At 37.7% G+C, this 72089-nt stretch overlaps 4 protein-coding genes and 2 pseudogenes across 9 annotated transcripts; 5 read left to right on the top strand and 1 right to left on the bottom strand.

The window, feature by feature from the left end:
* The first annotated feature begins 11687 nt into the window (after positions 1-11687).
* LOC147869340 (putative serine/threonine-protein kinase At1g54610) lies at positions 11688-17185 on the top strand. 3 transcript variants are annotated; one of them, XM_087328323.1, is made up of 9 exons: positions 11688-12020; positions 12109-12223; positions 12398-12902; positions 13375-13659; positions 13765-14082; positions 14847-15074; positions 15178-15278; positions 15371-15503; positions 15981-17185. In XM_087328323.1, exons 3-9 carry the CDS (start codon positions 12411-12413, stop codon positions 16536-16538), a joined length of 2115 nt encoding a protein of 704 aa, XP_087184449.1. In that variant the 5' UTR covers positions 11688-12020; positions 12109-12223; positions 12398-12410; the 3' UTR covers positions 16539-17185. The 3 variants fall into 3 exon arrangements, with proteins under 3 accessions (XP_087184449.1, XP_087184433.1, XP_087184440.1); XM_087328307.1 differs by lacking the exon at positions 12109-12223; XM_087328314.1 differs by lacking the exons at positions 11688-12020; positions 12109-12223 and having other exon boundaries at positions 12233-12902.
* A 9350-nt stretch (positions 17186-26535) lies between these two features.
* Positions 26536-43973, top strand: LOC147869339 (Tetratricopeptide repeat (TPR)-like superfamily protein). Of its 2 annotated transcripts, XM_087328284.1 has the most exons (27): positions 26536-26813; positions 28262-28754; positions 28992-29271; positions 29347-29409; positions 29495-29711; positions 29797-29853; positions 30055-30264; positions 31099-31308; positions 31448-31570; positions 36430-36513; positions 36605-36655; positions 36735-36827; positions 36903-37043; positions 37918-37998; positions 38098-38369; positions 38458-38632; positions 38704-38825; positions 38902-38956; positions 39344-39409; positions 39963-40187; positions 40262-40319; positions 41350-41723; positions 41800-41894; positions 41994-42230; positions 42314-42948; positions 43061-43261; positions 43475-43973. In XM_087328284.1, the coding sequence occupies exons 1-27, from the start codon at positions 26574-26576 to the stop codon at positions 43678-43680; spliced, it is 5064 nt and encodes a 1687-aa protein (XP_087184410.1). In that variant the 5' UTR covers positions 26536-26573; the 3' UTR covers positions 43681-43973. The 2 variants fall into 2 exon arrangements, with proteins under 2 accessions (XP_087184410.1, XP_087184420.1); XM_087328294.1 differs by lacking the exons at positions 26536-26813; positions 28262-28754 and adding an exon at positions 28773-28897.
* A 2853-nt stretch (positions 43974-46826) lies between these two features.
* LOC147869338 (uncharacterized) lies at positions 46827-48830 on the bottom strand. Of its 2 annotated transcripts, none has more exons than XM_087337905.1 (3): positions 48748-48830; positions 47629-47781; positions 46827-47208 (listed from the first exon to the last, which is right to left on the bottom strand). In XM_087337905.1, exons 1-3 carry the CDS (start codon positions 48817-48819, stop codon positions 47035-47037), a joined length of 399 nt encoding a protein of 132 aa, XP_087194031.1. In that variant the 5' UTR covers positions 48820-48830; the 3' UTR covers positions 46827-47034. The 2 variants fall into 2 exon arrangements, with proteins under 2 accessions (XP_087194031.1, XP_087193987.1); XM_087337861.1 differs by lacking the exon at positions 48748-48830 and adding an exon at positions 48291-48401.
* A 2642-nt stretch (positions 48831-51472) lies between these two features.
* Positions 51473-51586, top strand: LOC147869337 (U6 spliceosomal RNA; annotated as a pseudogene).
* A 4951-nt stretch (positions 51587-56537) lies between these two features.
* On the top strand, positions 56538-60427 carry LOC147869336 (uncharacterized; annotated as a pseudogene). The gene is made up of 7 exons (XR_015530583.1): positions 56538-56688; positions 57555-57781; positions 57869-58005; positions 58288-58372; positions 58494-59024; positions 59393-59730; positions 59829-60427. The product of XR_015530583.1 is annotated as an uncharacterized LOC147869336 (transcript).
* Positions 60428-65690: 5263 nt separating this feature from the next.
* On the top strand, positions 65691-66326 carry LOC147869335 (calcium-binding protein CAST-like). Its single transcript, XM_087337773.1, has one exon. The coding sequence runs from the start codon at positions 65699-65701 to the stop codon at positions 66002-66004; it is 306 nt and encodes a 101-aa protein (XP_087193899.1). The 5' UTR covers positions 65691-65698; the 3' UTR covers positions 66005-66326.
* Positions 66327-72089: the final 5763 nt, after the last annotated feature.

The raw sequence follows: 72089 nt of genomic DNA, 5'->3' as shown, positions 1-72089 counted from the left end.
TTGCCAAGCAATACATGACTCAACTCGCCGCTTGCTCCCATGTTGAGTAGTCGGCGTTCTTTGGGTTGGGTCAATTTTCTTGAGCGTCGTTGATGTAGCTCCAATACCCTTGGCCAACGAGGTATTGGGTCATCTTGTACTCCCAAGATGAATAATTGCTCCGGTCTAGCTTTTCACTAGGGAGCGAGCTACCCATTTGTGTGTTCATGTTGATTGTAGTGTCTTCTCTTCTTTTGCTTTTTTTCCTTCGATCACGTACACGTGCTACGTAGCGGCACTACGGTAGCCAATAGTTGGATTTTGTCATCAGCGTCTCGGACACACAATCACGGAGTCGGGTGGGCTTAGTGGATTTTCTAAACCACACTTTTTGATACTATGTTAAGAATTAGGTAAGTAATTAAGCAAGGGTTAATTAGTACCTAATTATGTGATTAGTTGATAAGCGGAAGATTAAGTGATATGTGTGTGAGAGGAAGATACACTTATGAACAACACAAGATGGGGGATGAGTAACTATATTAAATTAGCATTATCATCATCATCAAATATAAAAATACCATCAATGAGCTATATATAGATCTCATGTGCAAGGGTGCACATTTGTGAGGAGAATATAGGTACAACCGTGTAAGTCCTATATTAAATGACCTTGGGAGTGGAGGATCTAGAATATCCTACTTAAGTACAAGGTCCTATTTAAGACGTTATAGTCAACACTTTTAACTAGATTCTATCTGCGTAACTACGAAGTTACATGGTTGACTAAGTAACTAACTCTAGTTGAGCTTGATCTCTCAACAAGTACGTTGGTGGAAAGGTGTGATCGTGGGTTATGGTTGAGAGAGGTAATCACATTAGGCATCGTAGACAATGTAGACACCAAGATAGTTAAGTAACTCCAAATATGTTGTTATACACACTCTAGTATCCAACAAGTAATTAGGAGAACAAATATATGATAAATATAGGTAACACTTAATTAAGTAGAGATTAGCATACTTCAATATCAAGGTTAAAGAGATGCAATACTTAAACACACTAAGACATTTAAATTCTCAAATATGTTGTCAGTACTTAGTTGATTAAAAGGGACATGCTTCACTTAAATATTTGTCTTTAACTCATTTAACCAAGAAGAAAAGAATTAAATAAGAGGATCATATAATTTGGCTCCTTTTTTTTTCGTAAATCGATGTTTGTTATTACAACAAGATGATAATACAACCCTTGCTATCTTCACTACTTCATTAGTAGTGTCACTGCAAGGGAATCCCTCACAAGTGTTGTAAAAGTAGATGACATACCTCGATCTCCTCTTGAGACAATGTCCCCATACAACATAGTTGTGAAAATTGCCAAATCAACTTCCCTTTCATCCTACGGAGTTGTTTTGTTACCCCATGAAGTCCATCAAATAAGAACCCATTTCTCATGGTCCAATTAAACCAGAGCCTCCAATACCTAAGGTAGTCAAACATGACCTTATATGATGGTGTGGGCATAACATTATCCTCATCAATAAAAAACCACTTAAAAGGTGACAAAATATTTTTTGTTATCAATGACCAAATTTGTGATATAACCACCCAAATGGCTTTAGCAACCGGACATGTGATGAACCTATGTCTGGCATCTTCATCAACCACCATACAGAAAAAACATGTCCCATTCGAAATATGTCTTTGTTTTAAGGCCATCGTCAAAGGCAACCCACCAACTATCGCATGCCAAAGAAACACCTTTGCACGGAATGGAAGATGAGACTTCCATCTTGCATGGTCGTTTAGTACTTGTCTCAAAGTGGTACAAGCTATAATGATTCCAATGATTTCTTATTTTTTACCATTACTACCTTGGACAAACAAATCACTTGATCAATTAGCACACTCACATAAATATACATTGTGGAAGAAAGAATCAAAACTTGGTATGAGTTGGGTAGTGGAACAATATTTGTACCGTAGTATGAACCATACATACCATACGTGCATTCGCATTCGAGTATTTTCAATCATTCAAGAATGGTAAACACCCTCGAAGTATGGTAAATACCATACTTTTGGATTCATTATTAACCATAATGTTAAAAAAAATTTAAGATAAAAAGAATAACATGGAATGGATCTCGAGCTCCATAACCAGTCGGGCGCACAAGTACTTTAACAGTGTGCCCATCACTTGGAATGGGGATAAATGGAGTGTGACGTGGATGAATGCTAAAATGATTTGTGGAAGGATCAATGATTCATGCATTAAAAAGTTGTTGTTGCTATGCATAGAAGAGAGGGTAAACTCCCTAGATGAGATGTTGCATTGCCACGAGGAGGAAATGGAGGATGCAATGAGGCAGGATGTTGTGTTGGGATGGGAGAGGCTCAGTAAGGGCAACTAGGTGTGGACTCACGGGTAGGGGTTATGTCCTTCATGGGAGACTGCACTCATGTTTTCATGAAATTACTCACATGGAACATACAAGCTCTAGGGGGTAGCAAATGTATGTTGCAGAGGAAGAACTTCCGCCAGGAGTTCAAATCTTTGAGTTTCAAGGGGGTCCAAGATATTTTGTTGCTGCAAGAGCACCATCTAAGTGCGAACAGGATCTTGAATATTGGCAATCTTCTTGAGGGGGATTGGCATATGTTCTGGTCCCCAACTCAAGGTGAGCACGGTAGGAAAGGACAGGACACCATAGTGGAGGGATATGCCATCTATGTGACTATCAAATGGTACCAATGCATAATCGGCATAATAAACGTGCATGCGCCCAATTCGTCAACGAACCGGGCCCTTTTTTGGATGCAATTGGTCGATGGCCTACCGATTGCATATGCATGGATCCTTGCAGGGGATTTTAACATGACTTTGTACAATGATGACAAGGTGGGGGGCATGCAAATGGTGATGTAGGGGGCTAAGCTAGTTGCATGGGATTTGTTGATGGGTCGAATGGGGGTGAAAGATGCCTAGCATGTAATAAAAAAGCAGCGGGGTTCGCTAACCTTTTCAAGAGCAAGTTGCAGTATGAATGACTTTTGCATGTCTCACATAGACAGAATATACATCACCTCGGAACTAGAAAATTTTGGAACCAATGTTGAAATCATTGCAGGTTTAGCCTACTCATATCATATGCCGGTTAAGATAACGCTAGAAACATAAAGGAGGCTAGCAAGGGACTATAATATGAGGATCAACAAAAACTTTTTGAGGATGCGGAGGTGACTAGGAACATAAGGAGCATATGGGAAAGAAATTCGGTTGGGTGTGGCACAATTGATAAACTTCGAAGGAAGATTATCGAAACTTCAACGTATCTCCACATGACGACTAAAAGTAGAATTGTAAGGTCTAAGGAGGAAGAAATGTGTTTAAGGAGATCAATAACAGTTGCCCAAAGGCTATTAGAGAAAGATCCCCAATGTCAATGGTCCAGGGCAGGCCTTGAGGTTGCCAGAGAAATGTTACAATGCTTGATTGCATCCAGAAATACAATGTTATTGAGGAGTTAGGCGGCATGGTGGAGCAAAAATGGGGATAAGGTGAATAAACAATTTTTCATGCACAACAAGCCTAGAACAAATTATAGCTACAATCCGAAGCTGGTTAAGGAAGATGACTCTATGTTGGAGGATGTTTTGGAGATCTTGGAGGCGGACACATCACACTATTATGAGTTGCTTTCATATAGCTACAATATCCCCAAACAACCTACTTTGATAGAATACATGTGCTAGAGGGAATGCAACACAGAATTTCAAATGCGGCACAAGCTAATCTTTCGAGGCCTCCCTTAGAAGAGGAGGTGGTTGATGCTTTGGCAGGCATTTGCAAAACGTCCTATCTAGGCTCCGATGGATTATCAAGAGATTTTTTCGAAAAATTTTGGGATGTGATCAAGGTTGATTTGGTTGATGGGCTAAAAGAGGCATGGGATGTTGGGTGCTTACCTATGCAATTTCAAGAGGGGAAGATATTTCTAATTCCTAAGGTACAAGGTGTAATAATTGATGCACGGCAATGGAGATCAATCACGTTGCTCAACACAATATATAAGATATTTGCCAATATACTGACCAAGAGGGTAAAACCCTACCTGCATGAACTAATCCATGTTGGATAAACAAGGTTCATGGAAAACAAATGCATAATTTCAGATAATGTATTGACATTTTGGGAGGCGATTGCCTTGGAAAAGAGAACCAACCAACACATTGCATGTCTCATGCTAGACTTTGAGAAGGCGTATGACAGAGTTCAGTGGCATTTTTTAGACAAAGTCATGGAGGGGTTGGGATTACCTTTAAAATGGTGATCGGTTCCGTTGCCCCTTTGCAAAGGAAGATCGAGTAGGGTGTTAGTGACAAGGCATCGTGGCCCATCGATTCTATTACACGGGTCTGTTAGGTAGGGGTGCCCCCTGGCCCCCTACCTTTTTTTATTTATTACAGAGGCATTCTCTTTCTTTTTGAACATATCAGATGCGGGAATAAGGGGTTTAGTTGTTCCACATACGAACAAGGATTTGCTGGACTCTAACACTATGCTTTACTTGCAAGGCAATGATGCTAATTTATAGAAGGCTGAGGGACAGATTGAGTTGTTTTGCAAAGCGTCAGGGGGGGAAATTAATTGGAACAAAAGTAGAGGATTTTGGGTAAGTTCAAACCCACGATCGCTCTGGTGTCCTAACTAGCAATGGGGCTCGGTTTCAGCTCAAACCGAACCAAACCGTTAAATCGTGGCTTAACGGTTTATTGGTTCAAAGATAAATAAACCATTTGGTTTGGTTTCAAATGTTATGATCCAGTTTGGTTTCGGTTCGGTTGAATTTTGACTTTCATGGTTTAGCGGTTTTTCGGTTTCGGTTCAGTTTGGTTCGGTTTTGAATTTCATGGTTTTTCGGTTTCGGTTTATGTGGTTCGGTTTAAAGGTTTATAGGTTAAAAAATATTCCTAAATTTTCACCTCTAGGCTCTAACTTTCAACTTTTAATTTTTAAACTTCTAGGCTCTAACTTATTAAATTTTATATGCATTATATGTAGAGTCTCCATTTGATTTATGATTATCAAATTTATGATAAGTATGATGACCAATACTTATCACACAAATTCATAAATTTATAATGTTTCTATCATACAAATTCATAATATGTATGATAATCAATACCTCTAAAAAATGGTTTGGTTTGGTTCTAAATTTTTCATAAACGGTTCGGCTCTAAATGGTTCAATTTAAATGGCTTCATAAATTTAAAACATTTTGGTTTGGTTTTTATTATAAATAAATGGTTTGGTTTGGTTTCAAGGCCAAGAAACCGAACCGAACTAGGCCCATTGTTAGTCCTAACGTTGATTTTCAATGGGTCCCCACTGGAATGGATGTTAAGTATTTGGGCTTTCTCTTGGGAGTTGAGACACCTAAAATCAACAACTCGAGTAGGTGAAAGAAAAAATTAGAAAAAAGCTTCGGTTGTGGGCATCAGTAAAGTTTTTCCTTACTGGTAGGGTGGTTGTGGTGAACCATATTTTGTTGGCCACCATGTGGCACTCGATGGCATGTTGGATGTTAGACAAAGCCTACATAAAAAATATTAAGGCGATGGTGAGAGGGTTCCTTTGGTCGAGTAGAGACAATTAGATGGCGTTAGCTAAAGTGGCGTGGGGTTGTTTAATTAAGGCGAAGAATCAGGGAGGACTTGGGCTAGTTCACCAAAATAAGGCTCTACTTAGTAAGCTTCTGGTGTGAAATCTGCAACCCGAACTAAAATTGTGGAAGGTGCTCCTTAGGAACAGAGTTAACCTTTGGTGTCCCATAAATGGTGGTCCCTAACAGGCAAATACATGGTGGTTGTTCAGTCCAACTCTAAAGTTGAAAGAACCGGCTAGCACAGAGGATAGGGTGGTTTGTGCCATAATGAAGGCATGGTCAAGTTTAAGAGAAGGGTTGATCTTTATGCAACCGAAAACGTTGGATGAACGACTACGACAACCGTTATTTTAGAACCCTAGGATTAGAAGTGAAGACGGTATGATGCTTGGATAGAAAAAGTACTTTCATTGGGGGAGGATGCTAAGGTACAAGATTAGGTTGGTACACGATTGGGAGGTCTTCAACATGCATAGGCGGGAGGGTCGGGCTGTTAGTTATAGGTTTACTAGAAGAATAGCGAAGGTGACCCAGCTGATAGATAAGGTTGTTGATGGATTAGGTAAGTTGAACGCGGAAAAGGCAGTTTGGTCAGGCTGGTTTGTAGGTGAGGGTGATGCACAACTTATTTGTGGTAGGTGCTCAACTAACGAGGAGCATTTGTGGGGTAACCTAAGTTCTTTGACAGATGATGGCAAGTGGTTGGCAATGCGGGTGGCAGTGTTGGAGGGTAGGAGGTGGCGATTGAACCTAGACCCTAAGACACTTGATCAGGATTGTAAAATATGGCTTTTCAACAACAAGCCCTTATATGATTTGGAGTGGGATCCATTGGAGGTATGGTGACAGACACCTAGAACAAAAAACTTAAAAAAGTTTTTTGAGTACAATACTAAGCTAGGAAGACAAATCATTGGCTCCAAAGCGATGGGTGTTGCATTGATCCGCAATAGTTGGAAGGATAAAGGCATATCAGATGACAATCTGAAGTCGTTTTGGAGGAGACTATGGGCATTGGATACGTCATAAAAAATAAAGGCTTGGTTGTGGCTTCTAGCCACAAGGAGGTACCTATAGGGGAGTGGTTGAGTTCTCATGGTGGAGAGGTTGGTTGTAAGTTATGTGGAAATGCTTTGGAATCAATTTCTCATTGTTTTTGGAAGTTTATAGAGGCGATTAACATTTGGAGTAGAAACCTTCAAATCATGGCAGCCTGTGGTGTGAATGGGAACGTTGTGTGGGGCTCCATACAAGGACTGTCTCTAAAAGGGGAAAGCTGGGGAGAACAATTAAACCCACAAGGGCATGGATTTATAGTGCAGGGTGGTAGTGTGCTCCAATGTGATGGGGTGAGACATGGCACAAATTCTAAATTTTTTTAGGAGATTTGGCTTATGGTGGCATATTTATCGGTCTGGCACATCTGGATCATGCGTTGTAAGTTTGTTTTTCAACAACAAAAGCTCTCATGCGGGGAGGTGATGTTAAATATCTAGTTTGAGCTTGTGGCTTGGTTGCACGGTGTCACGTTACTACGCGCGTGCGTGGAGAAACGAGGCGGGACCACCGGGGTCTTGAACCAAAGAGCAGGTGATAGAAGGGGAAAGAGAAAGAGAGAGACGCTCGGTTACGTATGAGCAAAGAAACACAGGGACACGGCCTTTTTAACGCAAAAGACATGAATGGACACAGAGACAGAGAGACACGAATGTTTGTATATTAATGAATGACAAATAAACAATAGAGCACGCGAGCGGTTACAACCGAACAGGCCGGCGAACAGATGCCGATGCCTACTCGTCTGCGCACGAAAGGGGATAGGATGGAGGTGTTGCCGGAAGCACACGGGCATTCCTCGAAGCAGCGCGAGCCTCCCGAAAACCTGCAGAGAAGAGCGATGGAGAACGAACAGAGGAGAAGCATTCGGGTTCCGTCCGACAGCACTTCATCCTCCTCAATAAAATTCCCCCTCTCTCCCCGCGTCTCCCTCTCTTTTATAGCTTCAAGAAGGGAGTTGTTTCCCTCATTAACTTCCTACCTACCGAATCTAACTACCTAGGATCTTCCTTTGTACCTAATTCTCTATTATATACATTAAAGGGCGCGCACGCGTGAAGAGCCGGTTCACGTGCGCTATGCACCGATTACGCTAAGGGACGGTTTTCTTCACGACAACGGTCGGTATGACTCGATTCAGGGGGAATCGGATGAAGCAGAAAGGGCAAGGTCAAAGTTCTTCCTAAAATGGGGTGGTTCTTCCATGAGGGTCAAATCTTCGTCGAAGCCTACGTGGAATTATTAGGCACCTAGGTGGTTGTTTCCGCCGATGGCTCCCAATATTGTACATGGGTTGTAATTATGTATGTATAGTTGAAGCATAAGTGGGTTAGTATAGTCATATTACCCGGATAACTTTGCTATAAAAGAGTTAGTTGGGAGGTGTAGAGTCGGGGTAAAATGGGGTTTATTTCAGTTTTGTTTAAGGGTCGTGTGAGTTTTTGTTGTTTTTGTTTGATAGTTTTGGGGTTGTTCCTCTGAGTTGTATATGTTGATCCCACTCTGGATTTGGGTAAACTTTGTTGTATTCTATTTGCTAACTAATGCGAACTAGTGTTTTTTGGGGGGGAAAGAAAACAACATTGCAAATTTCTCAATGAGTTGTTACAATAAAACAAACATTCCATGATGATGATGATTTTGAATCAAGATCAGTGGCTAATAAGGATTAATAATAGGAATGGAGCTATGCTAGTCTAATTTTTATATAAGCTTAATTATTATATGATTAGTCATACATGTTATGTTTTAACCAAATTAATAGATTTTTGTGGTGGCATTAACTAAAATTATACGCATGATTAGTTATATATATGTTACTTTTATAGCTAATTAACTGATGGATGGAGTAGGGCAAGGGTGTGGATCAAAGTACTAGACATCAACGGATGAGATCTCACGGGGGTGCACCCCTGGCAATGGAAACGAGTTGCTCCCACACAAAACATCGGCTGGAAACATTTAATGGAATTTCTCAAAACAACACCATCACCAAGAAGAGGGAAAGAATGCTAGATGCAGAAATCAACAAAGGGTTTCATCACAACCAAATCAAGGTGAAGGCGAGCTAGAAATCAACAATACCATTCATGAGAATAAATCATGGTTATTAGATCCAGAGGAGCTCCTCCTTCTTAGATGCTCCCCTACCCATAACAATGGCGGTAGTAATAACGGTAACTGTAATAACAGTCCTATTGTTCACAAGGCACGCATCTCAGTTTGAGCACAATGTGAAGCACACATGGTACTATGTATAATGTTCGACGTTGGATGCAAGAGGAAGTGATATACTTTCTGCTTGGCATCGTGCTAATGTGTAGAAACTAATGGTGGGAGAAGGTGTGCAGTGCACTGTGTAGAACGAGCAAAACTAAAAAAAACAAAAGAATGTTTGGATAATATACTCAGTCATTTGCAAATGTATGAACACGAATGTTTGAGCAAACAAATGAGTATATTACGTATTCTGTTGAAAGGTATATGCATAGGTACCCAACCTTGGGCATAAATAATTAGTTATTTTGTGGAAAAGGTTCGTATATACCATGGCAAAACCAACATTACAGCCTTGTGGTGGCATGTTGTTAATAGTGCCCAAGCATTTAAATGCTCAGAATATTTATGGTACAACAATTAATGCTTTCTTGGTAGTGATGTTATGATATTGTTTAATTGGAGGCCCTTTGAGTGCATAAAAGATACTAATTCCTTGGTAGCAGAGGTGTTAGCATCTTCAAGGATATTACATTGGGATAGAAAAGAAAGTCTAAATTCACAGTTCAATTGAATGGCAAGGCTGGGCTTGGTAACTATGGCCGATGGTATCTTAGAGTCACGTAGGCAAATGATGGCATTTTGGACAATCAAAAATAAGTTTCATATACCACGTGGATATGGGTATACTTGGCAATCAATATTGCCATTGCCTAGATTAATTTTACCACTTCTAGAGTTAGTAGTCGAGGACCCATGGAAAGATTGGTCATTTGGCATTGGAAAGTCGATTTTTGTGGTGAACATTAATGGTTTATACCATAAGTTGGTTGAAGATATAGATTGGTTAGCAAATAAGGTTTTGGATACATGGTACATTACTCGACATGTAAAATGGTAGCGTGGAATTTTAGATATACAATCTCTCTCTCTCTCTCTTATCGTAATTAGGTTACCCTAGCGGTAAGTTGTTACACTCCAAAAATTACATTTTGGGTTTGAAACCCAATTTTCTCACCTCTCTATTACATACATCATTCATATCTCTTAATTCACTAGATGCCACTATGGAATGTTCTCTCTCTCTCTCTAAAGTGTTAATCTTAAAGGTCATACACAAACTAGGTATTATGTGTGAGAAGAGTGAGCATCCTTGTTGAAGGAGCTTTGTATCTATCTCTTGGGCTTTATTATGTTGTTCTTGTTGTTCTCTCTCAATTATATCTTGTGTGTACAATGACGAAACAATACTCTTGTCTACAGTGATTGGGGTCGAAGTTTCATGGCACAAGTCTCTTCGTAGCTCTTTTGCTTGAGTTTTTGTTCTGAGCAAGAATTGCTTGTTAATCCTTAGTGGCATCATTGCTGCAAAGTTTTTGTTGTAGCAAGAATTACGTGTTAACCCTCAATGGCCTCATTGTTACCACACTATGTGTGGTGGTTTATTAGTTGGTCCTGAACCTTTGTTGAGCACCCCCAAGTCCAATGCATATTGCATCTAACAATCTATTTTTCACATTTAACATTGTAGAAACACCTAGTAACTTTTTACACTTTTAGTATAACATTGTATGATAAGTTCATTCACAAATATGTTGGTTACATGCTTGATACATTTTCACAATGAAACATTGTGAGGTAAAACTATACGTCACTTGTCTAGATGACATTTATCTTATAAGCCAACACTCTTGATGTTATGATTACATGACCTTACAAAGCCCATATCTCATGTAGTGATTTTCATACAACATCATTAAAACATGATAGAATAAGACTATTGCGCAATGGAATGATTTGGAGGGACCCATGGACTATAAATGTGCTACATATTATTTACATTAACACTAAAACCCATGTGCTTACTGTTTTCGAACAATCTCAACATAGGGAATGACTATGACATGGCCCATGACCCACATCTTATACACTAGTTGCTTCATCACATTCATTATATAAGACCTATTTCTTATTTAGCACTTTTTAGACCGTCTCACTAAGAGGTAAGGGCAAGAACCTTCAATTATTAAGTAGATATTTGGGACCCATAATTCCTATATAGCTTTGTTTCATGCTTTGTAACGTTAGTGTGCGAAAATGCTCAACAAGTGAAATATCTCATATGTCCTCATAACTATGAGTGCGGTGTGCAATTGACCACGGTTGACACGAGAGACAAGTGAAGATTAGGGGCTAATTGATTAACTTTTTCCATAAGCAATGAGAAATGATTATTGGTCCAAAGGCGTTATGAAGCCATCGTGTCATGTGCAAAATGTCCCCAAAGTATCTAGTTCGACACTGACATACACGCGTGCGAGCCTGCACACACGGCAAGCACATACCTTACTAGTTTAGACGACGGACAAAGATTGCTTGGATAAAATAGGCGGTCGGGTTTTCATGGCAGGTGAAACAAAAACGAATGTGAAAGGTAACTCGAAGAGTCCGAATGTAGTGTCAAAAATGTATAGAGGATACCGCACGATGTACGTGAAGGATATGCATGTATGTAGTATGTAATGGTTATCAATGATACATACACACATGTGTATGTGTATGTGTATGTGTATGTGTATGTGTGTATGTGTAGTGGTTATGAATGAATGTACGCATGATACATATACACACATACATATGTACATACATATTATGTATATGTATATGTATGGGGATTCCATGGATCCCGTATGTATCATGTATGTAGGTATGCATGTAATCGATATCATACATTATGTATGTGATATGGAACTCGGCCTATGGAAAATCGCATGACATGCCTGTACCAAGGGCGTGTGCGTTGAAAAAAAACACACAATTTTATGCAAATCACGCAGAGTTCGTTCCATCTTTCCTCTGCTTTCTAAGTTAGGGTTTCTCTTTCAAATCCCATTCTTTGTTTCTTCCTTTTTATCATCATCATCATCATCCTGTTCCTCTTCTTCTTCTTCTTCTTCTTCTTCTTCTTCTCACAGATTTGTTTAGGTTGGTGAAACAAACCCACCTCAGATGCGGCCTTACTTCCTACAGCTCTTTCCTCCCATTTTGGGAGCTTATCTGGAATGGCCCATCATCGAATTTCTATGTGAATTTGAAGGTATCGTATTGAACTTTTTGATCGCGCATCATTGGATTTCATGTTAATCTGAATGGTAATTGATTGACGATCATTTGTTTTCTCATAGAACCCTCTTTCTGAGGAAATATAACAGTTTTGTGGGGCTATGGAGTTTAAAGTTGTCATTATCGAATTCATGTGAATTTCAATTAGCCATCCTCAAGTTTCATGTGAATTGGGAGGTATTTAGATCGTTTTTTATAGCCCTTCATTGAAACCCAAGTGAATGTTCGTGAGCAAACATAGTCAAATTTCATGTGAATGTGGACAGATTGCGATTGCATGTCATCGAGTTTCATGTGAACGTGGAAAAAAATTTATCCCCCACAATGAGTTTTCTCACTTTTGCCATGTAGAAAAACCTATGTGATGGGGTGCATTTGTACAAAGCCGGAAGTGATCAAGGAGCCTCCATCACAACCAAACCAAAAAATCACTAGATCTGATCTTCAATTATCAGCAAGATTTCCTGAAAAGCTTTCAATATCTCAATCTTTGAACCAAAATGCGAGGCTAGGGCTAACCTCAGAACAAGGTCAAGCAAAACAACTTCACCAGACTAGCCTTAGAGTGAAAGGACTATCAGGTCCTCTTCCACAAGTGCCAACAGAGTCTCTCAGAAGGAGAGATGGAGATGATAGGAATGAAAGGAGTGTTAGAAATGAAAGAAATGAAAGCTATCCTAATCCTAAGGATGGAAGAAAAGATATATTATACCCTAATCCAAGGTCAGGGCCGCTTGATTCTGAACGAGTAGCGCATGTTGCAGCAGGATGGCCTGCATGGCTTACCAGTGTAGCAGGGGAGGCGGTGCGTGGTTGGGTTCCAAGAAAGGCAGATTCATTTGAGAAGTTAGAAAAGGCAAGATTCTTATTTCTATTTTTTGTGTTTCTCTGACCACTTGTTTTAATTTTGTGGACTGAAATGACTTTTAATTTCATTGTATTAATTAGTTCTTAAGATGCACGGATTCTTGACCTTATTTTTCTTTGAATATGAAACTCTACTCAATAAATTGGACTGATAAATCATTTTTGCAACATTTGAAGGCTTTGTCGATATCCATAGAAAACATGAACACTAGAATTGATTGGATTTAATTCAACTTTGGAACATTGAAGGGTTTTTGTGACATCTCTGAGACATGAACTGCTTGGATTGATTCATGTAATATAAACACCAATACAAAATACATAATGATGAAGCGATAATCCCCAGGTATTCGTAGATGATGCAAATTTACTAACAAAACTGCGTGTAACGATGCAAATTTATTACTAACTATGGTTTTAACAATTCAAACGTACTTAAAAGTTATTGGTTGTTCCAATAGATTGGGCAAGGGACATATAGCAATGTATACAAGGCTCGAGATCTGGACACAAGGAAGATCATCGCTCTCAAGAAGGTCCGGTTTGATAATCTGGAGCGAGACAGTGTGCGTTTTATGGCAAGGGAGATCATAGTTTTGCGACGCCTCAATCATCCCAATGTTATCAAATTGGAAGGTCTTGTAACATCAAGAATGTCATGTAGCCTTTACCTTGTCTTTGAGTATATGGAGCATGACCTTGCTGGCCTCTCCTCTCACCCTGAAATTGTGTTCACTGAACCACAGGTTCATTTCACTGCTATAACAAAATATTCCTGTCTCATTGTACATTTTTTAATGCAATCAAGTTTTAGAATATCAAAGTTTGTGTTTGTTTTTCTTTTAAAACAGGTGAAATGCTACTTGCATCAGTTGCTCTCAGGCCTTGAGCATTGTCATACAAGAGGGGTATTGCATCGTGACATCAAAGGATCAAATCTTCTTCTCGACAACAATGGGATTTTGAAAATCGCCGATTTCGGTCTTGCCACTTTCTATAACCCTGAGCAAAAGCATCCATTGACGAGCAGAGTTGTAACGTTATGGTACCGGCCTCCTGAGCTTTTACTTGGAACTACAGAATATGGTATAGAAGTCGACCTTTGGAGCACAGGGTGCATTTTGGCAGAGTTGCTAGCACGCAAACCAATTATGCCAGGAAGGACAGAGGTACTGAAAGCCTTTACATAAGAGTCTTTTAATATCAATCCAAGTTCAGACAAAAAAAGAGGGCACAGAGAGAGCATAGCCCAGATGATTGCAGTTAAATTTTGTAAGGTTGTCTAGCACAGACCAGAAAGTTACACGTTCAACCCTGACATCCCGTGGTGGCCTCTTGTAAAATACTGCATATAATGGCATTAGTTAGTTAAAACTTGGCTTATCACCAGGGTATAGCCCTGATATATATATAGAGAGAGAGAGATTACTGGAAATGCTGACCCTTTGGATTTCATACCCATATTGGCCCTATGGTTACTAGTAGAGTCTTGTTTACTTTTAGTAAAAGTTTAGTACAGGGAGATATACTCGCAGCTTTAATTCTCTTTTGTGGTTTATATCATATGCAAGACAACAATGCCTATTGAGTGTAACCTGTTGTTGGGTCTAGAGGATCAGAGAAGTTAGTTTTTTGTCTCTAGTTTGAACGAAGAATGTTGTTCTCTCTTTGCAAGAAACATTCAAATTTTAGTTGTTCATTATGTGGGAGTAACACACATTGATTTCACAATTTGATGCATTGACTGTTGTTATATGCAATCATAGTAACGACTCGTCGACCTTTAGGAACTAATGAAAGAGAGAGAGAGAGAGAGCACAGAAAAAAAAAACTTAGGTAAAGAAGAGCATAATTCTTTTTATTCCTTGAGAGATGAAATCTAAATATTTTATGCATATGTATGTTCCGCATTAATTTCATGTTTCTTGTGTAGGTTGAACAATTGCATAAGATATTTAAACTGTGTGGGTCACCCTCAGAAGATTACTGGAAGAAATCAAAGCTTCCACATGCAACGATTTTCAAGCCTCAACAACCGTACAAATGTTGCATTTCTGAAACATTCAAAGATTTTCCACCGGCTGCATTATCTCTTCTCAGTACCCTACTTGCTATCGAGCCCAAAGAGAGAGGAACTGCCACAAGTGCAATGAAGAGTGAAGTAATTCCTTGTTCTTTCAAAAACCATATTTTTGTTTTTTTTGTTGCAGGGAAAAGGTTATTATAACTATTGCTTTCTATGCTATTTGATGCGTTCTTTTCAGTTTTTCACCACAAAACCCTATGCGTGTGAGCCTTCCAGTCTTCCTCAGTATCCACCAAGCAAGGAAATGGATGCAAAACAACGTGAAGAAGAGAATCGGAGGTATCAAATCCTAGGATACAATAACCTAATCTTTCATTGATAGGTGGTTGGCTCAAACCTTTGTATCAAGACTTTTCCTTTCCACATTGTAGACAAAGAAGTCTTGCTGCCGCTGGAAAATCTGCCGGTGTGAATGCTCCATCAAAGAAAGTAGCTAGTAAGGATCAGCAAGGGGCAGCAGTTCCTGCTCCAGATGCGAATGCGGAACTGCAATTGAGCATCCAGGTATGTGAAAAGAATGAGAATGAGTATGAGCATTATAAGTACGAGTAGTCTAAAATTTTGATACTCGTTGGTGTTCTCATAATACTGAACAAGTTAGGGGTAATTTGTTGTTTTTCCCTGATATATTCAGGTATGTGAAATGCCTGAGAGTTTGCATACAATAATATTACGAGCATATACATGTACTCATACATTAATGGAGCCAAGTAGGCCAGATTTAAGCTTGTAAATCAGTTATCTCATTGAACAGCAATTTGGTCATCCATAAGTTGGGATGCATTTTTGGTATATATAGGTCTTTTAACCTATTGTATACCTGTAAGAGCAAGGGCCAATTTTAACCAAAAAGTGGCATCATTTATGTATATATGATCACATTTATAATGGTTGTGATTTCACAACATTATCTTTGTGCAAAGAATGTTATGTGCAAGGAGAGGAGAAATGAGACCAAAATTTGGCTGTTGCATTTTGCAGAGGCGGCATGCGGCAGCAGTGGCTCATCCTGGCCAACGGAATTTTAATGCCAAGAGCAAGAGCGAGAAGTTCCGCCCAGCTCACGAAGAGGGAGCAGTGGGCTTCTTGATGGAGCCCCCACAGAGACCTACTGAAAATCATCATAATTCAAGCTATATACAATTACCTTCAGATGTCACAATATCCTCATCCCTGTCCTCAAAATCCGGTCCTATGGGACCTCCAACATCAGGGGCATTGAGGATGAAAAAGTCAAATATGAATATTGAAGATGTTCGCATGGCTCCTGGCCGCCCTGTCCATCGAGTAAAATCAATGACAGTTTCTCAATCTGTTGACTTGGCACAACAACTGCCGCCCAAGGTTGTGATGAATAGGGAGAAGGATGCACGCAAAGAAGTTAGAGTCTTGAATCGGCATCGAGAGAGGGATAATAATAATAACTCATTAGATGGTTCTAAGAAGTATAACCCAAGGTTGGAACAATTCGAAGTTGCGGAATTTTCAGGTTCATTCAAAGGGGGGCGCCCACCTCTCCCACCAGCTTTTGCAAACTAATCCACGTATGTATGCATTTGCACCTATGTAGGCATTATCGAATGTGGGTGGTGTTTGATGTTATTGACAGCGTGTGGTGAAAGAGAAACTACATAGATATGGATGTGTGATGATATGGGCGTACACCTATTGCCATTGTACAATGTTTGAATGGGATGGTTTCAATCCAAGCCCTCCCTGTGTATGGTGGTTTGCTGGCATGACAATAATATATTGGATCCAATATTGTCAACTTTATTTTTGTCCCACCTCATTGGGACTCAGAAGCATTTCATGAGATTGTTATCAACAAAATAACTTTGTTGGGTTCCAAAATCGTCAGTCAACGAACATTTACAAACAATAAAGTCGAACGGCGTTATATTGTTAATGTTCAGGATACATGAGTGAAACTATTATAGCTCAAAGTGGTTTTGTGACTTCTCGCAAGCACTCTTGGAATACAATATTATTCCTAGCAGTGGATCAGTCGCAGCAAGAAGATAATGAAGAGCATCTTGAGCTATTGCATGTTATAACCTAGCCTGTGTGTAACAAAAAAAAGAAGATTATATAGGAATACACTCCTTAGACTCTCAGAGCTTAATTTGTAATTTTTTATGGACAATGTAAAATTATTTTTATTTGGAAAGGGTAAAATTGGACAACTACTTTGTAGGTTTGAAATCAAGCCATGGGTTTGGACTTAAGTTTTGGAATTCATCATATTCAAATTAATTAACATATATATTTAATTCCCGCCCTTAATGAAAACGCATTATTTATGACTGCAATTTCTAAGCAGGTACATATATGTAAATTTATGATGTACATCTCGTATTACAATGTAAAGGCTTTGTATTCCATTTTTTGAAGAGGTTGATCCTTCACAAAGTTTGTTAACTTTGGAAGTGTTTTCTTTTATTTCATAGTTTACTTAATAACCAAAACAACATTCTCGTATCCAATCTTCTACTTAATGGATCCTAAACCAGGATGAGTTACCAAGGGGATCAAAGGCATCATGTGGTGTAGTATGACTTGTGTTAAGTGTAGGCAAGAGAGCTTGAGGGTATGATCCGTGTGTAACTCAATGTAACCCTAAAGCATAGTAGAACATGTTATGTATAAAAAATGACTATCATGTGGCCATTAAGTGAGAGTGATCAATTTGTGTCGAAGGCATCTTTCAACAAAGAACCCCATTTCTATTTAGAGAGAAGTATAGGCTTTGTAATGGTGCATGTCAAGACTTACAACATATTTAGAGTTTTTGCTAGAAAATACTTGTGAAGGATACAACAAAAAGTCATCTCTCACTGGCTTCAATTATTCACATCGAGTTCTTGAATGACGTTTCCTCATGCCCCAAAAAAAGAAGTAAAAATAGGCTCTTCCTTCTCCAAAAAAGTTGTCGTGAGTATAACCTTATGGCCCCGAACATTGTGTTTGTTGCTTTCATCCTTCTCTATAAGGCCTCAAACATACAACTTGGCATGGTTTCATAAAGTTAATGGATTCTTACATGCAAGTGGATGTCTTTCTTGTGAAGTGTGTCGTGGGTCATAGGGCTTGCTTCTTTCCAATTAGCCCTTCTTTCATGTTATGTTGCCAACAATCACTCGCACACATGCTAATTACTATTAATTAAGGATTCACCAATCATTGACTACACTTTCTTGAGGCTGAGATAAGGAGACAATAACATATGGCATTGCTTCCTCACTTAACATTCATTTTTAATGTTAAATAGGTAATTGGAAATAACGAGAAGATTTAGTATTTGATTGATTTATAATGATAATGATAATTATTACTATGAACAAGAGTAAAAAGTGAATCTCAATTACTACATCTGAAGAACTAACTACCAAGTTAATTAAAATGAAAAGTTTATCTACATTTGACAACAACTTTTAAGACCTGTAGTTAATATAAAAAAGGAGGGAAATTCTACAAACCCTCATAAAGCACACTCCTTTAACGAGGCCCATAAATCACCTTATACTAATTGGCATATTAGTTAGAAGTTCTAATTCCTCAAATTACCCTTCTTATTATTTACATTTACCAACCTTCCATTTATATCCTCCAATTCTTGTCTTTGCATGCCCTTGTCTACACGACATTCCCATGGGACAAGGTAATAACGCAAACGAACCAAATTCCCTTGTTGATTTCTCAAAGAATCCTATGTTGTTGTGTCCTTTCAAAAAGAACAAACTCGCAAGGTTGATGAGGAACCCCACATGATGAAGCATGTAATATGTCATTTTCATGCTCATGTATTTCTCACTTTGAACGCTACCTAATAATGTTATACAATGTGATGGTACCTTGTTGGAGGAGAGCTCGTATGTAGTTTTAGACGATCCACCTTTGGGTTGCCTTTCTTTTTTGTTTATGTAGCATTTGTTTGCATAAACATGCATGCACATACTCCTCTGGTAAGACTTGGGGGAACTTGAACTAGGGATGGTATTACACGTTGTTATAATGCTTCGCCGTCAATCACATCCAAGTTTTGCTTTCCACTCAAGGACAATCTCATTCAATCCCAACAATATATTTTGCCATACTCACAACGTTCATTAGCAACATAGAGCCCCTACATGTTACAACGCTACATAAAAAAGTTTCATTGATCCCATTGGGCATACTCAACATATATATATATATATATTTATCCATCATATTTGTTTATCGATCTCTTCAGTTGTTGGCTTGTTAGTTTACACTATGGCATCAAAGTTGTATTAATTGAGACTTGAGAGAACCAAACGTTGATCCTTGTCATGGGCTAGTGACTCTTTGATAGACCACAATTAGTCTCATGTGAACATTAAGAAGACACACACACATATATTATATACATATATGTGTATGTATGTATGTATGTATGTATAATGTATCTAAAGTCGTTCATCTTGTCCAGAAAGTCTCATGAGAATTTGTCGAGCAACCCGAAGGATTTCAAGCATATATGTATGTATGTATCTAAAGTGGTAGAAAGTTTCATGAGAATTTGTGGATCAACCCGGAGGATTTCAAGAGACGGGAGGATTGTGTTGTCCGCCCGAGTGTGAACACGACGACGGCCACAAAGAGAGAGAGAGAGAGAGAGAGAGAGAGAGAGAGAGAGAGAGTTGAGCGAAAAAAAAAAAAGCAAGAGTGGAGAGGGGAAGAAAAAGTGAAATTGTTTTTATTGTTGCGCTCTCTATCGGTAACGGAATCGAGTATAAATACATGCGTTGGAAAGCCCTCGATTAGAGCTTCGTAACGAGATATAACAAGTTAAATTTGGTGGTCTATGCGAGAAGCAGCGATTAAAATAAGGAATCTTGTGTTGTTGGCATCCACATACTCAACACACATTGCGGGTCTTCGATTGTATTCATCAACTTCGACCTCTTCAGTCAGGGTGAGTTCCGGTTGTCTTTCTTGTTCATGGAAAATTGTTTTTATCCCGGATCACTATCACATCAAGAATAATGGATATAAACATGAATTCCTCTCAAATTGTGGGGGATATCGATATGGAAACAATTGATCAAAAAAAAAAGTAATGTGATGGTTTATTGTAATCGTGAAAGGGAAGACATTGGAAACTCTAAGAGGTTTAAGGGAATTGAGGAAATTAATGAGAAAAAAGCGACATATGCCGAAGTAATACATGTAGATGAGGTTGACAAGGATAATTGTAATTGGGATACTTGATGGGAAATTGTCAATACCTTATTGTCTAATATTGTGGAAGAAAATGAAAATGCGGCGAAAGAATGCAATGATGAGGATGTGCATGATGTGGATGTTGATGCTAAGGTAGCGTAGCAATCTTTTGATGTATTCTATGATCGTGCAGTTATATTATTTTTTACTGGGAAACTCCCATACATTAATTGGATTAAACAATGGTTGAACACAATTGTGTCACCAAATTGTGTTGAAAATATATATGCAGGACCACGAGGGTTTTATGATGTAGTCTTTCGTTCACCGAAACATCGAAGTGCATTGTTGGCTAAAGTTCCAGTGTTGTTTGATAAACGATTGTTGCATGTAATGCAATGGTCCCTTGTTGTGGACTATCATGCTTTGTTGAAACAAGAATGCCCTGTTTGGGTAACAGTGGATTGTAAGTATGCTTTTTTATGGCCACTTTTACTAGAGTTGATGAATCAAATGGGTAAAGTGTTAGTATCTCCACATGCAAATGCTACAAATAAGTGCAGATTTTGTGTGTTATGGGATACAAGTCGTAAGAGGCCAAGATGGGTGCGTATGAACACACCTGGAATGAAAAGACTTTGTTTTAAATTGAAGTGGGAGACATTTGCAGGTCATTGTTTTGGATGTGGTGAATGGGGTCACTTTATGGCGGAATGCCATTGTCATTGTCCTTCAACTATAGAGGTTCCTAATGAAGGGAATGATAAGGAAGGAGTTGGGAGAGATGTTGGTGTGTCAGATATAGTGGTTGTTATGGATGAAGGAACATCACCTAGAGCAGGTTATAAAGAGGTTTCACTTCAAGGTTTGGGCCCTAAGAATAAGGGAACTCAATCTATGGATATGGAAAAACAATTTTTGGTGGTTATAGATCAGGGGAAAAAACCCCTAGATAGAACTAGTAATGATGTTGTTGTTGAAAAGGATTGGCATTAGGTTAAGGGCAAGTCGAAGGGCAAATCAATGAATATGCAACGTAATAGTTTGCCCACTACTCGTGAGACTACTTGGAAAAGTAATTCAAGGACTAGGGAGGGTCCTCGAAAAGTTCCTTGGCAAAGACAATTTAGGGATAAGGGATTACCCCTTCACCTTCAATTTGATTCATTGGGACGGGTTGTAAATTCATCGAATTCTCGAGTTTTTCGTCAAGCTGGAGAACCTAAACAAAAGAGTTTGATAGACAACTCTAAGGATGTGGTTCATGAAAATCCATATGTAGCATTGGAACATGTTAGGATGACACTTGAATCAAATAGTACATTAGATTAAATAGAAAATAATAATATGATAATATAGGAGCGGAGAAATAAATGACACGAGTATTTATGTGGTTCGACTAAATTAGCCTACGTCCACGGAAAGGGGAGTGATTCCACTATAAGAAAATGTAACAGAGAGTTTACAACAATTAGAGAAATTATTCTCTAATTAAACCCAACACCCAAGAGAATAACCTTACAATTCTCTCACAAGAATTCTCTAAAATGGTGTTTCCTAACTCTCTAATTCTCTCAAATCTCACAAGCCTACAACTCTTGGTGGTCATCCTTTTCTTAAATGACAAAGGCTGCCTTTATATATATAGCCCTCACTTCACTAACTTTTGCATGATAATGATGCATGCATGGGCCTTTATATATATAGCCCTCACTTCACTAACTTTTGCATGATAATGATGCATGCATGGGCCTTTATATATATAGCCCTCACTTCACTAACTTTTGCATGATAGTGATGCATGTATGGGCCTTTATATATACTTCATGCATATAGAGACGTGGCTTTTCATAAACCACAAAAATTAATTCAAGTCATTTAACAGAACATGCTTTGACTAGTTTTATGACATCGGTTGCTCTAAAGGAGCAAGTGCATTCATAACATTGTTGATTGAATGAAAGTGGTAACATGGAATGTGAGAGGGGCATGTTCTCCTCATAAGAAGTATATATCATGGCAAACTTTATTAAGTAAAGAATGGGATATATTATGTGTAGTTGAGCATAAGTGTCATGAGTTAGCAGGATCCACAGTTCATTTGCGTGGATATTCATCATTCTATGCAGGACATCTTAATAATCATTATTCAGGTGTGGTATTAATCGTGCGGGATAAGTATTTTCCTCAAGTGGTGCAAAATGATCCTTATGGTCGGTTTTTGGTTCTAGAAATCACTTTTTTGGTGAGGTTGTGTGGGTGGTTGGTATTTATGCCCCTAACCAAGCCACTCAACGTATTGCATTATGGGGCTCACTCCATCAAACCCTATGTGTGGGCCGTCCTAGATTACTTAGGGGTGATTTTAACATGTGGGTTGATGCATCTCAATCTACGTCTGAACATTCAATCATGGATGATCCTGAGCAACTTGCTTGGAATTCATTGGCTATGGAGGTTTTGAAGTTGGATGTTTGGACATGGTTGCATGGGAATGATCAAGGTTTTACTTTCCAATCCGCTCAACATAGACAAACATGGAGTCGGTTAGATAGAATGTATGTGATGCACAATGATTCTTTTTTACCGACATCACTTCATATGACAGTTTTACAAGATGTAGGAACTTCATATCACTTTCCTATTTGTTTGGAGATTTGTGGTCATGCAATTGACATATATAAATCCTTACTTGGAAAGCCTCCATTACGCTTTAACTATTCTCTTTTGCTTCAACCTCACTTTGATTCTCTCATGGAGCAAATTTTGGTAAATTTTTCACAAGAAGTGAATCTTAAAGGAGTTAAAGCATGGGATATCACATTACAAAATATTAAGATCGTTCATCGAATGTATGGAGTAACTAATGCTCAACGAAGAAGAGGTCTTCTTCTAAAATTCTCACAAGTTCTCTCTAGGTGTAATGCATTATTGATACGTGCACCTTTAGATGAGGAGCTTTTGGGTATTCAAAGTCAATTGCATGTTATTATTTCTCAGTTGCAATGCCAAAGTTATTGTTATGCGAAGATGCAACAATTGAGGGATGGGCTCATAGATAATCAATGTCAATCCCATTTGTTTTTCCAAGCGTTACATCCTACTTATACTCGATCTAATGTGGTACATGTGAAGCAAGGTAATGAATGGATAGTGGATCCTACTAAAATAATTGACATGTGTATTCATTACTTTAAGGAGTTGATTGGCCCATAATTGTTAATGACAAATGAGGTGAGTAGAGCACGTCATGAGTTTTATGATGTGCTTGTGTGTATTGTGCATGACCTCATTAGTCATGAATTGGGTGTGGATTTCATTAAGGATGAGGTGGACATAGTTTTAAGGTATCTTCCTAGTGGTAAGAGCCCTGGTTGGGATGGCTTGACAAATGAAGTTTTTAAGCGATATTCACAGATTTTAAAGGGGCCCTTAACTTTGATGTTTCAACATTCTTGGGATTCTGGTCGTATGCCTCAAGCTTGGAAGGTTGGTCTAATTAAATTAGTTCCAAAGGTGGCATCTCCAGAGTCATTTCATCAATGGAGACCTATTTCTTTGATGGGGGGGTTGTATAAGATATTTACAAAGGACTTGGCAAATAGATTACAAAAGTATTTGCCAAAGTTGATACATCCCGCCTGATATGGTTTTATTGCAGGTAGGAATATATTGCAAATGTGTTGAATGTTCAAATGGTCATGGATTATGCTCGAAACACTCATCAAGAATTGATTATGGTGCAATTAGATTTGGAGAAAGCTTATGATCATGTTAATTGGTCCTTTGTTTCTGGGTTAATGCATACAATGGGCTTTGGACATCGTATGTCTCGCCTCATATTTTTATCAGTCATGCTTAATGGAGGAGTTACATCAGATATTGCCCTTACAAGATCCGTTCGTCAAGGATGCCCTATAAGCCCGTTGTTATTTGCTATTGTTACTCGTCCCTTGTTAGTGATGCTATCAAGGCTTGCAACAAATGGGGATATTGTGGGTCTACACCTTCCGTTTGGAGGGCAAGTAGTTGCACAAACTTTTGTTGATGATTCTTTCATGTTTCTACAAGCCTCACGAGAGAATCTTGAGAAGGGGATGCTTGCATGGAACCAATTTGCATTGGCTTCCGGATTACATATTAATTGGAGGAAGTCTAGTCTCATATCATGTACTGAAAGGGATTTGGAATGTTTAGGATGGCAAGGATCCGTGGTGAAGAAAGGCTCTATTTTTCGACACTTGGGCTATCCATTAAGAATGAATATTACAAATGGTCAATTGGTTGAATGGATGTCTAGTAAGTTGAGGGATAAGTTCATGTATTGGAAATCACAATCCTGGCCATTTCATGTACGTTTGAAGGTTGTACAATGTATTATGGAACATATGATATTATATTACTTGCCATTGCTATTGTGGACAAAGAAGGCTTTGCATTCTATTTTGCAACCTCTTCGATTTTTGTCGTGGAAGAAAAGGGATAAGATGGGAATCACTTGGGCCATGGAATCATCTAGCAACTCCTAAGCGCTTGGGGGGAGCTTGAGTATTGAACTTATCTAAGCATATGATGGCTCACAGATTTTCATTATTACAAGACATGTGTTCAAACTCATAACCACGGATATCTATTGTTCAATATTTCATTGAGAACAAGGGTTTAGCACATGGGAGGACAACAATTAAGGCTTAATGGTGGCAATTATAAAATGGATGTATTTCACTTAGGATTCCGGGCTCTACATGTGTTCAACACTTGGTTACCTCATGGCAAGAAGCACTCTTGTTATGTGTATGGAAACCATCATCTAGTAGAGAGCATTGTAATTCTTTGCAAAAAGAGTTACTTGTGTCTTCTCGGTTATTATGTAATCGTTTGTTTCGTTTGGGGGTCAAAGAGGTGGGAGATATAGTTGAGGCTCCATCTCAAAGAATTTTGGAGTTTGTTGAGGCACGACAATTATTATGCATTCCGCCTAATTATGGGTTTATTTGGCAACAACTACGAAATATTCCATTGATGCAAGGTTCCTTACCTCTACAAATAGGAGAACAACCGTGGATTGATTGGTGTTTAAAGGGTCAAACATCGTCATTACAAGTGACCACTAATATTTTGTATCATTGCTCTATTGAGTCTCTTGGATGGTTATCATCTAAGGTTGAAGAAGAATGGAGATTACACAAATCTAATAATGGGTGGTGGCAAATCTTACAACGTAGTTGGCATTCTAAATTGCCACTTGTAGCAAAGGTATTCATTTGGAGAGTTTTGATTGGAGGATTGCCTTTGGGATTAGCTCTAAAGCGTCGTGGACTAACAACAGGTAATTGCTTTTTTTGCACTGTTCAAATGGAAGATAATACTCATTGATTTATACAATGCCCGATTGCTTCTCAGATTTGGAGTTACATTTCTCAAATTTGGCAAGTTTTATCACGGTGTTATTTGACACCTAGACAGTGGGTGTTTGCACAATTTACACATGTGGACCAAAAGTCAAAGATGGAGATTGTTTTTCTATTTTTGAGATATTGGGGATTGCGTCATAATTGGAATATGTGCAACGCTTTTGTATTCGATGGTAGACATGGAGTGAAAACATATCTACGAAAGTTGAAGGGAGTACTAATGTGGCAATTTTCTTATTGGAGTAAGTGGAAATCCTTTCCTTGGTGGAACTGGCAATTCAACATGTTCCATTACCCATGTAGTGTAGTGTTGTTAGTGGGTGACCATACTTCATGGTCGCACCCATTGTAAGTAGTGTTTTTTACACACATTTTTTAATATAATTGTGTGTTTTCACCAAAGAGAGAGAGAGAGATTAACATTCGGTAACCGAACCGAACTGCGAAACCGCTTTTAAACGGTTTAACGGTTTTTAATAAAAATTAAAAAATAATTTCTAAAAAATTAAAAAATTGTTTTTAAACAATCTTTTCATTTTTACACCTTATTCTCACATTTTAGGAACATCTTAAAAAATTTTAAATTCTAAATAATGAAATATTATAAATTTAAAAAAATTCAAAAATTTGACCTATGTTAAAAACCGAAACCGAACCACGAAACTGTGGTTTTTACGGTTTGAAAAATGTTTAACAGTTCGGTTCGGTTCGGTTCAGATTTTTTAACGGTTCGGCTTGGACCCTCTCAAACCGAACCGAACCGTTGCCGATTGCTAAGAGAGATGATGTGAAGAAGAAACCATGGCGATCTCATCATTATTTCATCTTCATCTTCTTCTCCTTTCATTTTCGCGCTTTCCTTCTCTTTTGCTGCCTTTTATCGTCACTGTCTCCACCATCGTCTTCTTCGTCGTCTTCTTCTTTCTCTCGTTCTTACTTGCTCCCCCCTCCCCCCTCCCCCCTCGGAGTTTCCATGGAGGAAACTACTACGAAGAAGAGTTCTCTTATACGAACAGCAATGGAAGCTCTTTCCAAAGGAAACTACGCAGAGGCCATTCTCTGCAGCAAGCATGCGCTGAAACAAGATCGCCGTAGCTACGACGCCCTGATAGTACTCGGGAAAGCTCTCTTCTTCAGTAAACAGCTTGACCAAGCTGAAATTCCTTACAAACGCGCTGCAGAGCTCAACCCTGACGATGTCAGAGCTTGGCGGGTAACCGAAAAGAAAATCTAAACAAAATATGCATGGAAACGATTTTTTACTTCCTCTTATCTTCTCAGACTTGGTAGTACTAATATAACAAGTAAAATCAATGTATTTTTGTACCAGAAGTTCATTGTATTTCAGTACATGTATTCTACAACATCAAATTTATCCGAAATTTCGATGTGCAGCAAGAAAATTTCATATTTTGATAGCGGATTCATTGTGTCTTTTGTAAAAAAACTGGTTTGTATATTAATAGCTGTAAGCTCAACTTTAGCTAGCATGTCCATTTTGTTTTGATGAGAATTTCCATAGTGTCTAGTTTGAAATTTCATTATGCTCAGCTCGTATAAGAAAAGTTAATAACTAGAAGCATCATTGTATTCTTCATCATTTGTTTAATAGATTGCAGACAATAACATTTGTTTACTGGAAGTAAATTCAAACTATTTTGAACCAGTAGAAGGAGACTTAATGTATAACAATATCTGAAGTTGCACTTTAAATATTTCAATATTTTGTTAAATGCATATTGCAAAACACTATTTCCAAGAAGGCCAACATTTAGTGAAGGTTTTAGATTTCTTGTAAATTGGTGACCTTAGTAGTTCATTTCTTGCTTATTTTCTGTCCAAATTATAAGATTGTATATATATATATATATGACAGTCTATGTTGGCATTCTTGAAATCGGGATCTAGCACTATCATATCATATAGAATGTAGAAGATCACTTAGAAAGGTGTGGTCATGAATGAAAGTATATAGGAGATTTAAATTACATTGATTACACATGTTATTCAAGTTCATTAGTTTACTGAAGAAACTTGAATAAACTTTGTCCCTATATTAATAGTCATCCGGTTGTTGCTACATTGGAACTGGCCACCCTGTCTCCCAACGAAAACAAAGAAGGGGCAGATATCGTCACGTGCGCCCTTGCTTGGGATTCAAATTCCCCTCTTTTGTGGGGTTCGTAATCCCTTTCATGCCAAGCTTCATGCGTTTGGATGCCATTCTGCCATCACATGGGCACACTGTTTCTGAGGGAGGACTTTCACCTTCATGGAAACTCAGTTCACTAACTCCACCATCCGAGTGCGAATGAATTTAAAATGAGTACACAGATGTGACTCAATGTGTTGTGCTGTGAACAGATCACGCTACCCAACCAGAGAAACATCCAGAAGGAAGTAGAATACCATTTGCACCATTGATCTAGCTAAAATTCCACCACTGAAGTCATATATAAACAAATATCCATCATATAGGACTCCGGTGGTGGAATTTTAGCTAGATCAGTGGTCCAAATCCCTCTGGATGTTGCAGAAGCCAGTTCCAATGTAGCAATGACCCAATGTTCTTGACGAATGTCACTTGTCTCTTTATAATGCATGGATAAACTAGACGGTTTTAATTTGGAGAATCTTATCATGTGGTTTATTTCTTTGCAGGGTCTTATAGAACTAAATGAAGCAATCGGAAACTATAAGAATGTTGTTGAAGCTTGTGACTCAGTCATTCATTTATATCAGGCTAAAGGTAACCAAACACATTTAAATGACTACAAAAGAAGATTGGCAGTTGCCTACGCAGCACTTGGTGAGTACAAGAAAGCCCTCAAATCTTGGGAATCTTTCCTTGAAGATCCATCCTTGTCAGAAACCTTGTATTTGGAGGCCTTATGTGGAATAGTAGATGCAAAAGCTGCAATAATGGAAGATTCCATTCAGGAACTCTGCAACATACTTCTCATAGAAGATAATAGCCTTGACAAGAGCTTAGCAAGACGCATTGCTGAAAATGAATGGTTAGGCAAAGAAGACAATATTAAAATGGAGGAAATGCTATCAGAGATTCTGGAACGGAAGCCATGTAGTGAGAAATATGAAGCTCTGCTTCTTCAGCTGTTGGTTTGGCGAATGCGAACATACAGCTCAAGCAAAGGTTCTGTCCACTAAAAATGCTCCTTATGTACTAGTTGTAGCATTTAGTTTTTCCTAGCTCATTTTCATTGCACCATTCCAAATACAACCTTAGGTATCACATCCTGTTTCCAATGTCACTTCAGCAATGTTGTAGTGGGACAGGTCCGTAAACAAGAAATGATCAACAGATTTAGGTTTAGCATTTAATGGGATTTTATTTTATCTGAAACCAAGGTTAATTTCTGCATATTTTCAGGCAAAGGATGGTATGATCTCTGCAAACAGGTACTCAAGCTCTGTCTATCTTCATTACAGTGGCATCAAACAAGTGGCGCATTAGTATTACTTCTTGCTTTATGTGAAGAGGATGGGGTAGACGATTTGTTTAATGACATGGGCATGATAGAGCTTGGTCATGGACGAACAGATAGGTTTCGGAGTCTTGGCCAAAGGCTGATGCATGCATACCCAGATCAGGACCTTGCTATCTCCATCCTTGTTTCTATTATGCGTCAATCTTCCTCTTGTCCTGGGAGGTAACTTTGATTCAATATGCACAACTTGTTTTTGGGTTTTTTGAAGTTGATAACTATAGCTTATGGCATGCACAGTTTGGCGAGCCAAAGATCACTATGTGAATGCTCTTTACGATCAAATGAGAATAGCATAATAGGGTATGCCAAAATCTTCAAATATTTAATCAGGCTTTTAGTTTTTCTTGCATTACAGCAGTAAAGCTACTTCCCATTTATTATACAGTTGGCAAGTCTTGGCTGAACTGCGATTGTTAGAGGGTGACCATTCAAGTGCAAGTGAATGCATAAAAAGAGGACTTCAAGTTATTAATACATTCAGATCATCATATGGGCTCACTTTGGTGCGTGCTGAGCTCCGTTTGAGGTTGATTTTGGGAGATTCACTTCTCAAATCAGGAAATTATGAAGACGCCTCAAACATTTTTCAGAACATTGAAGAGGTGAACCTTTTGAGTATCAAATGTTCATGTTTGTTATCTTTTTGCAGGCTTAGCATTTCATATCTTTTTAATGTAAGATCTACAGGCTCTGCAAGGAAGCAAAGATATGGAAGCCTCTAGGATATTAGTATCAGCTATGGAGGTATTTTTGCTATTATCTGCTGACGAGCAATTATTCATATCACTATTTGCATTATTTTCTGAAGCATTTTATTTTAACATACCATTTTGTGATAGGCAATCATTTTAGAATAGCTGATGCATAAATATATGCTATTACTGCGGAGTGGAAAATATTAACCCAAGGAGGCAACTTAGCTTATCTGCTCGTGCAAAATTTCAGGGCCAAGTAAAGGCACTTCTTTCCAGAAGATATATGGAGGAAGCTTCAGCAACCCTAGTCTCATTGCTCAACATTGATAACAAAAATTCATGGGCCTTAGCAGAACAAGGTTGGATAGCATATCAAAAGAGAGATTTTGAACAAGCTATCAACTTGCTTGAACGGGCACTAAATCTTGATCCAGAAAGTGCATGCTATCATTATCGATTGGTAAGTTTTATCCTTGAAAAGAGTATGGATTATTTCTCTGTAAGCATCCTTTAAGATAATTTGTCCTTTGCTGTTCATCGAGCAGTGATGGTTGGTTAATCCTCTTTATACCATATCATGTGCTATTATCTTTAACATGTCTGCGAGTTCATATAGAATGTTCTTGAGGATATATAGGTCATTGACTGGGTATTTGATAATTAATAATAAGACCATCATGCTCTTATCAATTGAGTACATTAAAGAGGTCTTTGAGTACCTTTTATGGCTAATAATATTATGTTGCCTGCATTTTTTTCACATCATCCATCCCCCAGTCTTAGCAAAAGACTTTGTTCTATTTCCAGATCACTCCTCTCCCAACAAGACCACCAATGACTTGTGGCAAGCTATTCAGATATTTACTAGGCTATCCATTCATTTCCTAGAGCTTGCTAAAGATAGGAGGGAAGATAATCTATGTAGGGGCATGCAATGAGCGGCTGTGGCTAATATTTGGGTAATGTAAGGCCAGGAGGCAAACCTACTGTGCCCCGATTGACAGTGGTGAGATTTTTAACTGTAGAAAACTAAAAACCGAGTTTTAAATGAAATATGATATTGACCTAAAGCATTTGGAGACACACTGTGGGGCCTCCAAAAAATTATGAGTTGGAAGGCAAGCCACCAGAATAGTACAGTTGGACTTGCTCAGATGCCATTTGCATTTCACGAGAAATAACTATCAGTTTTTTGGCACATTTAGACATTTTCTGTCCCAAATTTGTGGCTGATATTTTCTTTCATCATATTTTTTATGAATATTAATCAATCTCCTACCTTTGTTTCATGCAGGGCCTCTCTTACCTTTCTTCTAATATTTCAGGAGGTTATGGTGACAAGTCATTGAATCACCTGCTGGAGTCAGCAAGGTTAGACTCTAGCCAACCTGAGATATTCCGTGTTCTGGGAGACTATTATAAAAATCTACCTAATGGTGCAAAGAGAGCTGTACGATGTTACCAAAAGGCAGTTCTATTAAACTGTGAAGATGAAGAAGCTGGTGTAAGTATTAATTATAGTAAATTGTTGATCACTAATTGATGGGATCAGTTTGAATTATACTTTTGCAATTTTTGTTTTCTTTATTATTTTGATTATGAATGGACATTTTGATGAGGCCATATCTTTTTGGTTGCTTCAGGAAGCATTATGTGCCTTGTTAGATGGTGGAGGCCAAGTGTTATTGGAACTCACAACTTGCCGGGAAGCATCTCAGAAATCTCCTCGTTCATTTTGGGCATTCAGACGTTTAGGCTATCTTCAGGTGTAGTTTTTTTTTCTTATTCAACCCCTCATTTGAAGACATTATTCTGTTCATCATTGTAAGTTTCATATCCTTGTTGTAGTTATACGATGTTATCTGTTCTATTTCAAATTTAATGGACATTCAGAGTGTATGTCCTAGGTATCTGTTCATGTTTCCTATGTGATTTCAACAATGTTGTTGTGGATCAAGCTATCAACACAAAAACATACCTGGTCACACACATGCATAGCATATGCACTTTTTGGTCAATAACATATTACATTACTCAGAACCATGGAGAGGCCAGGAAATCCATGGATTTCATCTCACACGAGTGTCTACTACCATCTCTTCAAAAATATCGTAGCCCATTCACTTACACAATTCACTTATTACTCAAAAAGTAACTTCATATAGGGTCTAACAGCATTACCATTCAAGTGCAAATCATCTGCTTCATTTGTGGAACTCTAGGCATTACCTCAATAGGAAGAGCTGCAGATGGGGATTTAAAACTGGTTAATGGATTCGGCGTTCTCTGCCAAGCCAGATAAAGAGAAGGGCAGAAAGCACTAGAAGCACTTCAGACATAATAACTGTGGTAGTTGGCAAGCATTTATGCTCAGAGACTGCAAAGTCAAGATCCAAGGGTCCAAAGCTTCTGCGCATGTGGATGAACAAAAATGAGTGGCGGAAGCAGACAGCATCAGGGTAGCAGCCTCATGGAGGATTACGCAAGTCCATTATCATCTTGAGACTTCTGTCTCCTAGATAATGGGATGAGTGTACACATAATTAGTCTAAGAAGCTGATTCCAGAACGTAGAGGTCAATGACCATGCGTTCATAACAATGGGTAACAAGCAGAAGTTTCCAGCTGAGGGAAACAGATTAGTGCATGTGAAGACTCCAAGCAGGTGGAGTCAAGTGTTTAACAGATGCAGTTCTAGTTCCTTAGATCCCAAATAATCTACTATCCATGGCAAGTTGTTGGGTGTTGAATCGATATAGTCTTGCAAGTCAGTTGCAGAAATCCACAACAACATGGGGCAAGTAGTTGTCTGTGGAGATGACAGGCAATTGGTTAGGGCCAACTACAGAATGTGTAGACAAGTGCATACATTATGGAATCAATGTTTTCGGCATCTGATTTTCCTGATCTTGCAAAATATGCAAAGAGAAGTGCCCAGGAACAACTTGCCTCAGACTGGATGAAGCCCTTGAGAAGTTCATGGCTTGCATGATGGATTAGGAACATCGAAATCTGAGAACAGGTAGTCTGCTCTAGAGTATGTCCTTGCTGAACTCCTCAATAGTTAGAGTTTTAGCCTCTTGGCCAAACTTGATGCAAAATTTTGGTGTAAAGGTTACCATCAAATTCCTCATCAAGTTTGGGCAAGGGACCAAGTTCGGATGTTGCGATTTTGATTGGGCTAGTAATCTGAAATATTTTCTTGAACAGCAAGGAGCAATTGAGTTTCTCTTTGTTTACGGTGGACAAGGCTGCTACCGTGATCAGACATGAAACATTGTGGGTGAGGAAGCTCCTACTGGAAATCTGAATGTTGATTTAGGTGACACAGATATCACACAACAAGAGTTTCATTGTTATCACTAAGGTTTCAGTCTTCCTTTGCCAGATCAACTGTTTAGAGATTGTATGTTGTACATAAAGGCTGTTTTCTATTTGCGTTTGCTTAGCTAGGAGCATATATCTGTTATATCATTCCTGTTGGGTCATCTTGCTCAGTTATTCTTGGTCTCTATGCTATTCGATCTGATTTGTGCAAGTCCTATCCGCACATAGATTATTAAGTCACACTTTCACACATGGGATTCCAACGATGACTCGTCATTGGCTATGGATTTGTCGTAGGGGCTTTCAAAAGTTTCATGGGAAGCAAGAATAGAGATGAAATCAAGGAAGCAAGCTAAAGGATAGAGAAAGTAACCTAAACCTGCTCTGATACCATTTGTAGAAAATGCAGGGAACTTAGATTAACTCTCACACAACAAGATCACTTAGAAGACTTAAGGCAAAATCAGTAGATTAGGAAAAACGAGCGTATGATTACAAAGCTGTAGAATGGTCTATATAACCAATATCTACAGGTAGCTGGAAACCCAACGGTCACTTAATTAGGTTCAAAGTAGTCTAACTATGTTCACACCCAACAATTACTTAACTAGGTTCATACTATTCTAACTAGTCTAACTATCTTCCTACTAAGAGATGTGGGGCTGATCCAGTTTTTTTGGTTTCCAAGTTGATGATATCAGTTCAGGTCACTCTACTCTTTTCCACTTTGGTCATGTTTAGATGGAGACAATCCAAGCCATATTGGAACTTGGGTAGTGCATATATGCTTATGCCTTGTGACTCGAGCAATTGTTGTGTTTCAGCATACCAAAACTGAATATCTCCATATATAGCTAGATGTTTTGATGACATAAGTAGTACCTTTGTTTAGGGAGCTCCCAAAGTGGTTGGATATTGGTCACTAATCGGAATAATGCTGTGATGATTATTGTGGCTGCTGGATTGTGTTGGATATTGGTCACTCATCTTTGTTGGATTATGTTGTGGGGCATTGATGTTTTGTTCCTTAAGATGCGGGAAATCATCGAGAATAAAGGACTCTCTAAATCTTTCAAGATATTGCCCTTCTTAAGACTTGGTCCGCAGGTTTCTACTCCATGAAGAAGAGTTGGCGTGACAAGGGTATCAAATAGCCATAATTTAGTCCGTGGTTCTTGGAACTGCAAATGTGCACATTGTCTTTCAAGAGCACCAAGAGCACTAAGAGCAATCGTAGGACAATATGATTGGCTATTACTGAGTTGAATACTGCGTTGCGTAGTGTGATAGGACAGCTGCAAACTTCATCACATCAGCTACCAATTGAGGTAGGCAGATATACACGACTACCTCTAGGAGAGAGAATTTGCCAATTGTGTGATCGAGGAGTGGAATCTGAGGAACACTATGTTTGTCATTGTAGTGTCTTTTATGAAATCAGAGGGAGATACCATTGCCTCTTTAAACAAGGGTTTGGCCCACTACACAAGGTAATGGAATATGAGGACCAACGATGCCTAGGACTTTTCTTGCTAGAGCTCAAGAGACATCAGGAAAAGTTGTTGAAGAATACAACCACACAAGCTCATCCACAAAGAACAATCACAACTTTCTTTAGCCCCATCACTCCTACTAATACTATAAGTCCATCACAGGATACACAAATGGGCCCCAGAGCAGGACATAACAAAGGGGTTACAATTGATTGGGCAATAGCAATTTGCCGTGCACGTAGACCCCGGCCCCATGAACCACGACCTCGACACCCTTGTCATCGACAGATAAAAGCCATTATCTCCCACCATTGTAGGTGCGTCCCTCATCCCACAATTGATTGGGCAATAGCAATTTGCCGTGCACGTAGGCCCCGGCCCCATGAACCACGACCCCGACACCCTTGTTATCGACAGATAAAAGCCATTATCTCCCACCATTGTAGGTGCGTCCCTCGTCCCACAATTGATTGGGCAATAGCAATTTGCCGTGCACGTAGGCCCCGGCCCCATGAACCACGACCCCAACACCCTTGTCATCGACAGATAAAAGCCATTATCTCCCACCATTGTAGGTGCGTCCCTCACTTCGGAGACATTTCCATTCTGGATCGACCTATGCTAGAGATCTTTCGAAGACAAAAGCTACAATATACCTAACATGAGAATCTCACATGTGCCAAAAACCACATTCCCTCGTTTCTTCTCTTCTCATCTTATTTACTGTGTAATATTTGTTTTATTTTGATTTGTTCTCAAAGACGAGAAAACACTCAAGATGTAATCTCTTATTTGGTTTTATAGGCCATTTTGGCCTCTTAAAAGACGTTAATATATCTTTCTTTCATTCTTTCTTTCACCATAGACTGTCAGAATTCAAGCAGAGGGCATATGCGTCTCTGTAGACATTGAAGAAAAATGAAGGTTTTAGTGTCTTAGATAACTCTAGAGGGTAATATGTAATGGTACATTGGGAGTTATCTTGGCTTGGGATGTGCACATGTGTATTTCGATTCTGAAGGCACAGGCTGACATATGGGTTGATCCTTGTAATATAAGATAACATAAATCCTCATGTAATGTAGTTTTCAACTTGCATGAGGTTTCTGATCAGTAATATAATAAAACACATGCATGTGTGTGTATTGTGTGCATACACATGGAAGGATGTTGTGCTTAGCATGGAATGGTATGAATGCATTAACCATTATATTTCTTGTGTAATGCTTATTAATGTATCTTTAATATAATAAAACACATGCATGTGTGTGTATTGTGTGCATACACATGGAAGGATGTTGTGCTTAGCATGGAATGGTATGAATGCATTAACCATTATATTTCTTGTGTAATGCTTATTAATGTATCTTTAATATAATAAAACACATGCATGTGTGTGTATTGTGTGCATACACATGGAAGGATGTTGTGCTTAGCATGGAATGGTATGAATGCATTAACCATTATATTTCTTGTGTAATGCTTATTAATGTATCTTTAATCTATAGTCGAGGGCAACGTGCATGTTATGGTTTTCTATTTCATGTCTTGAGACTTGCATACCCCTTAATGAATTACACATATTAAATCAATAATTTATTGTGTATTACTATAAGCATTTTACAGAAAATATTAAACAGTCATGCTGGAGTGAAATTTGAATGAGAAATACAGTTTTATGCTTCAGAATACAGTTTTTAATTCTGTCCATGCACTTTTTTCAAACAATAATCGGAGTTTTGCATGCTCTTTGAACTAGTAATTTATATTAAACTAATAGTCAGGCGGCATGCTGTATTTTACTAGATAGATAGAAAACAGTGGTCGGATGCAGCAAAGAATCTGCAACATGCTGTTAGAGGTTATCCTAACTGTGCTGATGTCTGGGAGGTATGATCTGTTCTATGTACAGTTTCAACAGTTTTTGGTTTTTGTTTGCATTAATATTAGTGATTGACTTGGTGTTAATTTTCATTTATAGGCATTAGCTTTAGCATACCAACAGCTTGGAATGCTTACAGCTGCTTTGAAGGTATGTATAATTCTTCCAATCTTGCCGTTTTAATACACCATTGTTCCACAGATTCATAATTAACATATGCTTTTTCCAGGCATATGACCGAGCAATAAATTTGCAGCGCAATCCAATATTTGCTCTTCAGCAAAGTGGCAATGTTCTTCTGACTCTTGGTCTGTATAGAAAGGTGAGTGTTTTTATTTATAAAGGGAATATGTGCTGCTCTGAGAGAAATGAAACAAAGAGTATTTTTAGCTTACAGGCAGTGTCAATGTTTCGAACTGCATTGGAGAAATCACCAGAGCATCCTGCAAGTATGTATGGCCTAGCATCTGCTCTTCTTGGGCAAGCTTCTGAATGCAGGTCAATGGGTGCAATTCGGTGGAGTGCGTTACTTTTAAAGGTGCATTTAAAATTATCAACATTCATCTATATTGAGTACATTTTCCTAGCTAGGAGGGAAAACCTGCAACCTGCAAGCATTTTTCGCAATGAAATAAATTTGATAGAAAGGGTTTTAGTTTTCATTTTACCTGTTGGGTTCATCTCATTTGTATCTTGTCAATTGCAAGATGTCTCAGTACTTGGATGCTTTTGTATCTCATCAATTGCAAGCAGTTCCTGGTCTGGAACGCACATCTAAACTATAAGAGAGGATTTTCCTATAGTAGTAGATATAGTTTCATTAAAAAATATACAGTGCTTTAGAATAACATCCAAGAAAAATCTTTCTATGGATCATTTCAATGGTGGATAAATCAAACTTGTAGTTTTGGAGATGTAATATAAATACTTATTAATACTTGGTACAACGATTTAAATTGCTTCGGGAGTTTAGAGTTGAAGAACTCTGAGGATTAAATCTAATTATTCTGAAATTGTATAACATACTTATCTAATTCCACTCTTTATCTCTGAACCTGATTTCATCATTAGTATTTTTACTCCAATACTTTATGAACTTTGTATATTGCTACACTAAACGTTTGTTCTTAATGTCTAATTTGTATCTTAAAGACACTTATTGGAAGGACATGTTTATTGTTAATGACACTTGAGAGTTGAATTTAATAATCTTGAACAATTCTAAATTATAATTGTGGTCACATTCAATTATTGCAGATATGTGACATATTTTGGGTCACAACTGACAGTCATATGTAACAAAGTTGATTATCCTAATGATAATAAGACAGATGAAAAAAATTCTTTAAGAGTGTCTACAAGCTTAGCTCCTAATGCATGATAACCCACCTGAGATTCTTTGCTGTCTTTAGGAGGCTATTATGGTGGCTTCTTGCAGTGTAAAGAAATGTAGGAATCTTGGGTCATTTTGGAAATTGCTTGGAGATATTCAGGTGCACATTTCACATTTGTCATTTCATCATTAAGTGTATATCTCTTTAATTGTTGCAGATGGGATGTTCTTGCTGAAAACCTGTTTCTGCATACTGCAGATATCTTATGCCAGAAATCTGCCTTGGCAACATTTTGCTGACATGTCAAATATGGAGTCAAGCTCTCGATCAGAAGTTGGTCAGGGAAGTGCACAGTTTCTTGAAACGTTTGACACTTCAGTGAAAGCGTGGAACAAGGATCGAATAATGGCTGCCAGGAAAGCTAGACAGGCATATCAACATGCATTGCACTTACAACCGCACAAGGGAAATTTATATTCAGATTTATGCTTATGCTTGGATATGATTGATAACCTTGACAAGAAAAGCCGGTAGGTTGTCTGTATTATGTTGTGTTTTTAAGCTAGAATGTCCTTGATCGCCTAAAGTGTGTTGCAACATTACTCTGTATGTTTTTAGGTCAATTTGCACAGAAGCTGTTGCACTTTGTGGTCTGGCTTTAGAAGGTGATAATGCGGACCTTTGGACAACATTAGGTGTAACTGCAAGAGATAAAGGAATACGTCAGCATGCTCTTATCCAAGCCCTTCATGTTAATGGAGACCATGCACTTGCATGGGCAGAGCTTGGGCAGGTATTGTCTTCTTGCATCTCATTCCTGTTTGTGATTAATCAATGTGATTTTAATAGTTTTTTCTTGGATAGATGTACCTGAAAGCAGGAGAACAAGAACTCGCTAAGGAAGCATTTACTCGTTCAAGAAGTGTTGATCCATCTTTAGCTTTTACATGGGCTGCCATGGCCAACATGTGTGATTCAAGAAGGCAGTATGTAATAGTTGTCATGATCATTGGTAAAACTGATATCTTACTCTTGCTCAGAATTTTCTACTAATTAATGCAGAGATAAAATGCAAGAAGTTTATGCAAATATTTTGTATGCTGCTCAACTCCTGCCAGTAAGTTGACACGGTTTAGGCATTCATTCTATGTGTTCCAAGCTATCTTAAAAGTTGATTTATTGTTGAGTTTCACTAGAATGAGGAGACACAAAAAAATTGCAAATGTGCAATTCAATAGCGTTTGCAACATATGCAAATGGCTGGTCCAAGTTTCTGAAGTATCTGAAAAGGAAAAATAATGATCCCTCTCATGATTCAGGAATTCTTTGGCTGTATTCGTAATTGAAATGATTATTAAATTCGTTGGATTGAATTTAAGTAATAACCCATTATATTATTATCACGATGTGGCTGAAATTTAGTGCACTTGTTGAATTTTGTATGTGATGATATCAGGAACTAGGCTTTGCTATTGAATGTGTTTGAATGTTGTTTTTCCTATAGATTGTGGACTTCCAGTTAGGTTTGGCGAAAACTGCAATGACCACGCACCAACTTGATTCTGAACAGGTATTTCTAATAATTAGCATACAATTGCGCTTTGACATATTTTTATTTATTTATTAAACAAGGAAAATGTTGTATCTTCAATAGCTGTCTAGACAGGGTTAGCAACCATAGGCTCATCACCCAAGATTGTGAACATGTTGCAAGAGATTCTTTTAGCATGAATGGAAAAATGTAGTTTTATAGATTTGCTCAATTAACATAAAAAAACTAAACATTGACATGCTACTTTAAAAACATGTGTTCATACGCTAAAAACATGACATAGATATGGTGTTATGGCAAAAGCATTTAGATTGTTCAAGTAGATAGCATGTAGTTTGTGCAAGAGGATAGGACAATGTTGCACTTTTGACTCTTACCAATTTTAACATTTCTACAACTTCTACATGTCACATGGCAATGAGAAGGCATGTCTGGGTATATCCATTATTTTCATATTGCCCAAGAAGATAGGACCATATTGCAGTCTTCACTCTACAACCTCTACATTTGTCCACGTCACATGATAATGAGAAAGCATGTCTGTGTATATACATTATTCATGTTCATGCAGGTCTATGCTGCAGTAGATCAGGCAGTACTACAAGCACCACAACGGCCCGAAGTTCATAATTTGAAGGGTCTTCTTTGTGAACTAAGAGGGGAATATTCATCTGCAATTCTCGCATTTCAAACGTCACGGGCTGCATTGGAAAGCAATGTAGTATTGTTGAGCCCCCATTCAGTTAATGTTAAGAGATGTGCTATCACGATCAATCTGGCTCGATGTCTTTGTAAGGTAGGAATTATAAAGTTCCGCTTTCATTCTTATGCGTTAAGCACTGAAGGGAATTAAAATAGATTTTGCTGTAGGCAGGAGATGCAAATAGTGCGATCGAGGAGTATGAATCAGAATGTCTAGTGGAATCAGGTAGGTTTTAAAGTCACTGTTTTCCTGGTTTCCTTAATGCATTTTGCGAGAGTGTACTTTGTACATCTAAAAAGGCTTATTTTTTGCGGCTAGGACATGCTTATTGTATTGATTTTTGTGACCAAACTCCAAAAAGATCACTATAGTAAACCACTACATTGGACAATTGCTTCCTCGGGAGGGGGCAATTGGTGATTGTCAACATTAATTAAGTTCGTCCTCATTGGTTGTTTCGTAGACCAGTGCCTCTCCTTGATTTCTGCATGCTTTGTACTAAAGATTTAATTTCATTTTCATTCTTGGGCACCATCGTGATGTCCACTTCATTTGTCTTGTCTAAGGTTCTTCTGTTGTTTCATATGCTCACATTACTGTATTTTTCCCCTTCATTTTTTTTATAGCTGTCACTTGATCACATGCAGTGTGACTGGCAAGTTTTTTAGTGTACCACTTCATAAATTTGTGAAAAAACTGGATGAATTCGTTCCACTTCACGTAGTTGGGTGGTTTCCCAACAGCTTCCTAGTCATACCATCATTGTCAAAAGCGTATGAAATCTAGTAATTTGTCATTGCAGATCATCATGGTCTCTGACTTCCTGTCACAAATCCTTCCATGTCTCATGGCATATAATTTACCATGGTTTGAATATTCATAAAATGGGAAAATTAGTGGAAAAACAAACACAATGGTTAAGACAAAATGGGAAATTTAGTCGAAAAAAATTCTTGAAGTTCGAAAATGGAACATCATGATTCTTGTGGCCCTCTATTTAATATAGCTGGGTATCCTTTTCTAAATGGGGAATTGTGGGAAATCTAATCAGCTGAAGCAAAAGTAGAGGACAAAATCTGCACTTAAAATGATCCTTTCTAACCATGAGCTGATGTGAGAGGACATATTTTGGTGCTAAAAACAGTTTGGCCACAAATTTTGTAAAATTTAAAATAATCAATTAGGCCTTCTTAGGAGTTCATCAGTTGGTGTTTCAATTATACTAAGTGAAACATTGTCCATATTGTGTACATAGGTAACATTGAAGACAGCAGCATTTTGCGTGGTTATGCTACTGCACTTTGGCAACAAGGAAAACAAAAACAAGCTATGGTAATATTGAAGAGGTCAATGGAGGTAGCAGTGAAGACATCAATGGAACACTCTGCAGCTATTCAACTTCTTGCCAAATTTACCTACTTTATGAGAGGACCTGCAACTTCATTGGAAGAATTATATGGTGGTGGTATAGATATGCATTCTGTGACAGGTTTAGCTCGTACTGCATGGGCCATTGCAAGTGCAGCAGGGAGGCATGATATTCTATTGTGCATCATGTCTGAAGGCAGTGTGTGGTTCTCTCATGACCAAGCTGTTGAGTTTGTTTGTCTTGCTGTTGCAAGCATAGAGGTTAGAAATAAATCTGTGTAATTATATTAGTGTTTTAACATAGCGATACAGTGAGTTCATATTTTTGTACTTACAGCTCTCTAAAGATGTTCAGTCCAACATTGATTTCAGAGATAGTATCCTGCTCCTTCAGAAAACAATACATATGTATCCTCAAAGTCTTCTAGCAAGGTGTCTACACTGAATTAATGCATCAGTTTAGGGGAATGTGTAATAAATCATGTTTTGTTTTTAAATGGGTAATGTTCTGCGTGTCTTCTTCTCTTCCAGGATGAAACTAATGCAAATATTGCTTGATAGAAGCCATGGTTTTGAAATTGGTTTAGCAACCAGATGTTGCTCATTAGCCAACTTCTCAAATCTGCATAAGGCCAGTGATATAAATGGTTTCCCCCAGATATGTGGCGCCACAGCCCTTGCATGCAGTGTATGTGGCGGCATTAAGCCTCAGTGTTCTTTCTCATCATGCAAGTCTTCAACTTATTCGTGTATCCGGGAGTTGCAACAGTATGTAGTATATTCTATACATTAATTCCTTTGACACGAAAAATAATATTTCTTGCAGCAGTTTACATTGTACGTTTTTACAGTTGGTTGCATTTGGAACCTTGGAACTTGATGACGCACTATCAGCTTGTTCTCAATTTGATGCAACAAGCACAGGAACAAAAATTTCCTGTCAATACTTGCCTGATGCTTCAGCGCATGGCAGAAATAGTCTTGTCAAGAATGATGCTAAATGGTAGTACAACTGGAGAAATCCAGGAGTACATGCGATTACAGCTCATGTTATGTTGCTCAGAAGTTGCACTTCGTTCAGGAAGAGGTGAACTAGCTGTAGAAACAGCAACTGCAGCTATTTCTCTTAGGCTTCCAGCAGATCTTTGTCTGTTGCCTCACTTGCAGCTTGTGCGGTGCCATGCTGTCAATCAAAACAAAGATTTGCTAAATGAAGCCTTAACGAGAATTTGTGATCTTAATACCCTGGATTGGCCAATCTGGGTGTGTATATTGAATATTTTGTCTACCTTTCGAAAAGACGATACAAAGTCTTTTATGTCTCACATAGAAATGCCAAAATACCGGCATATCCCAGATGCTCTCTTGGAATGGAAAAAAGCAGAGAAATATATTCAGGATGGTAACTTTAGTTTGGCAGAGAAAGCATTGAATGCAGAGAAAGTAACATTGTGCCCAGAAATGGCTGCCCTTCACCTTTTCCATGGTAAATTGACAATATGCAAACTTGATGATAAGTGGTTATGTTTATTTAGGTCTTATTATGTTTATAAACTGGAATGCTTAGTAGGACCCATTCTTTTCTTGTGAATATGTAGGTGCTATCTGTATTGAACTGGTAAAAAGTGGGTGCAATGGAAATCTTTCATTTGGCAGTCGAAGGCTGATGAGAATCGCATCTGATGCTGTATGTAAGTTGCCAATAGCTTGCCTTCTACTTGCACAAGTGCAGCCTGCTAAGGCAGGCACACCAGGATGGGAGCGACTCATTCGTACAGAGTGGTCCCTCTGGCCTCAGGGTAAGTTTATCACGGGAATATTTGTATGCAAGGTGAAATCTGTCTAACCATTGATATTTAACAGAAAACTGTTAGTACAAAATTTACCAGTCGCATGAGTCTTCTGCTTGTTTTGAACTTATGTTATTCTGGTAATTTTCCTAAGCATAGGATATTACGTGTTTTCACTTGTATTTACTTTAGTTTGGACTCATAAAACATGGGTTTTGGCAGAGTTTACACCTGCTGAGCTTTATTTTCAAATGGGTTTGCTGGCTAAAATATCTGCAATGAGCAACTTCAATCCTACACAATTATTGGATACTCAGAGTCCAAGGATTTGGTTTCGGAAAGCTGTTCATATAAACCCTTCATGTGCTCGTTATTGGACTATGGTCACACAGACAGGAACAAACAATCTTACGATGCTTCAGAGCTAGTCAGTTTCTCCTTAACAATACAATGATTTCTGACCATTCTTTATGCAGGGTGCAATGCTGGATTGAAATTCTGTATCAATGATCCTCCAACCATAGTTGTGACATGTGAACCAATGATAGTAACCATTTGTCTGACACTGGTTGTAGAATTGTTTTTTTATCTAGTTCTAACATCCTAACAGTATCTCGAGGTCCTGTATCCAATCATAATTTGTGGCTTGTTTGGCCTCTACTCATACTACTGTAGCATATAACTAACTATTGTCCATTCAATTCAAGTTAATGATTCAATGCTTTTGCTTCAAATCATTGATAGAAGAATCGTGCTTTGGCTAGCTTTCTATTTCAACGTAATGAAGTTGATGTTTCCAAGCTGTGGTTGACATGATATCCTCTCATTGGCTTGGTAATTGAGACCAGACCAGACCATACCTAACCACACTACAATATGAAAAGATCAGATGCAAACACTAAAATACCCCTGGGTTATCAACTGCCCCTGGTAAATATTGGAATTGTTACTATCAGCCCTCATAATGCTGATGGATGTCATGACGGGTTAATGTATATTTGTGAAGGCATCATCATGTATACCAATTTATATTGCTGTGGGTGTTATAAAGAAGTATTTAAATAGATCGCATCAAATCATTAATAGAAATCATGGTCTGCTGCTACGATAAATAAAAACTGATCCTAACATTGATTAAAATGATTAATCACAAGCATGAAATAATATAATTATAAACACCATGTGTAAATCAACATTTTATGCTTTGGCATTCCAACCATAGCTTTAGACTATCTTGTACCATCCTAAAGAGAGAAGAAACCTTCTTACTGTTTATTGAATTGAAGAAGCAATTGTATCCGCTAGCAGAAAAACTAAAACAAGTACAAAGTTCATTGGTATTATTAACCAATTCTATGGTTAATTTTAATGGGTTTAGAGTAGGGTAGTCAAGAAACCAATAATCCTAAGAGCTTGGACAAAACCCATATGATGTGAACACGTAGTGGTGTTGGAGGCTTGGGTGTTTAGCTGTTTAAAAAATGAAACTACCTCCTATATGTTGATGGTGTAGGAACCTTAGGTGTTCAGCTGTTTTAAAAAAGCTAGCTCCTCTATGTTGGCATCTTGAGACAATGTCAAGACTCTATTGGTAAATGCTAACATGTTTTCTTCAGATTCATGATTCAACATCCAAGGTTTAACCATAAAGCAATATTCTGTGGTATTGCACACCAATGGCATTTTATGTTTGTCTCATATCGATAATTTTGGGGTGGTTCTTGCGGTTAAGCATAATCTACTATTCTCCTTAATCTCTAATTCATTTGCTCATATTTAGTACAATCCGAAATAATTTTATTTGGAGACCCAAACATATCTCAGTAGACTCATTTCCCAAAATCTAAGAGAAATGCTGAATATATAAAGCAATTGTTACCCATTTCCAAAAAAATAAATTAAATATCGAAGTTCACATGGGAACTCATTAGAAGATTCAAATATATCACTGAACAAATGTCAAAACTTCATCAAACCTAATGTAAACAAGAAAGTATTACAAATCTCATTAGAACAAACATAGCTTTAAAAAATGCCATGTCATCCTCATTTAATTAATGGAAGAAAGAAAGCATTACAAGCATACTTGTGTGATTCAGAAATGATCAAGCTTAATGAAATGAAATCATAGTTGATTTCTAACTAAATCTTGCCCAACTCTGAGTGCAACAAATTCATATTTTATAACCCATGCCCTCAATGATGGAATCAGACTCGTGACAAAGGTATCGGTAAACAATGATCAAGCTTTAAATTTGAGCTCATAGCAAACTTGGTCAAACTAAAAGACACTCAATGTCCCTCGGCATAGAATTTGTAGTACTACTTTTCTTTTCTCTAGCAATTAATCTAACATTGGTATCACATCATATGATGAATAAACTGTGGTCTCACAGGTCATTTTGCAGAAGTTAATGACATTTCATTTGATTATTTGTTGTATGCATCAATTTTAGAGTCCAAGTTGAATGAAGGGGCAGAGAAACGTGGACACATGGTAAAATGACAACCAACTTCTAGGAGGGTTTAGAAGTGTAAAATAACAAGCTCTTGTTGATGAGGGTACAATGACATACAGCCTCAAACGCTTAGCTCATGCAACAACTGCAAGATTATGATGTTTGGCACAACTTGGACAAATGTGAATAGGTTATATCATCAGATTCTATATACTGGGCAGCCACATTTGGGAGTCTCATTCCCCGTTTCTACTTGAAAGATGCATCCATAACCAGACTTTGTAGAAGCTATGCAGCTTTGGGAACACTTGAGAATTAATGTGCAAATGTACAGTTCCATGATCAGCTCACCAAGTTAGTGTGTTTCAATATATTTTTCACACACCCACTTGAGAATTAATGTACTTTGCTCGGTTTGTCACACCCCCTGTTGTATGTAGCAGCTGAGCCTCAACAGTTACAGAGGCAAATTTTCACTGTGATTTAATATGGGAATACCTAAGAAAAGCTATACATGGATTTCTATAAATGGTTTTTTCATTGTTCAGACAAAGATATGGATACCAACATATAGCATTTAGAGCATAGGCCAGGAGGGGGCACCATCTCATCCTAAATATGCACACAACTTTAGAGGACATTATCATGTCATTGCCCAATTTATTATGAGATTGAGGGAAGATGTCACTGTCTCATTGGAGTAGGATTCTTCTCAGCATTGAGTGATGGAGAACTCAAGATGTTTCGTGATCTTCATCCTAGAGATAAATGAGACATCCAAAGGGTCTCTTAAGGGAGAGGCCAACCTTGATTCTTCTCGGCATTGAATTGTGATCAATTTCTTTGGCATTGATACTACAAGAGGGGAATCAGGACTCGGAAGAAGTGATGACAAGCAGAGGCATTACGTTGGATGTCACTGATGCTATTGCCTAAGACCACAGCCCCAATGTGCATATCTTCATAAGATCAAAGCTATGATCACACAGCATCAGAGATGCCCTTTCTAGTCCCACCAACATTTCCATGGTTCAACACATATTTTTCAAAGGGAAACAATTTCAGGGTTATTCATGTTTACATTTCAAGACAATTAATTCTAGAAAGCTCACATAGAATGAAAATTTGCTTTTGTTACTTGCATTTTAAGTTCATATAAACATTTGTAATATTTTTTATGTCTCATAAGACATTTTGGTCTATTGAATTCATGTAAACATTCGTAATATTTTTCATGTCTCATAAGACATTTTTGTCTTCTCGAAATATTGATGTGTTTTTCTTTCTATATATATAATACGAGAATGCCTTCACCTTTAAAGGTCATTGAGAACTGTTCGTATTTCCTTTTTGTGGAAATTTTGGAGGAGGTGAAAGAGGCATGTGTGGCACCATGCACTGTTTGGATTGCATCTCATATATCAGATTTTGCCGCAAGTAACGCAATCCTTGTTCATTTTTAGTTTGGTGGTGTTTTTCCTTCCACACAAGGCCATCCTGCATACCCACACACAAGTAGTTGACAAGTGCGATGAACATGGATCAAGATCAAAACACATGATGATAATATAAATTATATCTCTTTGACATAAAGTTTTGCTTTTCGAATTGTACATAATCCTCAACCTATTTACTATGATTCTTGTAGATGAAAGAATCTCTTAGCTGTATGAGTTTCTTCAATATATTGATTATTTTATACGCAATGAATCATTAGGATCATTGTTGGGCATACTAGATTTTTCTACGTGTGTTGGTTGACACATGTGTTGAAAACTAATATATTAGGTGAGCACAAGCAGCAGATGCAAATGCTTAATCTATATGTGATGAGAGGCCATCAAAGTGGATGAAGGTTTTTGCTTAACTAATAGACTGATATTTTCTCACAGAAAAATAAATAAAATAGTTGCTTACATGAATGATGCATGGCTCTGGTTGTGGACACTGAACAGGTTGGTCACTCTCTACTGGCTCCATGGGGTATTCGATTGGAGCAAACCCTTCCACAAGTTCAACTCCGTTCTCAAACAAAAATTTATCTGCATCTCTTGGTTCATCTTTTGGATTCTGCAAATCATGGAGTAAAAAGATTAAATCTAAGTAAACATGTCACAGTTGACATTCCCAAGGGCTTGGGAAAACTATAAAATACCAATCACAATAGCTAAGGAATTTTCTGTTAGAAGGGATGGACAAAACTGTCAACAATTTACAAACATCAAAAACAAGAGCTCTAAAATATCAACTGATCTTATAAATAAAATAAAAAGGAAGTTATGTTGCACAACTATACTTGCATCTGGAAACATATACTTTACAATAATATTTCAAATTAGGCTTCAGAAAACAGCAGACTGCCTCTTTAGAAAGAGGAAGGGCTAATAACCAACTCTAGTGAGAAAACTTTGATTTAGGCAATATCATTGTCTTCGTATGGTTATAGAAGTAACAATTTTCCTCTGTTTCACAAAACAAGCTAAGCATCAGGACTGAGCTAAGTAACAATATCATGCCTGAACTTTCTTTGACAGTGATGAATGTGGTGTGTGTAACTGTCTATAGACGAGGGGCAACACCTGGATCATGGAGATCATTGCACTGCCCCCTGCACCGCTAGTCAAACCATACAGATTACTCGTGCATTTCAAGCCTGTGAAATCATCTCCAAGATCATTCCACCACATGCATTTTTTAACATGATTGGCAATGTCTCTTTTAAAAGAATCCTGGAGTTCCTTTATTTTTGTTTCAGATTACTCGTGCATTTCAAGCCTGTGAAATCATCTCCAAGATCATTCCACCACATGCATTTTTTAACATGATTGGCAATGTCTCTTTTAAAAGAATCCTGGAGTTCCTTTGTTTTTGTTTCAGAGTGCATAACATGGAACTCTCCCCGCAGTTAGCAATCACTATTGGGTAAATTATAACTTTCAAATTTCTTTAATATCTCTCTAATGGCGAACCAGATGAGAGAGAGAGAGAGAGAGAGAGAGAGAACGAGAATGAGAGGGATAGAGAGAGGAGAGGTACCTGGTGATCATGAGAGGAGGATTTTGCTGAAGAGAAGCGTGAGAAGGCACCCATCATTTCTGACGCTTTCATATATATGTACAGGCACAGATATGTATATGTATATATGTATTATGTATACATACATACATATGTACATATTTATATGTGTGACAGGTGACTGAGTGTCTGTTAGTGACAGTCCAGAATCCTCAGATTGTGGGTTTAGCGGTTTCTTACCAGATAAAGGTAAGCTATAGCTAATAGATAGACAGCCATACATATATGTAGATATAGATATAGATAGACATAGATACATACATTTATATACATATGTATAGAGATAGATATATTGATGCATTATAGATATGTATAGAGATAGATAGATATAGCCTATAGGTATATAGAGACTCAAGAGAGAGCTTCGTTGATGTGTCTACAAATAGACGGAAGACACATTTTGAAACCGATACACACTCGCTCACTCTTGTACCATCCTATGTGATTTGCAAATTGAAAATCGACCAATCCCTTCCCAGCCTCGAGCCACGGCTCCGCTAACAATCGACAACGGTTCGGTTCAAGAGGGCCAAAACCGATCTGGTTCCGTTTATAAATTTTGAAACCTGAACCGAACCGAACCTAACCTAACTACGGCTCCATATCTGGCCTCAACCTTCAATTCTGACTCAAAGTACCTCGACCTTTTCGCCTCCTTCCTAACATGCCCACCATTCCCCTCACCCATTCCTCCTTGCTGATTGCCATCTCCTGAGTCGAATAAGCTTGTGGCTCGACTGTAGCCCAAGCGTAAGATCGACTTTATAGGCTTGGCTTCAGGTTTGCTTTCGACCCATGTGGCTCCCTCATGCTTGATCAACTCAACTCAAACTTTGCTTTTTTCAATCGTCTTGGAGCGAAGCCCCGTTGCTAATTCATGGCCCCCCACCCAACTCCTACCATTATGATTCTCTCATCACCCCTACCTCCAATCGGTTAGAACACTCCGTACATGCCCGATAGATGTTTGGTCTCTCTTATCCACAAGTTCCATCCCATCCATCTAATCAAATTTCTCTTTTGACCTCTTGCTCTTTCTCAAGTGTCGTGCCTTCTTCTTTTTGGATTTCCTTTATAACCGAGTGTGTGCATCCAAAGCATGTCTTTTATTTTACTCCTATAAGTTGTGTGTGGGGTCTTTACCTAATACCCACATTGACCAACCCCTTTCAACATGACATTCAATGACATTTACATTTTGTTGGTCAAACACATCCTCTTGTATTTCAGATATGTCAATTGGCGAACTTCCAAGGTTAACATATTGCCATATATTGTTGGAATTGGGAGTTAATGGGGTTTTGTGTTTGTAATTTGTTCTTAAGTCTAATGATTGATTTGTCTTTGCAAGAGTGAAACATTTTGAAAATGGGAAACCAATGTTCCATGTTCTTAAACCCATAAGGACCATGGACACGTGGAAGACATGGTGTTTGGCAGTCTTTAGGAGTTAATTATATAAAGGGCACTAATATCCCCCTTAATATGACATTGAAAGACGTTCATAATCTATCAAGGAGACAAAGCTCTTGTACTTTGGATTTGTCAATTGGTTGACTTCTAAGTTGTATAACGTAAGGCCTTAATTGAAAGTTGTGTGCGGGTAGTTGCGTGAGGGCTTTTCCTATTCGACATGCTGGTTGATGTGGATATGATGGTTGTGTTTTCATGCATGAGTTCTTTGTAGCCCTTGAGCATTTTTCCATTAATACCAAGGTGAATCTTTATAGGCTATGAGAATTTTTCCATTAAAAAAAATGTTATATGAAACATTGATGTGGTTTTGAGTTAGTCTCTCCTCATTTGTTTGTGGAATGGATGGTGGTTAAGCATCCTTAATCCATTCTTTCATGTGATTTCTTGGTTGGCGATGCCCATAGTTTATGCAAGTCATCCTCAAGAACTAAGAGCTTTCTCTCTTCCTTTGAAATCCTAGAGTAAGACGAATTTTAGTTGAAATTGTCAAATACAACAAACTTCTTCAAAATGATGAGTCTTGAAATTGAGTTCCCTTCCATGTATTGTGTTTGTATGTTCACCAAGCCAAGGAAAACATTCTCCTAGATAAAAAAAAAAAAGGATTTGATCACTTCACTAAATATCATTCCTTTTACATTTTTAAGATTGAATGAAAAGCTTCATTTTATTGAAAATTTGTGACTTCCCTTTGATCACAAGGTTTACGCCAATTGAATTATTTCAACATGCATTCGATGCATTTGAAGGTTGGTGTCCATTTGCCTCTTTTTCAATCAATTTAACATCAAAAAATGGCTTACCATTATTAATGCATGAGCTTGTTTCTTGCATTCCAAGTGAATAACCAATTGAAATTTGTTTTTTTGGTCTTTGATGATACAAGATGTGTCTTTTCTCTTTTTCTTTTCCTCCTCACAATCATATTAGAAACTTTGTTTGGATTGGTTGCGTTGGCATGCATTGAAGGCCTTCTCAATTTTGATATCCTTAATGCTCATTTGAATAATGAAAGATAATGAAAGGAAACTATGAGCATTAAATACTTTGATTGAGATCATAAAATGACGTTTAGGCTATATTTTCCATATTGTTTACCATTTATTATGTAATTTATGCTAAATTCCTAAGTAGTCTCATGCCCTTTTGATGAGTACTAGGGCGCATCAATGTAGTGCACACATCAACATGTATCAATAGAAACAATATTTTGTTTATTCAGGCACATCTGATAAATTTGGGACGATACAGAGAAGATTAGCATGGCCCCTACACAAGGATGACATGCACAAATTGAGAAATGGTTCAATAGCAACACTTTTTTATTTCAATCAATACCACTAAGGTAAAGTTTTAAATTTTAAATGTCAATGTTATTACAATTAGGTTTTTAACTCGTTGATATGACTTACATGCAATATCAGTATCAGAAAAATGTATTTTGATGTATGTCTACAAAACTTGTGGACTGTTTAGGAACTTATAATATTCATTACCAAAATACTAAAGTACATCTACTACAATTGGGAACCTTTTGCACAATGTTACATGGGCCACGAGCTTTCATAGGTTACCTCATTTTGAGAAGTCTAGTTTGAGAACTTTAACCTAATCCCTAAAATTATAGTTAACTTTTACATTCTCATTTATAAGAGATTTTTTAGATGCATCTGTTTGAGATTTTTATATACTACTACATTTTCAAAAGCCTAGTTTGATGGCCTAAAATTGGAGAATCTTGGTGCTCATGCATTTCGAAAAATAATCTCTTCTTTTTAGAAAGAGAAATAGTGTCATATTGATTAGGTGTAATATTTTCAAAATAAAATATATGTTATAGACCAATTATATAAAAGAAATATTTCCCTATGTGTATCCGTTCTACACTCATTATTTGAGATATATATGATTTTTGCTAAACAATTATCTATTTAATGAAGATACCGCATATGTTCCTTATCTAGCAACTACGTATTCAATTAAGGCAAATATATTTCTTAATTGGAGTAGTGATTAAGTATGTGACAATGTTAGTTTAACCAAAGACGTACTCGAGGCTTCGAGTGTGTGCATGGTGATGGAATTGAGAGGTAAATGGTTTTATGTGTTGAAGTATGACATGGTATTTGCTATTAGGGATTAACAGCCCTAATCCATTGGTTAGCCCAACAATGTGAAAGATGACCCTTCGGAACTCGACAACGACCCTTGGAAATGATGGCAAAAATAAATCATCTTTCTTGGTGGTCACGTGTTCAAGTCCCCCAACTTACGTATGGCATCACATGTGTTCATGCACCACTTCACTCCTAGAATTGTGATGCACCAAAGGTAGTTGTTTCAAGAAAATTGACAAGAACTCTCCTTCCATCCAAAATCCAAAACATTTTTAATTTTCGATGCAAACAATAATTCTTAGATTGGACATCTTTAGCATAATTAATCTTGACAAAATCTTGATCTATTCAAAATCTCAACAATAGCAAATGCCCATATTCGTCAAGTTGTACAATGGTTGCATGAATATTGCCTCAATGTCAAACTGCAACCAAGTGGATTTTCTTGTACATGTGTTTTCGCCAGAAGGCGTCTTTATGGATCTTGTGAAGGTTTAAACAAATTCTAGACTAGCATGCACTATAATCCATGGATGGCGTGCAATGTTTCTTGGAAATTGTAAATTTGTGAAGAATTATTCGGAGTTTATATTGTCAATTCATGCATATGAACTAATCATTTGCATGGACAACAAATGTAGTCGAGTCATTTAATGCCATAAAAAACAAAAATAGTTGCCACCATTTTGGTCCATGTTGATCCAATCAAGCCCCTTCAGAAAAAAAATTGATGCATCTGTCTGATTTTACATTTGAGAGTGTCTTAGACAATGGGCAACAATACTTAGTTGCATGTTGGAGGTTGCATAAATCAATTATGAGATACACGATAAATACGTTATGGAAATTATGAATTTGGAGGGTTCTCACTATGAAATTATTCTTCAAAATGATCACACATATTTCTCGAATGTTGAAGTCTCGGTAGGATCATCGATATGTCACAAATTCATAGAAATTGTATCTTTTGGTCGATCTTGTTCTCGACGACACTTTTAAAGTTACGGAAATGAGTAATTATATCCAATTGTCAGATTACTCATCTCTCCACCTATGCACTTACGAAGTTCGCTCATGACTCATCTTGATTGACTTGACCTCAACTTTTGTAAGTTGATATGTTGCCAATACATTCGTGCCACAAGTTGATGGTAGTTGTACTCCTATGCTCTTGTGGACCATCATAGATTCTATCATGTTTTCATGAAGAAAAATATGCCTTTATGTGAATGGATTTGCCACAATATCAACATTTAGTTTTGTTTTAGCTATTTCCTTCGCTATCAAAACTTGCCCTTCTTTTGGAATAGTTTCCTCATCCACTTTTTCTCTCACAAATTCATCGGAGAAGAATTCTTCATCGTCCTCCTTTATTTGAGATGCCCATTTCCCGGACTTCTTCCTCTTTCATGACCATCGTCTAAATGCATGTAGAGCATTTGGGTGTATGTTACTATGTTGCCATCAAGACATAGTGTGCACCAATACCAAAATGATGTGCTCTACTGATGTGAACGAATAGATGTTGGTTGAAGAATATATTACAATTTAGTACATGTGCACATTAGTACTCTAATTTTTAGACATTTGTATTGTACAGATAGTAGGTAAGTGGTAGATAATCTTCTGACCAATTACAATAAACCAATTCTTGACTACTCGGGTTCTTTACTATTTGATATTATGATCAATCTACTTTTCCATAGGCTTTTATCGATCCTATACTCGATCACTCTAACACAAGCTTACTATTTCTACAAAGTAACAATTAATCTTATGCATCTTTTGTTTTCTTCTCCTACCACTTCTTGAACCTTTGAATTATTGTCCAAGTTATCCATACATGCACCTTTCTTTGTTTCCCTCCATCTCTTGAGTAAAAAAGCCGGTGGTTCCATTCAAGCATGCATGATTTAGAGTGGAAGACAACTACCATGACTTGTACTTGGTGAACCCGACATGAACGTGTGACAAAGAGATCACAACTCAACTCTTAACACCTTGTATGGTAGCTTGTCACCATTGGCAAGTGGGAGGCATCCGTCATTGCCATCTAGTTAACAAGCAAAGAACTAGACGTACTATGTGTATGGTAGGTTTGAATTTTATATATCAAATTAGTCCAGTTCAATGCCAATCTTTGACTTAACATTGTAGCTCATGTTCTTGTTGTCTATTATAAAATTCTTTCCCTTATCCTCCTTTACTATTCAAAATTGTTTTCGGTTTGGGCCCTTGGCAACTATACATTTTGGGAAAGTTATAGTTGGAATCACCATGTTTTCCCATCTTGATCAGGTTATGTTTAGTCATGCATTCTCGCAATGGTAGACAAAGATCTAAGGATCTTGTTAGCATTGAATTTTATGGATTGAGGATATAGAGGGAGTGACATAAAGTCCAACCTAGAATAGACCTAAAATTTTAAGGGAACATTCTCTTTTTTGTCAATGCAACGATTGTTTCCATGGCCCATATGTCTCCCATTTGCACAAGTGCCTATTCCTTTATACAACATACATTGATGATCATAAGTTAGGTGAGGATATTAATCAGGGATTATGAACCAATGTCATAGACATGGTCAACCGTCAAAGTGTTTATGAAGAATATATTGTTGGCATTTTTGCTCAATGTTGGTTTGAACATGCATGATGGATCTCGTGGTTTAACAACAATCTTGTTATCAAGTCCCACATATGAAGTCAGCAATTAAGCTTATGCTTTCTTTCAACTCAATTGTCTAGTTGTAAACTATTTCAATTCCCATTTCAATATGTTATTTCCTATGAGTATAACATCGCTTTATTGTTTTATTCATAATACCCAATGAACTCTTGACTCACACATAACTTCATGGGTGACATACAAATATGATCCCCCATGCATGTGATGAGAGTGGGGCACTAACCATAGTTACATATCATTAAAGGTGAAATATTGTAGAGATTGCAATGTTGCATGCCTTTTATTGCTGATAGAGGGCTCCACATTTACCTCTAATTCAGACTTTAGTGCAATCAAGACTCTAGCGTTCTAGTTTTGTTGAAATGCCACTTAGTTCAAGGTATTTTTTATTGTTTAAACTTTACAAACATGAGTTTGAGAGGTGGCTTGGCCTACATTTATTCTTGTTCACTCACTCGTTGGAATGCTCAGCGCAACCTAGATGCTCATTATTAGTTCACCGACCCCAATTTTGACATAGTGGATTGCTTAGCTTGGATGCTTACCCTCTTGTTCAAATTGGCACATGTTATTAAGTCATAAAGATATATTGCACTAACAAGAAAATCAACATCCGTCTGACACCCACCTTGCGAGCATGGAATTCAACACGACAGATGAATGGAGGATGCATGGTGAGTTTCGTGGCAGAACCTATAGAGGCTTGACTAGCAATTACTTTCATCTGCCCAACATGTGAGGTCTTGGTAATATTGCATAGCATAGTTGTGGTCCTCTTTTATTGATTGAATGGGCTATCATGGGGAGCCCATCCTGTGTCCATGTTTTTGACCGGCTACATATGCTTGAAGGCCACAGTGAATATCGAGCTCCACATAAATTGAAGGGGCAACATTGGGGGCTCCTGTGTCCATCCATACATCCATTTGTCCATCTGTCCATTTGTGCGCCCATTCGTTTCGTCCGTCCCATAGTTGTTAGAAAATGTGCATTCTACGTTTAGAATAAGTTTTAGAATACTCTTAAGTATTCTACACGTATTCTATGTTTTAGAATTGCCACTTTTCTATTTTTCACGTATTCTAAAAATTTGACGTATTCTGCGTATTTAACATTTCAAAAACTTTAAAATTTAAGAAGTATTTAACATATTTTATCTATAAAACACGCATCCTAAGTATTTTTAAGAAAAGTTAGAATACTTGTAAAATACGTAGCATATGTATGTATTCTACGTGTATTGTACGCTAAGTATTCTACAACAACGGTCCATCCATCCGTCCATCCGTCCATTTGTCCGTCCGTCCATACGTCTCTCCTTTTCAACTCTCTTTTGGCCGGAAAATCTTTGGTTCTTTACTTTACCCTCTTGTGTTTTCTTTCCTTCTTCTTCTTCTTATTACTACTACTATTATGTATTTATTATTCTTATTATTTTTATTTCTTTTATTTCTTGCAATTATAATCTTTATCCATTCCTTTTTATGCTCCCAATTTCTTCTTCGCACTGTCCCCTCTACTATGCTCTGTCCAAACCCTAACCCTAATTGTTTTTTTGGGGGGCAAGAACGGCTTTGTCTCTCGAGCTTTCGATCGCCATTCTCTGCAGGGGACACATCAGGTTAGCTTCGTTATTGCATTTGTTTCTTCTCTCCTCTGGATTTTAGGGTTTAGTGAGGCGGTTTTTAAAGTCTTTTTGCATTAGTTTTCTCAGAGAGAGAGAGAGAGAGAGAGCGTCTTAATGGTAAAATCTACGCTTTCCTTATGCTTATATGCTAAGGGATTTCTAGCCACTGGAAAAAATTATAGGATTAGCAATACATGTGCCTGTTGAATTAACGATATCTGACTCCCCGTTCCTTGAATCAAAAGTGATGAATTGGAATCAATAGTATGTGATTATTCGTTATGTATGTATGCATGCGACTGGTTAATGTGGTACTTGGAATTATTCCAAAGCTTCTCTTTACATGTGTTCCCAACAAACCATGGCTCAATATTATTTATGCTTTGTAATAGTACATTTGAGGTTCCTAAATTGGCACCAAGCCTTTAGTTTTGAAGTAAACACATGCATGTTTCATTTCCTAATTAACAGTTCAATGTATAATTCCTGAAACATCCTATTCAGAAACATCAACTTATGTGTACTCCATTAATTATTGATTACCTCTCTCTAATCACGTGATTAAGTAAGTAACTAAATTTAGATCTTATCTCACTCCCTCTCTGAACACAAGATGTGTATATATATTCTTATTAAGTGAGAAAATATAGCACTTGCTTTGCTGTTCAGAAATACAGAAGAACCTGTTCCGTTATCTAAAACTACCTATAGTAAAGAACTTCTAAACTCCTTTTGAAGTTAAATAACCATTAATGTACAATTACAATGAAAGATGGGGTGTTAATCACATTGGTAACATCCACACTTTGTTTTCTCATTTTAAACAAGTTATGATCACTGAATTGTATTTTTCTTTGCAGATGATAGTACGATACAACCCAAAAGTTCTTCATTGTATAGCATCCATGGGTTCCCCATAGTGCTCGTGGAGCAAATATGAAAGTTAGAACTAGGAAATCATCACAAAGAGCTAGTGTCAACAACCATGCATCTGGAATTTTGCGGAAGAAAGGAAGAGAAGATAAGAAGACTGTGGATCAGTGGGAAACTGTGGCAAATCTGTTAATAACATCATCCTCGAAGTCTGGTAGGATGTTCTCCATTGTTGTATTCTTGTTAATAGGCTGACAGTTCTAAGAGACTTATATGTCTTTGTTTTCTGTTCTACTGGCAGGATCTCAGCTTGTGTCAAACACTTGCACTGTTCTTAGAGGAAAGACAAAGCAAGGCTCTGATACTGGACATGATAATGATGCTTGCCATTACCTAAGGGTAGCTGTCCCCAGAATTAATGGAGCATCAGATCCAAAGGTGATGTGTACGTTCATGGTTGGATTGTCAATATTCTTCTCTTTTTCAAAACCCAAAACCCTAGAACCGAAAACTAAAACCCTGCACCCTAAGTCCGAAGCTGTAAATTTTTAAATATAAAGCCGAAGCCCAAGAGTATAAAATTCCAACCTTATAACTTACAACCTAATCCCGAATCCAAGGATTAAAGTTTAAAATGTACACACGATTTTCTGTTATTTATAATTTCACAGTTTTTCTATCATAATCACAAATGGTTATAGTAACCCTTTTATTTTGCAGAGAGTTTCTACGGCATTAGATACCATATTTTCTCCTGTTTTTCATATATTTAAAGGCGATGCTGTGAATAGTTACCCATGCAATGGTATAGCCGTTGTGTTTATACACTTTTCTTCCTATTTTCCACTTGATTAGAGAAGCATTTCTTCTGATGTAGATGTTTTGACAAACAAGATAACAATTTTGGCGTATTCTTTTTGTTATAGTTGAACTAACTGACACCACGGTCGAGAAAACCAAGAAAAAGGACATGAAACCGGAGTTTAGAAGTGATGGGACAGCAATTGAAATGGCTGAAACTCCAGAATCTAGTGTTATGGATGCCTCATCACCACTTGGGATCAGCCATGCTAACTCTGATGCAAATAGCCCTGATGACGAAGCACTTGGCACATGCAAAACTCTTGTTGTAGGTGGGAATTGCTTAGGATGGTCTCTTGAGGTTGAAAATAGAGACCCCGAGCAAATGGCAGAGAGAATAGAAGATGGTTTACATGATTCTGAAGAGTCTTCATTATTCCTTGCCATTCAACAAACTAACGCTTTCGATGATAGCCATGCATCTGGACAAGTCGATACTATAGAAGATGAAGATGACTTTAATGACTTTGATCCTTATCTTTTCATAAAACATTTGCCTGATCTCTCTGAACTCCTATTGTCAAGTCGGCCTCCGATAGTGATTCCAAAACAAACGCAATGCTGTCCTCCTGTTACACTTGTTTTAGACCTGGATGGTATGTTTTTTCTTAAAACTTCGACCACATTAATCACAGATTTGGCCTAAGTAAATATGACGGGTGTTCTGGTAATTAAAAAAGACTGAGGGATATTTTGCTAATTTGTGAAACAGATGTGTATTCCAGTTATTTTTGAAAGCCAAGCAGTATGCTGGTAATATGCGAATAGTTAGGGGCACGCATGTTTATCCATGTTACTTGCTTGCCAGTTCAAATTTCTTAGGAAACTTGAAATTGTGTATGTCATCCAAAGGAGCCCTTTTCTGGCCTAGCCTGATGATAACCACATTCTCTTATTTATAAAGTCAAAGTTCAAAATCTTGGTTTTCACAGATCTCATAGAACACTAATTTTAATATATCCAGAGACCTTGGTTCACTCCACATTGGAGCACTGTGAAGATGCAGATTTCACCTTACCAGTAAGCTTCAATTCTCAGGAGTATACCATACGTGTGCGATGTCGACCTCATTTGCAGGCATTCATGGAAAAGGTTGCTCAGATGTTTGAAGTAATTGTGTTTACTGCCAGCCAAAGTGTCTATGCGGACCAACTTCTAAATATGTTGGATCCAAAAAAGCAATTGATTCGCCATCGTGTGTTTAGAGACTCATGCATTTTTTTTGAAGGCAATTACCTGAAAGATCTAACCATTTTAGGTCGTGACTTATCCAAAGTTGTCATTGTGGATAACTCCCCTCAGGTACTCCTTTTCAAAGCTTTATGTTTTTTTGACATTCAAAGCTTTCGCCATGGAAGAAAGTGGGAATATGAAAATTATATGTATTGTGCTTGTTTTAGGCTTTTGGCTTCCAAGTTGATAATGGCATTCCAATTGAGAGTTGGTTTGAAGACAAATCGGATAGTGCCCTAATGGGGCTTATACCATTTTTAGAGACATTGGTCGATGTGGATGATGTTCGACCTATTATTGCAAGGAAGTTCAACCTTCGACAGCGGGTTGCTACAGCCATGAATCCATCATTTGTCTACTAGCAGCCGGGGTGATCCACTCAAGACTACATGTAAAAATCTCTTGAGAACATGTAGAATACTCAAATGTAGTTGTTGGCTGGTCATGGAACATATGATTTTTCTTCCATCAGCAACTGAGGTGATGCTCTCAAGGGCTTATCCTCTTGAGAACATACAGAAAAATCTCATGTAAATTTGTAAAATGCCCACATGTAGTAGTGGACTGTTGATAGGACAGGTGCCGTACTAAGTTATTAAGAAATTTGGCATGTATGTGGTTTATAAGATTATTTCAATGCAAAAAATGCTTGTAAACAGGTGATTTGGAGTCGCTCATTTACCTTGGTATTACAATTAATGAATGAGTGCTGTGATAAGAGAGGAATGCTATAGAAATAACTCTCCATGAAGTGATTGGTCATTAAGTTCTGGTCACAGTTGAGGGTAGCTTATTATCAATTTGACATGTTGAGTCAATGTACAAAGTGTACTCTGGTTTTGCATTCTTTTAATTGAAGTCGCATCATTTTTTGTGAGTTGGCCTAAACATTTATTATGCAAAGTGCGGCAGTGAAATGTTTCCTAGTAAGGAAATATTGTTGAGGATCAGAAGATTGATTTCTTAGACATTCTATTTTTTGGCAATGAGAGGTGGAATTACAACCGACTAATGGATATACTGTTCAGTAATGATGACAACGTCAACAATTATTGCAAATCTATTACTTTTGCATTATTATATGCAGAATATTTAGTAGGCCAAGCATTGGCCTAATAGAATTTGGCATTCTTCTCGCAGATTGCAGCAAAGTTGGAGTTGACAAATAGTATATTGTTGGATCCAGTATTCACATGCACATGGTATGCGTGTAATTAGCTATAGTAGACAATTAGGCCGTTGATCCTAATGCATTTATATGAATGATGATTACTAATCTGTCCCAAAGGATAAAAGGAGAAACAAATTGAGTCATTTTCTTGATAATGTGTGATGTTCAATATTCTATTGTTGAAAAATACTTAGCATAAAATACGTATAGAATACGTATTCATCAAGTATACTAACTTTTTTTTAAATACTTAGAATACGTATTTTATAGATAAAATATGTTAAATACTTAGAATACGTGTAGAATACTTAGAATACATGTAGAGTATTTAGAATGTGTAGAATACTTGTAAAATATGTTAAATACTTCTTAAATGTTAAAGATTTTTAAAAGTTTTTTTTTTTGAAATGATAAATACTTGTTAAATACGCATAATACATCAAATTTTAGAAAACGCTAGTTCTAAAACATAGAATACATGTAGAATACTTCAGAGTATTCTAAAACGCACTACGAACATAGAATACGCGTTTTTTAACAACTATTGTTGTGATGCCGTTGTTCAACTGTCAAATCATGGTGTATGTTAAAAATATTCCTCAAAAACATTGTATATAATTGAAGTGAATATGTGAACTGCTTCAATTGCACATAATGTATTAATTGATAATATTCAAAATTGCTCATCATTTGTACTTGGCATTTTGGATTTCTTGTGTATCGTGTACATATCAACGGTGAGAAATGATCAAGAGCCATTTAAAGGAATCCAGTGAAATTTATATTTGCATTGTACAAAATAATGTAATGTTGAAATATCCCATAATGACTTAGATATTGCAGAACTAAAGGAAAAACAACAAAATCTTGGATGCATGGGTAAAATCAAGATGTTTCTACACTAAAAACAAAACTCTCGTTTTTTTGGACCCATAATCTATTCACACATGGGTGATGTGAGCACAACAAATTTCATGTCGGTGTAGATCGGTTCATGTCAGTGATTTATCTATTTATAAGTCACTTTTTAAATGTTAATTTGCACGCATGTATAATCATTTACTCCCATCTAATCCTTCATTATGAATTTAATTTACGCTTCAATCACCATACAACCTTGGCATAGCCTAGAATAAGAACATATACACATCATAACATTGCCAGCTTCTCATAACCAAAGTTAAAATTATATGTTAAAAATTTGTATGGGTATAACAACTTCACTATGGGCGAGAGAAATGCTAGCCAACCAACTATTTTAGACATTAAGCCTAACAAATGGGGATATGATGTGAAAGCGCAATGAGTTAGGACTAGGATTTCACATAGAGTTAACACTTACCTTTATTTACATCTTAATCTTTTAGCTAATTTGAATAGGGTTGATCATCATTATTATATGTGTAATTGTATTTGGTCTCCAAAGTTTCTACCGTGATCCATTCAAATTCCTCATACAACGTTCAATGTATGAACTACACTTCGAAGCAATTCTTAATACACATGCCATTCTTGTTAAAGTTTTTGTTTGTCAAGTTTTTCATTAAAATGGTTCATATACTAGTGAAGAAGCTTGCATTGGAAATGCAAATGCAATATTCCATATGATATATCATCCATATTGTTTTCAACGTTATTGAATGTCAAAAAAAGTGATATTCTTCACGATAACATAGGGCATGTATCAAGCACAACCATGAGACACTCTCAAGAAAAATAGTTAATATCAAAATGAAAATAAACACAATACCTTGGAAAACTAAGATTCAACACTTTGGAAACAATAATGGTGAGTATTACCAATCTCCTTCAAATGCTTCATTACCAAGAATAGTTACCAAGTTGTCGCCTTGCAAATGTAGTGACTTATCCAATCATAGATTGAGTGTCAACAATTTCAATATGGTTTCGATTCTCAAAGCATTGATCTAATAATTTGGCTTACTTTCAAGGAAGATCAGTAACCTGAATATCCTTCAAATACTTCACATGCATTGGAGAAGATTGGATCATTGTTCACTAAAAAATTTGTTTCTTCCATGCATTAAGTTGATCTTCTAAAATTTATTTTCTTTGCCGAGTATATGTTTAAGTGTTTTTCAATATTCATAAAGGTCTTTCATGCGAAGCATAATATCCAAATCGCACATTATTTGTGAGGTTCTCCATGCATTACAAGGTTGTAAAGATATACTATTTATTTCACCATTACAAACAGGCGTTGCCATTGTTTGTATAGGATAATGCTTGATTATGAAACTATAACATAAATTATGTTGTCTACAATGTGTCTTTTGTCTAAGTAAAAATGAACAAGATTGCATACTCCTCTATCCATACCTACTAATAAATTTAAATATTTTCATGGAATGTAAGTGATTGATCTAATTCGATAGTTTTCGGGCCTTCTACCATAACTAAATAACATTGATATAGTCATCTTGTCAAAATGGTTCGTGATATTTATTCTAGAACACATAGAATTGAAGACAACAAAAATCTTGTGGTTTAAATTTGGTCACATCAAATATTATAAAAAATCACAAATATGTTAGGCATGGGGACAACACCTTAATATGTTTTCATTTTATATTTGATTATTGTCCAAGTTCGCCAACCACCAACTTCACTAGCAATCCCATTTTCACATCTTAAAATTCTAAAGTCTTGAATACACGATGGTTTTTTTTAGAAAATGACATTGGAGTGTCGCATTCCTCCATCGACAAGGTGACTGAAGGGATAGGAATCAATCACAATCAACATATAGCCATCTCTTGGCTCATAAATAATTATCGTTGATTGATTAATAATCCATGATTAGGTTTTTGGATTCATGACTAATGCCTATGTTGTCAACATTCAAGTAACAAATCATGCGTGGATGTATTGTTGTCGCTACATGTGGCATTGGTTTGTATTAGAAGCATTGACAACCTTTTATGCGCTCATCATCAATCACTATTGCATTTAGCATGTCCTGGAACTTCTTTTAAGGTTATCATGGCTCAACTTGCACAAGTTATTTGTGTTTTCACCTTGGTGTGTTCCCTAGTGTGCCGTCATCATCTTCTATGAGAAGCTCCATGTAAAAATGCAAAACTCTTGACTAACATTAGTTAGGACAACATGCGAGGGAAAAGATTAAGCTAGACATAACATTTTAGAAAACATTGCGCTTAAGTTTACACGGTTTGCATTGGAGTATCGTAATTTGTACTTAATGAAGAGAACATTGGAAAGTATAAGAAGAGAGGAGCAAGTAGGGTGGAGTGCAAGGATGGGATGTATGTGACAAATCTCTCTCGACTTGACTTCACGTAAGAAAGGCTTGGCTTGTGTGAAAGTGTTACGACACACATGACATATGTTGCAAGTTACAACACACATGTATGTAAAAGCAAGTGTTTATACTGTAACTTAGGCAAGCTTAGCAAGACCAGATGAGCCTGGAGGTGGTTCATAGAGAGAGAGAGAGCTCAACAATGGGTTTTTTCTTAATATGTTCAAAATGGATCAAATGATGAGATGGAGATATTGTTCCAATTTTTACGTTATTGGGGTCTACAACACAATTGGAATATGCGTAATGCTTTCATGTTTGATAATAGACATGGGGTGAAAGCCTATATAAAGAAGCTTAAAGGTATTCTCATGTGGAATTTTTGGATGTTAGAGCATGTGGGGATCATTTCCTCAAATGCATATTCAGGTTTTTTAGTAGCATTACAGAACGTCCCTCTCCCTACATAGGCATATGATAGGTAGAGGAGACTAAGAATTGTTGTAACTAAGTGGATTTTACATACAATTAATATAATTATGAATGAGCCCGGTTGGTAACATATTAATAAGGTGGTGAGAGCCCAATTGGTAAGGTTTTACCAAAAATGGTCATGGAGAAGAAAAGCATGCCTAATTTATACATATATATGTATACACACACATGTGTGTGTTTCTAGAAAAGGGTTGGTCTGCTTTCTAAAAAGGGTAAGATTGGGAACCCAAAACGAGGATTGCATTTGGTCCATACCATACATACATACATGCCCACTGCCCCATGAGAGAGACGGATGCCTTTTAAAATGAAGTCTGCAGAGCGAGAAGAAAGGAGAGAAATCCCCCCATATATTTCAAGAAAACAAAAGGGAAAGGAAGCTTCCATGAAACTTCCTGCCCCCTCCCCCCCCAACCCCACCACACACACCAAAAGCCTTGATTTTATGTATGTTTGTGTTTCTTTTGGGCCCCTTTATAAACAAACAAGAGCATGAAACAGCACCACTTCTAAGTTGCATGGATTGCTTTGATCGGTGCTTAGATAATCATGCTCAACGGTGCATGATTAGTGCATGATTAGCGCTTAATTAATGATGCATTGATTAGTTGCTTAATGGTGCATGACAAATCCTTCTTCCCTAATTCCTCACTCTCTCTCTTTTCCTTGTTGACCTCTCCATCTTCTTACTTGGTACCATGAAACCTAAGTATACCCCATCTAAACCCTCAACTTCTTCTTCTTTGGGTACCAAATCAAATGGGGTAGTTTCGCCCGATTTCAATGAAGCTGCCGACATTCTTTGGTTCTATGGCCGGCCAAGGCCTTCCTCGTCGAGCCACCGCCTCATCCCGGGGGCACCTTGTCGGCCACCATGCGATGTCGGCCTTCTCTCGCGAGTCTTCGAAACATTCGACGAGAACAAGGACGGAAAGCTCTCGAGCGAAGAGCTCGGACATTTCTTGGACCGGCTAGGCCTCCGGATGAGCCGTGAAAGCATCTCCTCCCTCTTCCTCGAGCACACGAGCCCCTCCTCCTCCTCGTCCCCCCGCTTCGTGACCCATAATGACTTCCTCTCCCTCTACGAGATGACTCGCATGGGCCGGCCCCGCCGCGACCACCACCATTTACTCGTAGAGCATGAAGTTCATCATCCGGTGCTCGAGGAGGAGGACGATGATCGCCTCCTCTCCGAGGTCTTCGGTATCTTCGATAAGGATAATGATGGCTTCATCTCCCCCCGGGAGCTCCAGGAGGTTCTGAGTGGCTTGGGCTTTCACGAAGAAGCGTGCGAGCTCGGCTCGTGTGTCGAGATGATCGGTCGCTTCGACCAAGATGGCGATGGGCAGATCAATCTCCTCGAGTTCAAGGACATGCTGGAATGTGCTCTGTGATTTGGGAGGTTCCTTTCTTTGCTTGGGAAATTCATGCTACAAATGTGTTAAAAGGATGGATAGGATACCTTGACATCATTCAATGTAGTACATACATGCAATGGTACTTTGTTCCTTGGGGGAAACCACTTAGATAATAATAAAAAATCAACAGCTTGAGTATTATTCTATCAAAAACCCATTTAGATATGGTGGCAAGCTATATTTGCATTTAGGTGAACAAATTTACCAAGATGCACACATAGATTATTAATCTTCTAAGCATCTAGCTAGCAGTGGTGATAAGCTTAGAGAGTGATAAGATTGGACACATGGTTCTCCTCCTTCTGTTTACATCTTTTGCATGTGTGTGTACCCAAAGATTTGGATACATGACAATTGTCTCACTATGCAACGAATACATGCCAATAGTCTCAATATACAACTATGCCTTGGATGTGTATGTTAATCATAAGACTATACTTTGGATTGTGCATGTTGAATGAAATTTTTGGGTACATGTTCTTTTATTTTCTTTTATACATACATATTGGATATTGGATTGTGTACATGTTATAAAACACTTGGTAAGTCTTATGGACACACATCCTTGTATACTTCCATGTAACACTTGGATCCATGCCCTTCTCACACTTATACATGTGCATAAGATGCCTTTTGATCCAATCACCGATGTTCTTTCGGCCCATTGATAAAGTGTGGGGGTCGTAGTTAGGGACAATGTAACACAAAGTTCATATTTTAGAGCATTAACGAGTATGGATCAAAGGCAAATAGGAACTTGGGAAATGGTTCCAAGAGGGAAAACTCCACATAATTGGTCAACTAATATTGAATGTAAACTCTTGAACATTAACAAGCATGCTCATGTTACCATGATATGAAAAACAGGGTCATGTGTGATATGAGCCGAGATCAAGAACACACTTGAAATGTTTCATTTGTGATCAAAATTCTAATATTTTCTCCTCCCTTCCTATAGATATGCAATGTATGAGAGCCGTCATATGATTATTTATGCCCTAAGCTCTTATCACTTACGTTAGTTACTTTATCATGATAATAATTCTTACTTAAACGTAAGAAAGGATCCACATAAAAATTTATTTCAATACAAATATATATAGTATATTGCTCACAAGAATTTTAAATATTACAAGAGTTCTTTAGGGTTTATGGTGAAAGGTTTTCTTTTTGGGGATAAAAAGTAGATTGTAACTTTTAAATCTATCGAAGGTTTTTTAATTTTAAAGTAGGGTCAAGTGAAGCGTGTTTTTTTTGGAAAAAGAAGAAGAAGAAATTCTAAGTATAGAAATGTGTTGGTAATATTGGTTTACAAACATTAGCGAAACAAACTTCATGATATAATTATATGGCACACATGAAAGAGGTGTGATGTGAACAATATTTACCAAGATATTTTTTTCTTATTGACATTCAATATTTACAATTGCTCCCATTCTCTTGCGGATCCATTTTATCTCGTCTTACATGAGAGAGAATGACAACAATATAGGTCTTCCACATTTTGGCTGCCTCACACAAAACACATGTTCTCTAATTGATACAAGTACTTCCGTATGTTGTCTATCATCATATTTCATCAAGAGATCCACCATCATAGCCTCCTTGAAATCTAGACAATCTTTTATGGATGTAGAAGGATATTGCATCGCTGAAGAGAATGCAACAATTATTTACTCGGTGTACAACAATAGGTTCTCTATATCAAAACTTGATAGCATAGTACATAATACACTCAAATGCACTAGCAAACATTCTTTCTCATGAGAATGCATATGTTATCAAAACATTCTTATGTTTTTTTTACACTTTTTTACCTTAGTTTTTTTTACCTTATAATAAATAATGAATACAAAAGTATGGTATTTCCCATACTTCGAGGGTGTTTACCATGCTCGAATGATTGGAACATTCTCACATGCGAATGCACGTATGATACGTATGGTTCATACTATGCCTGATAGTAATTCACACAAAACATCAATCTTGCACAAGGAAACAAGTTAGGTTAGGGGTCGAGAATTGAAATCCCTTTCAGATTAGGCCACAAACTCCTTTATCAATGTTGAAATTCTTTATCTATTTAGAATCAAGGATGAAAGATCAAACTTGCAAAAGGAAACAAGGAGGAGGTTAGGTTGAAATCCCTTTCAAGTTAGACAAGAAACTCCTTTAAAAATGTTGAAATTCTTTAGCGATTTAACTCTTTCAAATGTTTAGTATGCTAAGTGTGGATAAATGGCAAAAATAAATAAATAAATTATAATACATCTGCATTTATTCAATTCAATAACTATAAAAGGGCCCGAGCAACAAACTACAATGTAATTTATGAGTGTCACGGTATCTTTAAGTAGTCCAACTTGTCAAGGACATTATGATGAATCAGTTCATCCTTCTTATAACGAATAAGTTCATCTTTCTTGAGTGTTGGCACTTTCGTTAAATATTTACGGGCATGACCATATAATATCTCGTGGTAAGATTGTGCCGTAGTATTCTTTACGCATGACCATATAATATCCTATGGTAAGATTGTACCGTAGTATTCTATACATGTGGATAAAGTGAGAGGGTTAAACAAGAGTGTAAAGAATACTACAATACAATCTTACCACGGGATATTATATGGTCATGCCCGTAACAAATATATAGGATGAAAAGAAGACAAGGAAAAAGGTTGAAAGTGTAGAATAGCTAGTTGTGACTTTTTTCCAAAAAAGAATATACTCCATTAGTTAAAATATGCACAAACTCGATCCCTTTCTCAGGTAGGCCTTGCCTAGACTACCATAACCTTCATAAGAAATCTCACTTATTTATCTTACACTTTCACATGTGCCTCTAGCCATCCTTTCATACACATCACCTACATTCACTATCCCACATGACATCTCTTTCACGCCCCTCGTTCAACTAATGGGAGGGGGGAACAACCATATGGGCACTACATATTGCCACTGTATATCCATTCCATTTGATGTGGCCATCAGTGTAGTACATCACCACTTTCTAAAATTTAGCCTCATTAATTCTACAACATCATCAATACCATCAATCTGCTCATATTGAGCTCTCAATGTAGTTATTAATGTGTGCCAGATTAGCTTAATCAATTGAGTTGGAGGGTGTTTGTTTGTTGAAAATACCCTGGTACACCTTGTTGTCCATATACACCATATGGTAATGGGGGCACGCAACGTCCAAAGATATCCAAGTTTATGCTTCTATGCACTAACTGTAGGTACCCTGTTGTCAGTGATAAGCCGAACAATGCCATTCTCCCCTATGTACTTAGCATTGCATGGGCTATCGTATTTCGCCACATCATCCTCAAGACACTTCTAGCAAGCATGTCCCTAGTTGAGGGTGAACGAACTAGAGGCATGGCAAAGCAAATGTAATGCCCTTCCCCATACAGCCACTGCCTCGCAACATTCCCATAGACAATGGGAAATGCTTTCTATCTGTCCACATGCAATACATCTAGGGTCTAAATTGGGGCCTTTACCCCACGTCCGTACCGGCAAGGCTCCATGTGCAATAAGCCATAAACACATCATTATCTTGTGGTCATAACGGTCATGCCATATCATTTTCCATAATTTATCTAGTCTCATTTTACTAATGTCCTCATGTATCCAAAATTTCTTTGCTGCAATCTTGTCGTGTTCTTGTTCTAGAATAATTTGCCTCCCAATTTTCGTGTTGTACCTAAAAAATTGAACCGGCTTTGCCCCTTCAATTCGTCCTTGGGTTCTCCAGAAATACATCGCTGGGTCCCATGATAGCTTATCCAAATCCACTTTTGTAGGCCAACACACTATCGCCGGTGTGATCTCCCTTGGCTTAGGGTCAATAATCATATCCTTTCCATTTTTACTATCAGCCTAATCAATCTTTCTCTTTGATAGGTTGGTTGCTCATCTCTTGCCATTCCGTGCTCTAATTTGTAGTAGCATGCCTATTTTGACTCTGCTTTCATTCCCTTAATGCCAATTAAAAAATTCTCGGCATCTATATAAGTCCTATCCACACAATTTTAGAGGTAGTTATTTCTTCCTCTTCCAAGGTATGTCTGTAGCATGCAATGACATCTATAATTCTCTTGAGCATGCCTTTAGCCTTGCTTATTCTCCATATTCTAGCCTTTTGAGTGCCCGCCTCATTGGACAAAAACCTCTCCCACTCCACTAATGCATTCCCTTGGGCATTGATTAACTCGGCCCATTTGAAGCTTGCTTTTTGTCCTATCATCAACCCATCCACACCTCTAATCAATGGGTTCCACACAATTGGCATGTACATCCGACCATATGCATCATTTCTCCACCTACATGTGATCCCCTTTCTGATTTCTTGCCATGCTTTCATAATTCCAACAACATAGAGACTCTGTATACTTCCCCAATATTTGGGTCTCATTTCTAGCACAAAGCCCCAAAAGGGGTTGCTTGGCCAACGTCCACCTTGTCTCGGCAACCGCATCTTTCATCTGTGTCGCCATAGAACTTTCCAAGGTGCCTCAGGAGGTTGTAAGTTCCTGACCACTAGTTTGTCTAGCAAGACCTTCGTTTGCACCACAGGATCTATCAATCCCACCCCACCTTCACTTTTCCTTTTTAAAGTGTGGTCCAAGCAACCTTTGCACGGACATGTTTTTCCTCCGTGCTCCACCATAAGAAATTTCTGATAATCCTTTTTATCAAATTCATCAACTTGGGCACGATTATCCAACATGTAGTAGTATGCCATATAGTGGCCATTAGAATCTGATTTGCAATCACAATCTTGCCCGCAAAGGATAGTTTTCTTGCATTCCACCATATTAGCTTCGCTTTTATTTTGTCCACTAGTAGATTGTAGTGTTCTGTTCGATCGATGTCCATACCAATTTTGAAGCCCGAGTATCTAGTAGCTTCGCCTCTCCTCAACCATCTGAAATTGGGGTCAGGGGCCCAATTTAACACGGGCTTATTACTGATCCAAATACCCATTGATTTATTCCAATTTATTTTAGCATCTGATCCCCTACAAAACTCATCAATTGCATTTTGCAATCTACCCAAGTTGTTTGCATCACCCTTGACATAGGTCGTTGTGTCATCAACATATGTCGTATCAAGCACCATACCTACATCATCGAGCAAGGTAAGGCCTTGTATTTTCCAAGATCTATCAGCAATTTGATAATGCAAAGCTTCTGCTGCAATGATGTATAAGTATGGGCCAATGGGCATCCTTGGCATACTAAACGTAGCACCTTAAAGCTCTTCCCCAAACTTCCAGTTATTAAAACTTGGCTGGATGCTCCTATGTAAAAGGCACCCATTTCAAGGATCCATTGTTGTTCAAAGCCTAGGGTTGCCATCACTGCCTCTAGGAATTCCCATGAAATCCAGTCATATGCTTTTTTGAAGCCGAGTAGCATTACTGTCAAGTCCACTTCTTGCTCCTCTGCCCATGCTGAGTATTCCCAAAATGTTATCACATTGTCAACAATGCTCCGGTTTTTCCGGAAGCCAATTTGTGTTGTATGTATAATGTCCCCAAGTTCATTTGAGCCGTAACTTTCCTTGGTATCCTATTTATTATGGTTCTAAGGCAACCTAATCAATCAGTTCCTCATTGCATACATTTAGTAGACTTTGAGTATAATAGCTTGTGGCTATTTCAAGCATCTCCTCTTTGCATGTGGTCATTGTGTCATCTGTCTTTTTTAAACATGAAGGTTGAATCCCAAATCCTTTGCATTTGACAGCTCCAAAAAATCCTTTAGTAACCCGATCTCCTACCCTCATCCAACTTGTTGGCTTACTTCGATAGGCATAGGTACTCCTAAGTTTCTGGTACATCTCTATTTGCTTTTGGCCTCCTCTAGTCGAGCCTCAATCCATACATTATGTGGGTATAATTCTCTTAGTTGTTGCATAGAAGTGAGTGTCCATTGCATTCTCTGCATTTTCTCCCTTCTCTCTTTTCTTATTTCAATTGCTTTTTGCCGAAAAATCAATGCACATTCCTCAAGTTTCCTAGCCAGCCTATGAGTAGGGTCAAGGCA

The sequence above is a fragment of the Azolla caroliniana genome, unplaced genomic scaffold, assembly GCF_043228905.1.
Source record: "Azolla caroliniana isolate FFs.n. ecotype wild unplaced genomic scaffold, voAzoCaro1.0.p SCAF_1, whole genome shotgun sequence".
Taxonomy (NCBI): domain Eukaryota; kingdom Viridiplantae; phylum Streptophyta; class Polypodiopsida; order Salviniales; family Salviniaceae; genus Azolla; species Azolla caroliniana.
The sequence above is the reverse complement of the archived record's forward strand: the minus strand, read 5'-3'. Positions and strand labels throughout refer to the sequence as shown.

Coding starts and splice junctions, on each gene's coding strand:
- LOC147869340 (XM_087328307.1), top strand. CDS start 12,411: ATGGGGTGCATTTGTACAAAGCCGGAAGTGATCAAGGAGCCTCCATCA. Junction 13,660..13,764: donor TTGTGTTCACTGAACCACAG/GTTCATTTCACT, acceptor CTTTTAAAACAG/GTGAAATGCTACTTGCATCA. Junction 15,504..15,980: donor AACTGCAATTGAGCATCCAG/GTATGTGAAAAG, acceptor TGCATTTTGCAG/AGGCGGCATGCGGCAGCAGT.
- LOC147869339 (XM_087328284.1), top strand. CDS start 26,574: ATGGAGGAAACTACTACGAAGAAGAGTTCTCTTATACGAACAGCAATG. Junction 31,571..36,429: donor GACGTTTAGGCTATCTTCAG/GTGTAGTTTTTT, acceptor GTATTTTACTAG/ATAGATAGAAAACAGTGGTC. Junction 42,231..42,313: donor TGTATCCGGGAGTTGCAACA/GTATGTAGTATA, acceptor ACGTTTTTACAG/TTGGTTGCATTTGGAACCTT.
- LOC147869338 (XM_087337861.1), bottom strand. CDS start 48,398: ATGTGGTGGAATGATCTTGGAGATGATTTCACAGGCTTGAAATGCACG. Junction 47,782..48,290: donor CAATGATCTCCATGATCCAG/GTGTTGCCCCTC, acceptor CATGATTTGCAG/AATCCAAAAGATGAACCAAG. Junction 47,209..47,628: donor CAGAGCCATGCATCATTCAT/GTAAGCAACTAT, acceptor GTGGGTATGCAG/GATGGCCTTGTGTGGAAGGA.
- LOC147869335 (XM_087337773.1), top strand. CDS start 65,699: ATGACTCGCATGGGCCGGCCCCGCCGCGACCACCACCATTTACTCGTA.